Source organism: Quercus lobata, chromosome 9 (assembly GCF_001633185.2).
Source record: "Quercus lobata isolate SW786 chromosome 9, ValleyOak3.0 Primary Assembly, whole genome shotgun sequence".
Classification (NCBI taxonomy): domain Eukaryota; kingdom Viridiplantae; phylum Streptophyta; class Magnoliopsida; order Fagales; family Fagaceae; genus Quercus; species Quercus lobata.
In genome coordinates this window covers 25,779,158-25,849,192 of record NC_044912.1, presented here as the reverse complement: position 1 = coordinate 25,849,192, position 70,035 = coordinate 25,779,158, and the positions used below count along the sequence as shown (strand labels likewise).

Sequence of the window (70,035 nt, the reverse complement as noted above, 5' to 3'; positions counted from 1 at the left end):
AACCCTGACCATCGAACCACAACCCACGACGGTCCACAATCGCTGGACCACAGCCATCGACAACCCATAATCACCGGACCACAACCATCAGTAGACCACAATCGCTGATTCACGGAAGAAAGAAGAGAGAAGTGGGAGAGGAAAGAGAGACAAAAATGAGAAAAATAGACGTTGGCTAAGTAAAAAACTTTTTTTTTTTTTTTTACAATCCAGCTACAATAAGCTGTTATTGATAAAATTTTTAGGATTTAGCATATTTGATGTAAGTGTGTTTTTATCATTTGAGGTGCTAAAAATGCTAAAAAATAACATTTAGCATTTTTAGCACCTTTGCTAAGAATGCTCTAAGGAAGATTCAAATACAATGTGTAAAGTTGTGATTTACAACTATGTGTTTTGTTGGTTTTAATTCCGTGCCAAATTTGATTATAATTTTATTCAATCTTTTGTACCATGTATTTATTGTGGGATTTGATTGTAAGGGTTGTGCGATAGAGAGAGAGTGAAGACTTAAGCTATTGAAGACTGAAGAGATTTTCGCAAGTAGCTCGCAACTTAGCATCCCGCGAAGTAATGCATGTGCCCTGCATATGACTGGAATGCGAAGAGTCAATACAGGTGGAGACAGTTGTGTCTCGCGAGTATCTCGCTTGTAAGGCCTTCCCGCAAGACATTTTGTTTTACCAGACTATACTATCTGATACACATTTTTTGTACCTATACTATATATACCCACATTACTCACAAATGTTAAGGAGTGCTTCTGAGAGAAAACCCTAGCCAAACACCTTGGGAGTTAGAGATTGTTATACCCACAATCCTCTACACAATAGCTTGTGGATTTTCCTCAACTCCTACCTCTCCATTTCCATACCATTGAGAGATTGATAGCTCAAACACCTATCACACCCTTTCAGAGTGTCAAGTGATCGTTTAGTGCTGCTGGGAAGTATTGGAAGAAGCCAAGGATGGCAGATGTAACATGGAGCTTGTTACGGGATCCGGAAAGCTAGACAAGACACGATTCCGAGAAGCCTTGTTGGAGTAGGAGTTTTAGAGGGTTTAGGTACAGCGGGTAGATTAGGCTTGGAGGGTCTCTTGCTAACCTATGTATCCCAACTAATTGTCAAGTGGATCGATTACCGCTTGGAGGGTGACGGAGAGGTTTTTCATTGAGTTCTTCGGTTTCCTCTTCGATAACACATCGGGGGTTTAAATAGCTTTTGTGTTTTTTAACACATTTTCAAGCTTTCATGATGGTATAATATTTAAAAATAACAATAATAAAGCATAAAATGTAGATTGCACTTACAGTAACAATGGTGTTGGATGGCTGGATGCACGAGACAAAGCCTTAAAGGCACAATTAAAATTCTCCTAGCATGGTAGAATGGAGGATAGCTTTATGACTTTATCACTGACCTTTATAGCTTTTATCCTTTACTTTAGTTTTTTAATTATTTTTTATGTCAGTGTTTCAATCTACGTTAGTTACGCAGTCCGTATAGCACGGCAACTAAACTTCTCATTTCAATAAAACGCGTTATTTACCGTGATTTTGGAATAGAGACGTTAAATGGAAGTCATTTTGTTTGTTACGTACGCACGCGAATGTTTCGCGTAACATATATGTAAAAACTAATGCTATGTTTGGAAGTTTGGAGGGAGAGGAAAATAGAAAAGAATAACTATCCTCCACCTTATTTGGATGTTTTTAAAATTAAGTAAGAGAAATGAGAATAATTAGTCTTTTCATAATTTGTAATTTTGTTAATATGGTAAGCGTAAATTTGGTAATTCATTTGGTCAAGTATTTCTATGTTCTACTCTCTTTCCAAATCTATCCAATTTGGAGAAATTAAAAATAAGGTATTAGAACCCCTCCAAATCCCCCCCCCCTCCCTTAAAAAACATCCAAAAAAATAATTTAACTTATTCTCTCTCCCTCTACTCTACTCCCCTCTATCCAAACAAGCTATAACTCAAGGAATTCAAAAGGCGTTTCATGATTTATTTTAATTTTTTTATGATTTATTGTAATTTTCAAATTTTTTTTTCCTTTTATAAAAAGTTTGTCTTATACAAAGTGTATTTGTCATGTAACTTAAAGTAAATTTGTTTTTTATTTTTACTATTGTTTTTTATTCAATTTTTATTATATTATTGAAATATCCTTTATTGTTTACATATGATTCTTGATTAAGCAATTCATTGTTAGGTCTCAAATAATATTATCACAAATATTAGCAATCCAGAATAACAATCACACACAAAAATACAAATATTTACATGGAAAACCCTTTCTCCTTGAAGGGAAAAATCACTAGACAAACTTCGAATCAATTCACTATTATCAAATCAATTACAATAATTCTTGTGTATGTCTCTCGGCTAAAGAAAAATCTCTCTTTTTTTTTTTTTTTCCTCTCACACACACAAATTATCTCTCTCAAAGGTGGCAACACTTTACTCTCTCCTTTCTATTTTCTTCTCCACGCATAGCTCTTTCTTGGCTGTCTTCTTTCTCTAAGCGGCTCCCTCTTAGATGCTCTCTCAATTCTTTTGTGCGGCTTCCACTTCCTCTATTTTCTTCCAAGCGAAACTCCTTTTTTGCTCTCTTGGTTTCACCCTCTATTTTCTCTCTCCCCATAGGAAGGACCCTTGGGCCAAAGCCATCAAATTCTTTGTAGTATTATCTATTTATAAGACTCTTTTCCTATTCCCTCTTGGATTAGGAATACATTACCTCTTTAATAAGGAATAGACTTTCCTTCCACACCAAGGAATAGTCTTTTCCTCCACAACAAGGAAACCCAAATTAATTTTTCCTTCTTCCTTTTTCAATTAGGAAACCTAATTGACTTTCCAAGTCACAATTGGAATTTGAGGCAATTTCCCAACATTCATCACACTTACATAGTACTTATGTACTATTGTTAGGTTCTAAGACTTTAGGAACTAAATATATTAGAATTTCAATTTGTAATGTGTTGGCAAACCATGATTAAAACTTAGAGTCTAGATTTAGGCTACTCAAAGTGTGTTTATTTGTAAAGTTGAAATCAAGTGATTGCAAAATTTACTGGATTAAATCTGCAAGGCTCGATCGATCGAAAATTAGACTCGATCAATCGAACCTCATGCAGATTAATTTTCTGTAGAATTTTCCAACTCAACCCAAGCCCGATTTGAAGTGTAGGGTTTTATGTTTTACTCCAAGTATAAAAGGAAAAACTCTAGTTACGTTTTAAAGGTCTATAATGTACTGTGTGTTGAATCTCTTGTGAGATCTAGAGGTGTTTATCTTCATACACGCTTAGGGTTATCAAGATCAAGATTCATATCAAAAACTTGGTGATCGTTTCAATTGCTGCATAAAGAATTTATAGAAGATCTGAAACCTTTAAGTGGAGTCTCAAAGTCACAAGTGGGAGTACTTGTGGTTGCAGTGGATCAAAGAAAGAAATAGTCCGTGGACTCGAAGCTGTCACGTGGTCGTGGTAGTAAATTTTCTATTCGAGGTAGCAATAGGATGTTAGTAGTCTAAGTCTTATTGTACAAACTTCAATTCTTTCATAGTAGATCTGTTTTACCTTGAGAATAGTTATATTTAGGGGTGCTTCGGTTCGGTTTCGGTCGTTTTCTAAGTGTTGGCCAACCAAAACCGAAATTTTCAGTTTGTGAAATTCTCAACCGAAACAGACCGAAATAATTGGAAATCCATCGGTTTCGATTGGATTTCAGTTTCGGTCGGTTTTTTCGGTTTCCTTATCATTTATTTTCTAAGAAAGCAAACAAAAAGAAGAAAAAAAATTAACAAACCCAGAAAATATTAACCAACCCAGAAACCCAAAAAATATTAACAAAAGCAAAAAAAAATAAACAAACCCAAAAAATCCCTTTGCTTTCCCACGTTTTCTCACCACCCAAACACAACAAACACCAAGCACCAAGCAAAGTAGCAAACACAAAACCCAAAAAAAAAAAAAAAAAAAAAAAAAAAAAAAAAAATCGGTGAAGAAGCGTACCGGCGAAGCCAAACTCACAACCTTCTACCTTGAAACCCATAAATCATGAAGAACAAAACCCAAACCACAAACCCAGAAACCTTGAAACCCAAACAGAAACCCACAAAGAACAAAACCCAAACCACGAAGACAGAAAAATCAAACTAGAGAGGCAGCGATAGCGAAGGAGGCGGCAGTGATTGAACCCAGGTGGCGAAGACTCCAGGCGGCGGCGACAACGAGGTTTGTTGATGTTTTCTCTCTGATCTTTGGGTGGGTTTCTTGATTCTCTCTGAATCTTGTTCTTGGTGTGGGTTTTTCATTTCTTGCTTCTTGATGTTCTCTCTTGATATTGCCAATGGAAGTGAGAGAGAACAAAACCCAAACGTGAGAGACAAATGCTGAAAATAGGATTAATAGGGTTATAAAGCAAACCCCAAAACGACGTAGTTTTGGTAATAAGGAGAGGAAAAATAAAAAGGCTATTTACTAAGGGTCGAACCTGGGCTGACTGGAGACAAGCGAGTGTCCTTGCCGCTAGGATACTAGGTACTTTGTTAAAATATTTTGTACAAATTATTATTTACTATATTTCGGTTCGGTTTGATCAGTTCAGTCTATTAGAAATTGCCACTGAAAACCGAACCGAAATTTTTGCATCGGTTCGGTCGGTTTGAAGTGGTTTTTTCAATTCATCGGTTTTTTGCACACCCCTAGTTAGATTAAATCTTCTCCAGGTTTTTTACCGATTTGGTTTTCCTGGGTTATCATATCGTGTGTTCTTTATATTTCCGCATTACTTACATGATATGATTTGATTGTGTTAACCTAAATCTGAATAATTTATTTAAATAATCGCTTGACTAAATAACTAGGTTAAACAACTTGTATTTTAAGAGGTCTAAAAACGTACAACTATAACTTCTACCATTTTCTACATTTCATTCATTTGGAAGTTACTCACAGTGGCAAAGTTGCTTTATAACGTGCCTTCCACATAAATTTCATTTCTACGATTCTTGTGCTTGTGTGAACTCCAAAAATGGACGTGAAGATTATAGAGCTATAATTGGGTGCTTAATATATTAATTTTGTAAGAGCTATAAGCGAATCAAGAACTATCTTTAATTCAGAACGGAAGCATCATCTCTTCTTGGATATGGATGTTCTGAATTAAAATGACTACTCAATTTATCTTTCAGGTTTAGTTTGCTAGTAAGTTATATTTGGAGATAATAAGAGACTATGTCCGCGTCTTTAATTCTCTTCTCATTTGAGAGAGTATTTTTACTCACTAATAAAAAACTTTTGCAGATTTGGCCACAATCTTCAGCCACGTGTCTTTCTTGCACCCAACTTGCATTGCCTCAACATTATGGTACAATCTCTTTATCTCTTGAGTCAATCAAACATTGAATTGGAAATAGTAATTCAAATCAATGTAATTTTGAATTTTAAGGTGATGATATAGATGTCCTGTAGTGCCTGTTTTTATGCAACCACACAATGATCTTATATTATTGTAAAATTCCTCTTTTACGTTCCGATTGAGCAATTTTAATGCCTGTGCTCTGAGCAATTTTGGTACCAGCAAGGCAGCAATGACAATTGAGAAGCAAAAAAGCTTGCTGGTGATTCTTTACTATCTTTACACATTCAGCAAAAAAATAAACTTTTACATCACTATCTTTCTTCAAACAAACAAACAAACAAAAAAGTAAAATTCGATTCGGATTGGTTTTGCCTTGTCCCTGTTGTTGAGTAATTTTTTTTTTTTTGAAGTAATAAAAATTTTATGACTATGCGAGGCTTGTGATAGAGATTGCTGATTTCTCCTCCCCATTTGATGGATCAATCATTCATATTTTGAAATGAACTTTTCTCATTCATAAAAAAATTTAAAAGAAAAGAAATTAAATTACAAGCTAAAATACTAATCAACAAAGATTGAAAAAAAAAAGGGGTGGACAAAAGATTGAGGCAAAAGTTTCCACTAAGAAAAATTAGGAGAATACAACACAAAACTTTCTCGAGTTGAGAGTAATCAGAACTTTACACATGATACCAAGTATGTTACTATCTTTACACATTCAGCAAAAAAATAAACTTTACATCACTATCTTTCTTCAAACAAACAAACAAACAAAAAAGTAAATTCAACTCGGATTGGTTTTGCCTTGTCCCTGTTGTTGAGTAAATCACTATCGGATACGATTTACATGGGAAAAGGGCTCGGGGTTTGCTTTTGGAGCAGGTTTTGCTGCTTGGGGGGCTCCAAAGACATTCCAGAATTTGAGTGTTTCATCTGCTGCTGCTGATGCCACTGTGCAACCATCTGGGCTCTGCATTATAAGGTGAAAAACAAGTTAAGCCATGAAGAAACATAAAAATATCAAGGAAATGAAGAAATTTTTCATGTCAAGTTCATATAATATACCTGAGCCATAAACAGAACTCTGGAAGTATGACCAGTGAGCTCGGCCATCTTCACCATTGATGGATATTTCCAGAGAGTAAGCTGGTTCTGAGTAAAACCATGAGAGCTGAGCAGCTCTCTCTCATTCTTGTTCCACAATAATGAACAAACCTGAGAGCCAGTGTCCACAGAATTCAAGCATGCACCAGTATGAGTATTCCAAAACTTTATGCACCTATCACCTCCACCTCCACCAGAGGCTAGCAAATTGCTCTGGAAAGGACACCAAGCAAGAGCTTTCACTGCAGATGTGTGATCTTCGAGCCTGTGAGCCCATTGCGTTGGTGAATTTGAAGATGCCGTTGATCTGTCCCATATGAATAGTAGATTATCATTTCCTCCACTTGCCAATTGCAGGCCTGAGGGTGACCATTTCAGCCCGCAAACCTCTTGCTCATGACCTCTGTAGGTTTCGACAATATGTGATCTGACTCTTACATCATTGTTAATGATCAGACTGTCCATTCCTCCAGTGGTAAGGATGTGATTGTTCCATGCCAGTGATCCAACTCTCAATCTGTGGCCTCCTTTCAAAGTTCTTAGCTGCAGAAAGAACATTTACACAGCAAGCTAAAAAGCATCAGCAAAAACTTATAAAATAGAATTCAGAGAAATGAGGAGGAACAATGAAGAATTAAGGTACCTGTTTGTTAGATGTTGAATCCCACAATTGTACTTCAGAGTTGTTCAAGCCAATGGCAATGTGCTGGCCATCAGGAGCCCAGCTAACACTTGTAATAGGGCCATTTTCATCATCAACAGTAACAAGTTCTGAAGTAGAACCATTAGAAGCATCCCAAAGATAAACTGTATTTCCAAGAGCAATTGCAAGAACATTGCAGCTTCCCCAATCCAGTAAATTTAAGTAGTAATCGTCCACAAGGTCAGGGGCATCTAATGTCCTCTCAGAAGTCTGCATAACCAAACAAAAGAAACCAACTATTTAGAACATTTATAAGGCAAAGATTACAAAATCAAAATTTCACGGGATACAAAATTATACAAATGGAACCAGAGCAATTCTCCATTCCCCAAACTCATTCATAGGACACTACATAATGAAACCCAAAACTAAACTGATTTATCAATACTGCTACCATACAAAAGGTGTATGATGAAATAGCCCTTGTGGCTGTTTATGTATCATATAAAATTAAATTAAATGACTTAATAGGAACATTTTCCAACCAAGAAGATTTGTCATCCTCTAAATACAACCTAGTCCATAAATTTATGTACCACAACAGAATCAATTGCAAGAATTAAGTATACCAAAGGTGTGTGAAGTATTCTTTCATGTAAATTAAATTAAGATAACTTCCTAATGTCTTATCCTCTAAATATATATAACCAAGTCCATAAACTTTTATACCACAAAAGACTGAAATGCAAGACTCATAGACCCACCTGAGGAATGCTTCGCTTGGGCTTGGTGGGCTTATCCTGCTGCTGAGAAGAGAAGAAATGAGGTGGGAACAACTCGACCGGAGCAGGGGGCTTGTTCTTGAAAGCGAGAATTCGAGTCCGGTTCATGTTGAAGGTCTCTGCCAGATGCTTCCTGTAGGCCTCTCTGGAGGGTGAGCTTGCAGGTGGGTTCTCTTTGCCTTTCCTCCCTTCCATCAGCATATAGTGCGCGTAATCAAAATCCATTGCTGATCGGTTTGGAATAAATCTATCCAACTGTTTGTGAACAACAATGGTAAATTACATCAGAATACCACAGTAGAAAACACTTATAATATTTCAAAAAACTAATGAAGAAAAACTGACATTGGTTTCAGATTTCAAGCACCCAAAAAACAGGAATATGATTTTTAATATAAAAGAAAAAGGACAGTTTGAATGTCTACTTTTTCAAATAAAAACCCTAAAAATAATTTCATTGAAATTGAAACATAGGGGGAAAAACCCAAAAATTCCCAAATCCATGAATCCTAATTTCAAATATCAAATTGTATATAGGTTAACCCAAAAATTCCCAATTCCATGAATCCTAATTTCAAATATCAAATTGTATATAGGTTAACCCAAAAATTCCCAATTCCATGAATCCTAATTTCAAATATCAAATTGTAGAAAACCCATGTGATTCAATTAATAACAAGAGAGCACCAACAATGGAAATAAATAGGTAAAACTGTGAAGCAAATAAGAGATGCAAACAATAATGAAATTGGTTTCAGATTTCAAGTACCCAAAATATATATATATATATATATATATATATGCTTTTTAAGTTATTTGATCACATATCCCTAAAAAGAGAAAGGATCAGTTTGAAATTTGGGGAAAAAAATTGAAATCCCCAATTCCAAGAAACCCTAGTTTCAAATCTTAAAATTGTAAAAAACCCATTTGAAAGAAACGAGATTAATTACAAGAAGGCACCGAAAATAGACAATTGGAATCAAAAGGGTAAAGCTGTAAAAAGCACAAGAAATTACGTTTTCTTTGGAACTCTTTTTCTGGTGAAATTGGTCACGAAGAGGCCATCGAGACTGTGCGTTCAAGTATGAACTTGATGAAGAAGAATTCAATGATCCTGCATCCATAACTCTAAAACAACAACAATATATATATATATATAGACAAAAAAGAAAAAAACAGAGAGAGAGAGAGAGAACACAAATCCCTACAAAAAATACTATTAGTAACAGTTAGAATCAAAGCCAAAAAAGAAAAAAACAGAGAGAGAGAGAGAGAGAGAGAACACAAAACCCTACAAAAAATACTATTAGTAACAGTTAGAATCAAAGCCTGTAAAACAAAGGGTTAGATCAAAAGCAACAAAATATTATAAAGAAAGAGTATTGATGAAGAGAGCCTGTTGTTGTTGTGAATATTTTGAGCGCTTATGAACAAGAAGTAGATCTTGAGAGAGAGAGAGAGAGAGAGAGAGAGATTGTGAGGGTTGTGAGAGGAATGAGAGGGTTTATATAGTGAGAAATACTGATGAGGATTATTAGGGTTTTGTTCTGTTCTTTGTCTAATTTCAGTAATTTATCTAGGTTTTTGGAAAGTTGCTTGCAACGGCTATATTTCCTGAGAGAGAGCCGTTGTAATTTTGTGTTGACGAAAATATCCCTCTCAAACTGCGTTTTACATATACTGTTTCAGTTTTATTTGGGTAATTCTAACCTTTTATTCAAATAAATAAATAAATGTTGTTTCAGTTTTCTATCCAATCCGCCGCTGAGGCTAAGGGGTCATAGATTTTTTTTTTTTTTTTTTTTTTGGGTTTAGGACCTTTTAGGGCCTGGTCATAGGTTAATTAAAAATGCTATAATATAATTATTGCATACAAACAGGGGTTAGATATATAATTATCTATTTATTTATACTTTTATTCAAATTTAAATGTAAAACGCGTGTCCTAATTTAAATGTTTCTAAAAAAAATTATGAAAATACTTCTTTTTTTTTTTTTCTTTTGCTCTGTAAATACTAAATAGTGAAACTATTTTTTTTTTTTAAATTAATGGAGGAAAGAAAGTGAGGTAATGTTCATAATTTACAATGGATTTATAATTTTTTTTAATGAGGTTCAAAGTTTCAAACTATGTACTCTCAAGGTAAGAGCCAAAAGTTGCATTTGCAATAATCCCAAAAACAAGGCAGAGTTATGGTTTAACCTCACTTTAGATGAAGTCAAAAACCAATTGGAATTTGCAATAATAGTTGCATATGATATCGTTCTCACAATGATTAAGTCATATACTTGTGGGATTCACCTCTGTATAAGAAGAATGTTAGATTCACCAATTAGGCTGTTACACAAAAAACTAAATCAAACATACTGAAGAAACTAATGGGTAACATGAACCATGATGAGATTCTTGAGAATGTGTGGACCATCAAAGCAAATTGATGAATAACAATGGATAATAGAAACACCTCTTCAATTTTCTCATAAGTATCGAGAGAAAAGATGGTTTATCAAGTGTGCAAAGAGATTCCATAAAGGTAAAATAAGAAAACTCATAATGAATTCAAGAAAAAACTACTTAATGTTGATGATAGATCCAAGATTGAAAATACTCATATTTGAGAATTACAACCTTACTCAATATTGGAGGTGAATTTCGATAAATCCACCCTAAGCCATTTTTCAACCAGCAATGCCTTCCCCCACCTCTCTTCCCATCTATCGTAACTCTTCCCTGGTTTTAAATTTGTAATTGTCTCACGTATACTATTGTCCAAACTCCAAACTCTTTCATATTTCCACTTTTTCATCTAGTGGAAAAGTATGGCCGTTATATAAAATAAAACAATAATTTGTCATATATAAATAATAAAAGAAAAAATTATATTTTTTTGGAACATAGCCTTATTGTTGATTTGCAAAAGTATTTTAGTCTTGAAAAGTCCTAGAACATGATGATGGTATAGCATTAGAATTACATAGATCCTGTATCCCACCGCCACTTAATTATATGCGTGGTGGTGTATCTAAACTTTTTGAGAAGGTCAACTTAATTATGTTTTGGTTCTTTGAGAAGAACAGGTTCTCTTAGGTTTAGGATTTTTCTGCCAGAGTACTGTCGGTTCATATATATGTATATAGAGAGAGAGACAGACACACACACACACACACACACACAACTATGGCTGCCTTAAGCTTATACTACGTCCTCATCTCCCTAGTCTTAATTAGCAAACTCCAGACTTTATTTTGCACAGCCACAATGCATGGCCTCCACAGTAGAAACCTTCACGTACCCTTGTTTCCAATCCCTGATGATGATCAACCCCAAAACCCTATCTTCCCCTTAACCCCATCTACTCTCAACCCACCACCACCACCACCACCCTCTCTCCAAACTTACACCATCCCAACCCCTAAACCAAAACCCCCTGAACACTCACATCCTTCTGTTCCCATCACTGATATCGTACTCATCTCTCTACTCTCCTTCTTCATCCTTGTTTGTGCGGCTTTTGGGATTTACTATTGTCTCTACGAATTGCGTTACTACAAATCAAACGACAGTAAATTATCCTCCCCCGAATCATCAAACAGCAGCCAAAGAAGACTCCAAAATGTGTATGGTGATGGTGATGATCATGATCATGTGAGTTTGCCTGATATTGGAAACTCTTGAGTTACAAGTAATCTCTCCAAAGCTCCGACCACTCCCACCACTTGCTCACAGGGATAATAATGTTATTGCATCAGAAGAAAAAGAAGAACAGGAAAAACTGCAGTTTTACTCTCCAGCTTCTACTTTGACAAATATTCTTACCCCTCCAAGAAATTTTGGAGCCAGGACAGCTAAGGATTCTGCAGCAGGCTCAAAAAGATCACCTGAGTTTAGTTCTGCAGCTTCTTCACCATCTTAGTCAATTTAACAATCAGCCAATTTCTGTAGTTAGGCTTTGTTGATACTGCTGTGAGGTTTGTAAATTTTGGGCACAAGTCTTTTTTCTTAATAGCTTTAGCCCTTAGAATTTTGAATCATAGTTTATCGATATCTTTGTTGAGAAAGTGATTGAATTAGCAATATTTATTATGAGGTGTTCTGTTCAAATTCTTTCTCTTCCTCGTATCAAACAAGATGGGCAATTATTTCATGACTTCATACGTCATATATTGAAATTTGTTAGAGAACAATGGAAGAGGTATATATATATATATATATAGCTTAATGATTTAATTAAAAGTTATGTCAATATGATGAATACAGATGTTCTGACTTATAATTCTTCCTATTTTTTACTTTCCCTTTAATTAGGAGCGTTACTTGAATTCTTAAATTTTAATGATATTAAGGCCCAATGCTCGAACATGTTGTAACTAATATAAAGATATCAATGACTTATTTGTAGTATAAGTAAACTTAATCCTATTTATAACAAACTTACTAGTAATATAAATAAAAGTAATCCCAAAATTAGTCTATGATTTAAATTGAGTTACTCTCTATTACTTCCAAACTTGCTAAATATCAAGAGCTTTTGTTACGGACATAGGCTGTCCCTGTTAACTTCTATTTACTTTCTCTTTCACTTTTTTCCCCTCCTCTCTCATACTCTTAATCCCAACATAAATTCAATATGGTATTAAAGTTACATCTCATCAATTCTAACATAAAACCAAAGCCAAACCCCCCATCTGGTTCTCCAAAGGTAGCCAACTCGTTTATGTTCCTCACCATGACATTGTCTCTAGTCAATGTCTTCCATCTTCCACGACAATATCCTTGGTTGCTCTCCTGTCAAACTGTGCAGCTTTCCTTTAGTTGTTGGTTTTGTTGTTCTTTAACCACTATCCATCATCGCTAACCACCAATAACCGTAGCGTATGTCTCACATATGCCATCATCGAGCAATTGTTCCTTTGTCAATGTTGCCTAGGCCTACGGTGCAGCTATTCAGCCACGGTAGCTGTCCTCTGGTCACAAGTGCAACCTTCCTCCACCACAGTAGCTGTCTTTCAGCCTTCATCCATTGCTGATTGTCATTGTTTTCTGTCAAAGTAATTGTCTTGCACTTTCCACATTACATCATGCCCAATTCATTCTTCATTCTATCAAATCTTCCATGGTCACAGATTCCTTCAAGGCGTCTTCAAACTTCCAAATTGATTTTGAGGGACGACATTAGAGATATCGAGTTCTGAGCTCTTTATCAATATTTTAGATTCAATGTACTAGCTACTAGGACTTGTAGTACACTGTACAAGTAATGTAATTTTAATCTTACTTGTAGCGTAAGTAAAGTAATCTAATGGTTAGTCTACGGTTAGCCAATTTATCCACCAATTACATATATATGGACACCTAACTTGATTTCAAAACTCCATTTGATTGATGGGATAAAGAAATTAGAAGGAAACTAGAAGTTTACTTTCCGTTGTTCATTAATTGTCTTCTTGCAACAAATACATTTCACCAAGGGAAAGTTTAGCCTATTTTCCTTGGGTCAAACAATAACATGAAAACTAACCTACCTCTGTTTATATTTCCCTTCACTATTCTTGAATAAGATTTTCCCACAAAACTATCTTGTCATTTCACACAGCTAACATTCTGAGATTGCAAATGTCACATCCATATTATGAGAGAGAGACTGACAATTATAAAATTCAAAGGAGAGTAAAGAAAATAGTAAATTTTTTAAAATATGATTTTTAAGAATTTCTCCTAATGTATTAGGAGTTCAGGCTTAGTCCTACATCAGTTTCTTTCATACCAAACTTGACAGGGAATATAATCATCTTTTGTTCAGAATAATATAATGGTGAGAGTTTAATAAATTCCCAGAATTACTTTCTGAGATACTAAACATAGCTGAAGCACCAATTTAATTGCTGGATAAACTGGTTACAAATTCTTACTGTCCTGAACTACTTTTGACGAAAAAATCCAGGTGTATATGGTACTTACAATGGTCTGTGGATTTAGAGTAGCATCTACTTTAAATATTCCTTCAGATTCATCAATCTGAAGCGAGTCTAACTGAGATTGCAAAAGCTTAGCCGGCATGAAATGCTTTCCTTCTGCAGCTCTGTTCTCTAAACGAGCAGCAAGCACCTCTGCCTTAGCATCCAATAAAACAAACTTTACTTCACTGGCACAGCGTCCTAGTTCATAATTTGGGTCTGCAGATCTGAGAATATTTCTGTATTGCTTCTTGAGAGCAGAACACCCAAGAATCACAATTTTTCCATTAGCTAAGCTCTCTTGTAAGGCATCACGTAGTGTTTCAAGCCATGGAATCCGATCTTCATCTGAAAGAGGGATCCCTTTGTGCATCTTTTCTGTTAAGTTGAACATGTGAACATGCTGAAAAGTATAAAACAGATTATAGTTTTTATCCAATAGAAAATAAGTTTATATAAATACCTTTATTTGAAAGTGGATGATAATCATCGGCATCAAGAAAGCTGCAATTAGTAACTTTTGCCAGCATCTCACCTATGGTGCTGTTGAACCACACATTCAAATAAATGAATAAAAAGAGAAACTACAATATGAATATTAGGAATATCAAAGAGAAATGAAAAGAGCATAGGAAAGGAAAACTGGCGTGAAGTAGAAATTAGGGCTTACACCAGTACATTTGTGTGCAACTGAATTAATGGAATCAAAATGAATTCTTCAAAAATCTCTATTCAACCATCAAGAAAATTAATGATCTGAATTTATTAAGTAATGTTACTTGAAAACCAAAATGCATGTGATAAAAGTGATTTAACAGGGCCATTAGATCCTTGAAATGTGTAAGTTTGCTGTGCTTCTTAAGATGATTTTACAAGTACAAACCTTATAGAATTTCCTGGGATATCTAGATCTAGTCTTCATTTAAAATAAAAGCAATGATGATGTACAAAGGATTTTATTGTGAAATATATAGGTGCCAGATGAGGGTTAAGACTTACGATTTTCCAGCACCACTGACACCCATAATCACAACAGCTATTCCTATTAAAATAAATAGAAAAAACGATTAGAAAATCAATAGATAAAATCTACAAAGCAACATATCAAAGAAAGAAAAAGGAATGATGTTTGGTTTGGAGATAAAAATAGTGTTCACATTAAGCAGCAACCAATTAGGAAAAAGAATGTTGAGTAAAATTACCTTTGAGACTGGAATCCATATTTAGACCAAGAAGCAGATTATCTATGAAGCCTTATCTGCTAAAAAATTTTACACCTTTAAAAGTGAGAAGTGAGACCGATCCTTCCACTAAATAAGGCATGACGGATGCCCCTGCACTGTATTGCAATGAGAGGAATTATATAAAATTCAACTTCAGAATCATTTATTCTACAAGACAGCTCATGCTTTTATCCTATACACAAAAAACAAAGACGTGTTACGATCAAAATAAAATAAGGCAACAAATTAAATAGGATAATGCCAAGTATTACTATACAAATCAATCAAGTAGCTATCTATGTACATTCAAACCCAACAAAAATTTGAGCTATTAAGAGTGCTGTAACTGCTTAGTGACTCACTATGGTTCAGAGAACAGACCATGTACTGTCTGAAATTCTGCCAGCACAGGATCAGTGTGTTAGCTTAAGCCAAGATTTTTTTTTTTTTTTTTCAAAATCAAATAGCTACAAGTGCTGATGTTACTAATATTGCTAAAATGCCCATTCCCAGTAGCAGCCAAACTCAATCTACATCATTGATGCGAAAATTAGGCCAACTGCCATAAGTTTGATGGCAATAACTAATTTATGCACCAATAGTAATGATGTTTCTCAGGGAGATAATCTCTGTTATCAAGTCCCAGAAAAGAAAAGGCAAAGACGTTATCTGAAATTTCAGAGCTAAAATTTGCAATATGAAATGTGATTTTTCAAATGCTGCAGATGGGTCAGATAGCCATCAGACAAAGCAATTGTATTCTAGAATCTAAATTACTAATCCAGGGCATCAAAAGAAACAAAAATTAAAAAAACATTAGTTCGAGTCTGATTATATATCAATGTATACAAATATAATAAGGGTGAATCTGAGTTTAGCGTTTACAATTTTGGCTTTAACCTTAAGAAATAAGTATCAAATATTATAAATAGTTTTGTTGTCTTCATTCACATATATAGATAAGATTTGCACAATTCTTCAACCATATGAATATAGGTAATAGTAATACTAATATAATCAATCAGAACCCCCCACATTCAAGTGCAATCCAATGTAACACTAGTTTACTAGTTCATAATCAAGCACTGGCTACTTCAAAGTAATTAGGACATATTCAATTGCATTTGGATCCTGATTTAAACCATTGACAGCCCTCTTCATAAAATTATTTAGAGAAAAACATGGACACTGACTTTTCTCATTTTTCACATTTGCTTATCCATAAACACAACCATCTGATAAACCAACATTCAAGACATTTCAGATATTCATGTAGACTTCAGATTTTTAAAATTTCAAACAAGAACTTTCCAAAGCAGTATTACCAGCACCTGCTATATCAGACTATTAAACCACCAAGTTAACAATTCAAGTATACAATCCCAGAACCTGTAAATGTAATTCCTCACATATCAAAGGAGCATCATCAACCAACCAAATTTATAACTTAGAATAGAAACCACCCAATAAATCATAAAATTGAAGAAAAGAAAAAGTCGAAGACTATTACAAAGATTGAATTAGCACAACCCAATTGATCCTTCAGACATGCAATGGATTAAACACTATACAATGAAACATATTTCATGACATTCCATTATAAGTTGTCCTTTCGTGCCACTAATAATAATGTTACATAAAAAAGTACTAAATGGAATAACCAATAATAAAAAAAATAAAAATAAAATTGAGTTAATCATGCATACCTGAGCTGAACAATTAAAACAAAGATTGCCCCTCCAATTGAAACAATTAAAACGAATGAGCAAATACCCAGATCGGTAGGAAATTTAAAGAAGAAGGAGAGCAAATTTGAGTGATCAATTAAAAAGAAAGTAACCTTTGAGTATGAAGGAAATGGAAAGAGAGAGAGAGAGCAAAATTTCCAAGAATTGAAAGATTACTTTTTTTTGAGAAAGAAGGATTTGAAAGATTACTGATGAAAGCAATGGTAGTTGAATAATTGAATTAAACAATCTTATTAGCCTGAAACCGTATTTTTAACTTTTGCCCAACGTTGTTGACCAAATATTGTGGAAGGATGGTCTGACACGTCATGGAACAAAGTTTTTGGGCCAAAACGCAAAAATCTTGCGTTTTGAAATGGCAATCAATCACAGTTTAAGAGAGTGATTGGTAGAATAGTTCGAAAAATTTTTGTTTGGGGTTTTTAAAAAACCTGAGTAAATAAATGTGTAAAAATATATATAATGCTATTTAAAATATGAAAATGTGTGTTTGGACTCACTTATAGCCATAAAAAAGTTGAACCAAACTAACGCATGATACAAAAATATGCACGGGCACTGGCACGGCGGCCCCTTGATAGTTTTCATAGTTGCTTTTTTTTTTTTCTTTTTTTTTTTATGAACTGTTTTCATAGTTGCTTAATGTTTAATTTCAGCCACGTTATTCATTATCACTGTACACGTGTTGTCAGGGAAGTTTATACCAATTACCGAAGGTGCAATAAAGAGTGTATTATAATATTTTCCTATATGATATAAAAAAAATATTATACCTACAATATTGTCCTAATAAGTTTGGAAAAAAAAGTAATTCTATTGATAACAGTAGATTCAAATTAAAATCAATAATAACTTATTATCTAAGATTTATTATGAAGTGGTGTAAAGTATCACTTAGTTTATACCCTTTTCTCTCTCTTTTAAAGTGACCAATAATTTTGTGTCACTTGTTAGCTAAAAAAGTCACATTTGATTTGTTTCTTAAAACCATAAAATAATATATATATATATATATAATATATATATATAAAAAAAGAAAAAAAAGAAAAAAAAAAAGAGGTGATATTTGATTTGTGGCATTTCATAATCTCACTAGCGAGTTACTAAATCACATTCACTTGTTCCGGAGGACAAATTTCATTTTTCCTCTTTGGAAGACACTTAGGTTTGGACCGTTTGGTCCATACTATGATGTTGGAGACTTAGGTTATTTGGAATTGCTATTGCCGTTGAGTTCCTTCAAGAAAATTTATTGCTTATAATAAATTGGCTTGTGCCCTTCATGTTTGGCCGAAATTCCTACACAATACCAAATTTCCATCAAGTCTTTAAGGTTTAAATATCTCTAACGGTCTGTTTGAGATCCGATTATTTTGCTGAAAGTATTATAGATAAATGTAAAAGTTAACATTTTTTTTTTTTAGAAGGACGTAAAAGTTAACTGAAATAGTATAGTGAAACTCATGAATAGTACCAAAAAGTGCAATGGGACCCATAAATAATAGCAAAATAAGCTTAATAGTAAAATAAGTTAGTTTTTTAATTTGGAGCCAAATGCACACACTAAGGCAAAAAGTTTATCGAATTCATGTTATACAAAAATCATGTTTTCAGTTTTACATATTAATTAGCAGGGGTAGACCCATTAAGAAGGGTGGGGGTGGGGGGGGAGGTGGGGCATGGCCCCTCCAAACTTTTCCAATTTTATAAAATACTACTAAATTTTTCAAAAAATATATGGTTGGCCCCCTCAAACTTTTCAAATATTAGATTTTTATCCCTTAAATTTTTACCTAAAACTTTTAAAAGAAATATGGTTAGCTCCCTAAACTCTTCATTTTTCTTGTATGACACTATTAAATTGGTTCAATTCTATATTTGTTATTACTTTGCCCCCCATTCATAAAATTCTAGTTCCGCCCCTGTTAGTTAGGATATCAAACATCTAAACTTTTAAGGTTTGGATCTCTTTGAGGAAAAAATTCAATACTATTTATGTTATACAAAAATCGTGTCTTTGAAACATTAAATCAGTTCTACCTATCATGTTGGATATTTGACATTTGAACCCTTATAGGTTTAGATATATTTAATATAGGAATGCCTTCTTCAAATAATATTCATGTTATGCAGAAATTGCACAGACGGATGCAATTTAACTTGTTATAAAAAATAAAAAATTAATTTAAAAAAAATAATAAAAAAAAAGCCCTAAAGTAATCGTGACTCGTGAGTCGTAAAACCCAAATTGTATAGAGATATTATGGGTTGTAAAGCCCAAACAGCTAAACAAAGTAATTTCGCTCATAAAACCCAATCTTTGAAGTGAAGATGATATTAGGCTCACACATGTTTTGCATGATGGTGGAGATGTAAGCATAAAGATCAGCCCATGTAGATAAGGGTCTTTGTATTGCATTGATGTTGCTTCCGGTGGTCACTATTTAGTATTTATAAATAAATATTATATTAAATAAAAATCAAACAAACCTATCTCAATCATCACAGTTGAGCATTCGCATCAATTTATCTAAAATTTTTCATATATTTTATAATAAGATTTTATTTTTTCTATTTTACGTAATTAATTTTCCCAAACACCCACATCAAATTATCTATTCTACCTTTTCTCGAAAATATATATATATATATATATCTATTCTACAATATATTTTAATAAAATATTTATTTTTTATTATTTTCTCTAATGGCCATACTTTTTGAAGAGAGAGAAATGTGCTATAGTGATGTGTGGGTTAATATAAAAATATAGAACAACAAGTAAATAATAAGATAAAAAATTATAAAAACAGTGTAAATATATACGGACTCTGTAACGTAATACATTTCTATATTTACTCAATTTTGCAAAATAATTTTTCGCTTTAATGCAATTGCTCTTACCTATCATAAACCAGAAAAATGGGCCGGGTCGGATAGTTTGTCTGGTGGCACAACCCAATTAGCCTCTCCAAGGCTTAAAATAAAGAGAAAGAGAGAGAGAGAGAGAGAGTATTGATTTTGAAAGCGATCGAAGAAATAGAGAGTTCAAGAAAGACCGGTCACTTCAGCTCGGTGCTCACTCGCTGGTGAGTTATTAATATTCTCTCTCTCTCTCTCTCTCTCTCTCACACACACACACACACACACACACACACACACATTTGAAAGCAAAAACAAAAACATAAATGTGTTTTCTGGAAACAATATGTTCAAGAAAGAAAGATAGTAACTAACAGGTGATAGAGTCATACGATTGATTACCCGTTTGATTTATTTATATATTTTTGTTAATTATTTCGTGACTTCGATATCTGACGTTGTCGTTTTTGTTTTAACTTATGTTTGGTTGCCGAGAAAACAAACCGGTAAAGAAAAAGTCAAATTAAAAAAAAAAAAAGTTTGAACTGCTATGCCGTGTTTGGCTGCTGGTGAAAGATAAGATTAATGTAATTCTGGGTTGCGTGATTAGTTTTGATAGGATTAGTAGAGAATGAAAAAAAGCTCATTTGTACAAGCACTGATTCACAAATAACTCAAATACCACAATCATTACGTAGGTACTGGGAAAAAAATGTGTTTTGGTTCTGTTTCTTATTCTTGTGTTGTGGAATTTTGATGTTCTTTATTGGTGGTGATTTTTGGTACTGGGAAATGGGAATGTGCTCAATTTTTAAGTTAGTAGAAGCTCATGTATGATATAGCTTGTGAAACACGGAATCGATATGCATTTGGATGATGTGGGGATATGATTTTGTTTACATCTATGTATTATGGGTTTTGATTGGTTGGAGATGGTTTGCTCTTTTGTAATATTAATTCCATTTGTTTATATCGGTCAAAAATCCCGCTTTGAAGTTCTTTTAGTTTGTTATCTTCTCTTTGGCTTTGTTGTATTGTGGAAATCTTTTCTTTACTATTAATGTGAGAAAACTGTGAAATATGTAGGTGGAATCCCCAACAACTTTAAATCAAATCTTCACCCGATTTTTTTTTTGAGCTGGTAAATATCTTGTTTATTTGTTCCTTATATGAAAAAATCTGTGCATTTTCATTCTTCCCCTGCAACACATGGACTTTTAGCAGTTAGCAAATTGAATTTCTGCAGGCACCGTGACAGTTCTATTTGATGAATTGGACAAAGGGTTGGCGTTGCCTTGCCAGCACCAATAAAACTGTTGGAAGGAGTGAATCATTGTATCATACTACAAATCAAAATCAAAATGGTGCTTTTACCCCGGAGAAGGTTCGAGTCCTTCAGCACTTGCAATCTGAAAGTGGGACATTTTCAGCAAGATCATTGTCACAAGATGGTTTGTGGGGTACAGCTATAGGTTTTCAAGAAAGGCTGGTCCTGGCAAGAAATCTTGTTTGGAGATTTAAGCTACCTGGTGGTTTAGAAGGAAATGCCCCTTGGTTGACACAGAGAAAGATAGCTGTGTCTCGTAAGTATGGACACAGCATTGAAAATGATAATCACTTGGACAGAGATTTTCTTGTACAGCTTTGGGTTGCAGATAGGAAAATGAAAAATTCTAAAGGAAAAGCAAGGCGGAAATTGATTAAGTATGAAAAATTTCCTGGTACAGCGTATGAAAACCAACATCAATATGGAAGATGGTATTCGGGGGCACCTCTTGCAGAACAGGATTTTTTGGACAAGGGTAAACCAGTTTTGAATCAACCACCTCTGAGCCAATCTGAGTCAGCTTTTCTGGAGCCAGAATCTCCAGAGGAGGTGAGTTGGGTTTAGTATTGCTGTCAATTTGTTATTTTTAGAATTAACCTGTAGATCTATTATGATTTAAGTTGTTTTTCAATGATTGTTCAGTAGCTCCATCTGTCATTATCTTTAACAAACGCATCAGCTTGCTCATTGTGCTTTTGCTGCTATTTTACTATTGCTATTTTTGTGAAAATTGAAATACTGGTTGTGCATGTGTGAAGTAAGAAATTAGGTTAGAGAAATCCCTTTTAGAACAAAGGGAGAAAAAACATGAGAATGGTTGAGGTTGCCTTGAAGTTATTTCCAAGATCTTAATGTTAAAAGTTAATCTTTTTCACCCACTGTCTGTAACATATGGATAATGTCTCACTTGGTATTTTGTGATTTATTTAGGCCCAGGTTGCACTCCTTCTTGCTAGGTCCAATTTGTTGATTACTAGGGATATAGAGTGGGCAAATCTTATGCTTGGTTTTGAGCAGGTAATTCATTTTCCCTATCATTATCTTTTTCTTGTTCATCTTGATGCTGATTTAGGAGCACATGTAGCAACCCATATCTTTTAAATACTGTGTACGATACTTTTAGAATGCCAAAATATTACTCCTTTATTAATTGATTTATTTGTTTTGCCTTTGCCTTTAAAATAAAGCACTAGATTGAAGTGTCAATGATAAGAATATTGATATTTTTTAGTAGAGCCTCAGATTAACTCCTCTGAGTAGTTCCCTACAGCTTCTAACTGGGAAATAAAAAAGTTATTATTAAAATTGTCTGTGCTATGATTTATTTAATTTCATCTTCTGTTTTAAGATCAATATCTACTTATATTGTGGTTGATCAACTTATTAGCTTGCATATTTGGCTTTTCTTTGATGGTCCCCTAGTGCTTATATAGTTGGCCTTAAGTCTTACATAGGTATGGGTTTGACAAGATCCACTCATAAGTAACTAAAATTATGGTGTGTTGTGTTTCACATAATTCACAAGACCCTGAGCCAAGTTTAGGGTGTTGGTAGTGTGGTGCCAAGAGCCAAGTGTTTGATCTGATGGTTGACGAAGTAGTGTTTAATTGGAACCTTTAACTGGAACCTTTAACTGGCCCTGGTATCATTTAATGAGTTTTGCAACCACAGTTTGTGGACACGACTTTTATTGTCTGCCTGTATGCTTTGCTATTTGATATTTTCCATTTGGAGTAATTGTTTTAGAGTAAGGATCAAGTTACACCTTTTAATTTTTCATTTTCTAATTGTAACTTACTCTAAAACAATTACTCCAAATGGAAAATATTAATTGTAACTTTTGGTGTTACCATTAAAAAAGATTTTATTGGATCAATATTTTGAAAAATCAACTGTTGCATTCTGATAGCAGAACCTATTTCCTCTGTCTCTTTTGAGCATTTAATTTTTCATTTTCTTCTTCTTACGTTTATTTTCCTTGTTTAGTTGTATCTTTAGATTCTTTACTCTCAATTCTATTTGGTGGAACTGTAGGAAAACCGGTATGCAATTGTAGATGTGTGCTACCCCCAGTCAGTGAGTAATCAATCTAACTCCTTTCATTATCCTAAAGTTTTTCCACACACAATTATCTTTCAAACAAATGGGCTTATTATTTTACCCTTTGAACGATTTCCCAGTTCCTAATACACTGTTGTTTTGCAGCCTGTAGGTTTTATTCGTGAGCAGAGCAATCTCCTTGCCAGACAGGTATATTCCTGATACTCTGTTGTTTTGCAGCCTGTAGATTTTACCGCTACACTCTTCATTTTTAAACATTTTGTTGTGTGCACAATATATATAATACATTTGGTGTCAACTTCTTATTAACTATAATGCTGTAGTGTCAGATTCTAATGTCATCCTTTAAAATCAACATGAAAATCAATAAAGTTCAATATTATGTCATAATAAAACAGAAAGTGTACATGTTTCATGGAAGATGATTTCCTTGTATTTTTCCATGTCAATCTCATCATGTGGACTAAGACATTGTTAATTTTATTATCTTAGACTTTTTACTTATTCGAGATGAGATGCCTGATCTCACATTTGAATTTTGAATCTGGTCTTTAATATTGTTGAGGATTTTATGGAATGTTACTGTGGATTGTTTTGCTCCTTGAAGCCTATTAAAAAGAGGCCCTAGCAATAGATTTGAGCAGTGCAATACTTGGTTTTTCTGTTTTCTCCTTTTATTTCTTATTTTGCAAGCACGTTCTGCATCAGTGATCCACCCACAAACATCATAGAGACCCACCCCCAATTTTTTATGGGTGTTTTCCCTCTGTTTATAGGTTTGGCATCTATGTTTTTTAAGACTATAATGCTTTAGTTTTAATTGGTGTTGTTTATCAGTTTTGCTTCTTTTTTTTTTTTTTTTTTGGGGGGTGGGGGGGGGGGGGGGGTGGAATTGTTTGATTTAGGACTTTTTTTTGGGGGCTTGGCTTGGGTGTTTTGAATTTGGGGTCAGGTTTCAGTTCCTCTAATGGGATGGGCGTACTGTGCATTAACAAGAATGGACCTTAAAGGAAACAAAACGATATCTCTTTATGTTTTCCTGAAATAAAACTTATCAAAAAAAAAAAAAATGTTTTCCTGAAATAATAATGTTTTTGGAGACTGATAAAGAAATGCATCGATAAAGAAATGTTTTGGAAAGTCAAGTAATGCATTGATAAAGAAAAACAAGATGTGTTACTGCCTAACTCAGAATCATTAGAAATTTTTTTCTTTCATTTCTTGATTGATTGGAGAGAAAAGGTTGGTGGTGGTGGTGGAAAAAAAATGGTGAGTGGCGGTGGGTCGGTTTGTCTAGTAACAAATGGTAAAGACTGCAGCAGTAGCGCTGATAGTCATGCAAGTGCAATAAAGGTGGCAAGAGGCTTGGTGGTTGCAATATAGTGGTGGCATAATAAGTAAAGTTTGTTGAGCTTCTTGTAAGTGGAATTGGAGAAGTTAGTTTTGGTGGTGACTATGGCAGTCAGCGAAGGTCCAGTAGTGACAGAAAAGAGAGTGATGGTGCTGGAGGAGCCTAAGTGAGCAAAAAAAACGACTTTTTTATAACCTGAAAAAAGCCCAGCACAAAAAGGTTCAGCATTTAGAAAAATTTTATGTCATGCTGTTTTAGATAACTGTAATCAGAATTGTTCTGAACTACACGAGTACCAAAAGAGATTGAACTGACCAAGAAAACTTTCACCTGACTTGGGACATGGGTAGACAAGTATAGAGAACTCTTTTTTGTGTTAACATGTTGGCACCATTGACAGTCCTTTGGCTTTCCTTTAACTGATTATGGAAATTAATTAAATATGAATAATAGAGTAGAGTACCTATAAATAAAAAAGAATAACAGAGTACATGCATGATGTTCTTTAAAGCTATTCTGTGTTTGGGTTTTGGAATACTAGTTTAATTTTCTTGCTTGCTTGTGATATTTGATTTTATCTTTTAGAATCTTTCCTTGTCAATACTTGTTTTCCTTTCTTGCAGTTGCTACGAACAAGGCGCCCTTTTGTTGCATATATAACTGATGGCATGGGTAATGAGCTCTTTAGGGTGAGATTTCTCTGAGATTTATTATTCTTTTGGAACCATATCAGGCTTTTAGATTTTTATGGTTTGAATATGTTTCTGGTTACGCTTGAACTTTTTTTATTTTTACCATGTTCAGGTTCGTAGGCCTTTTTGGTGGATTACCAGCTCAATATATGCAGAGATTGATGGTAAGGTATGTCAGCTAGACATTTATGCTGTTTTTTATTGCAACTATACATAGTTTTTAGCATGCTGAACCCAATCTGACTGTTGCTGATTTCAAAAATCTGCTCCTATTTAGGAAATTGGTGTGGTTCACAGACGATGGCATTTGTGGAGGAGGATATATGACTTGTACCTGGGGTAAATACTATTTTCTGAATTACTTTGCAAATTTCTTTATTCATTTAAGGTTAGTGCCTTTATATTTCATTGCAATTGAAGTTTGGAGCCAGAGGTTTTATTTAAGGTGCTTTCTTTCATTGCAAAAGATACTTAAAGTATAGATACAAGATAGATGGTTGTGGAATGTGGATCATCTGGCTCAGGAAATGATTTTAGGTGAATTAGCTTATTAAGTATCTGCTTTGTTGTCCATGAATGGCAGAATTCAGTACATTCCGATATTGTGGGTTGATGATTTTAGTGGTATCAATCTTCTAATAACTACAATAACAAGCTATATTTCGTACTTCTTGAAGGACCATTTACCTACAATTGGAATAATATATTTTGGCACTTTTTAGATATCATTGGAGTATTCTATTTTTGGGTAGTTTGACCGTGGAATTTCATTGTTTTTGTATTTCCAGAATATGTGTGTATTAGCTTATCTAGAGTGGGAACGTGTTAAAATGCCATTATGAAGAAATTTTGTGATATTTGTACATATATTTGATCAACATCTTTTAAAATGCCATTTTATAGCTACCTTGACTTGAGGGAAGCAGCATTAGTCTTTCAAAACTGTGATGTTAACTTGTAGCTACCAAAGCAATGGCTAGTTACTTCTATAGGAAAATATAAGATTAGGAGGAATTTCATCTTCTTCATTTTGGTTCTACAAATATGAACTTTAAAAGAATTTTGACCTGGTTGACAAATATTTGACCGATTCTTGATTTTTCTACACTTGTATATTATATGTGCCGTCCTATTTATGAACTTATAATAGCCACCTGTGTGATTAGTTATTAATTAAAAGAGATTATGGGTATGTATGCACCAACATGCTTCTACAGGGTAAACATGTTCCCTTGTAATATCTCTGTTTCAGTAATGTATTAATGATGTAATCTCGCATCTTGAGGTCACATTTTTTTTTTGTTCAGTCAGTTTTTTATTGGTAATTACACATGTACCCAATGGATCTTAAACTCATGATTCACCCTCCATCTTGCTCTTAAAAGGGGGGGAGGTGCCATTTGAGCTAGATGTCATTGCAGTCTACACTTGTAACTTCTGTTATTGGACTTTGTTTTGTTTCTATCTTATGCCTCCAAGCCTAAGGTCATTTGATTTGTAGGAATAAGCAGTTTGCGGTTGTTGAAAACCCTGGCTTCTGGAATTGGACATTTACTTTAAAAGATATTGATGGAAAAGTGCTTGCTGAGATTGATCGTGATTGGAGGGGCTTTGGCTTTGAGGTTGTTTCTTTTCTGCTTTAAAAAGATATTATATGAGCTATGTAGTTGATTCTAATGCACAATTTGTTCTCTTCTTTCAAAACTAAGTTTTGGATTTTACTTGATTCATGGTCTAATGCTTAAGTTTTATTCTCTTTTGTGAACCAAGGTTTTGATTAAACTTCATATTCTATTAGTCTACCAATCCGCTATGGACTTGCTGACTCTAAACTTTTTGAATTATATATAGTCTGTACCTATAAGTCCTTGTAGAAGTTTGTATTCATTATTGATGTTTTAGATTGTAGATATGCCTAGAAAATTATCCAAGATATTAATTGTTAACAAATTTACTGTGTACACCAATATTTATGGTTACTTCAAGGGAACCTAAGTCTCCAAATTTGATAGAATGTGGACTACTTTGTGAGTCTGGATCTCCACAACACAAGTTTTTTCACATAATAAAAGTGCATAAACCTTATTGATTAGTACTTGCTTCTACATGATTGACCAACATTCAAAACTAGAAATTAGGTACCACTGTAGCACCCCAACATTCAAGTCCTAAAAAATAGCAACAGATAATGGAACAAACAACCAACTGGGACTCAACTACTGCCTAATAACCAGGACTACCCGATCAGCTTGAAGTATAAAAAAAAATCTTGGCATTGTCACCAAGCACACTCAAACTCAAACTAACTAATAATGCACATAACAAAATTCTGATTATCAAATATCTGTGTAACTCATGTCAGTAATTATGAGACAGAAGAATTGGAATGGTATTCCTCAAAACCAATGTTGATCACACATGCTTGAAATTGTAGTACAATGGGAGTTTCCTTAATCCTTATGTAGATCACATAGAGCATAATAATTTTCCTTATGTAGATCACATAGAGCATAATGAGCTGGTTCTGAGGGCAAGAATGATTTCAATTTTGGAAATAATTTTTAAAGAAACAAGTGTTGTTAACATGTACAAGTTTTATGTTTTACCTTAGAAAGCATAGGGCTGTATGTACCCTTTATCAGGGGCAGAGGTACGTTATGCCATGGCCCCCCCAAAATTTTGTAAAACCTCTATAATAGTAGGAAGAAATAGGCCTCACACTTTCTCATTTAAGAGCTGGCCCCTCAATGAGAAAAACTTGGCCCCTCCTCCAATACGTAGCCATAAAAATGCCCCACCCCAAATTACTTTTCATCTTTTTGACTTTTCCTTTCATTCTCTAAGACATGTCAGCCATATCCCACATTTTTTTTCTTGAGTGAGGCCATATCCCATAGCTATTCAAAGACCTATGTTGTACTAGTGTGGGAATTATCATTAGAGAGTAGAGAGACTATGAGGGTACAGTGTTAGACTATTAGTAGCAATGAAATTGATTTTGAATGTAGTTGAGATGAATGAAATTGATTTTGAATTTATTTTTTACCATAGTAGTCTAATTTGTTTGAACTTAACTGCTATTTATTTTATAGTTGCTTATAGTGACTTTGTTATATTTAATTTCTATAAATATTATTTCTTGTAAATGTAGTCTAATTTTGGTTAGATTTTAATGTTTTTTTCTAAAACTAATGCAGGAAGACATATATATATATATATATATGTATATATGTCATATTTTGTATTTTTCTTAAATTGCAAATCAATATGATAATATTAGCTCGCCCCCCCCCCCCCCAAAACAAAAAATTTCTAGCTACGCCCCTGCCTTTATATGTAGAGTTCTTGATGGCCCTTACTTTAAATTATTCGTTTAAAAATTTTCAATAATTAATTTATCAGCCTTCTATTGTTATTTTGTATGCATTGCCTTACAAAATGAATAATTAACCTTGTTTTGAAACATCTAATCAAGTAATGGTGTAATTAAGGTGTGATACATAATGCAAATTTCCTTAACAAACTATGAGATAATGAGTTGTTACTGATCTTTAAACCAGAGTGGGCTTGGACCATGTTGTTTTCTATCATTGACAGACGTCTATCTAGCCTTCTGGGTTATATTATGTCTTTTGTGAAGGATCATTTGCATTTGTATTTTTTGTTTGAGTTATTAGATTTATTTTGGTTGCCAAAAGAACTAGCTACGGGTATGGAAATTTAATTTTGAACTATAATTTGATGAAATGCAGATCTTTACTGATGCTGGTCAGTACGTGATCCGATTTGGGAGTTCTGATCCTGGCTCCAAGACTGGCCCTGCTACAATGGTACCACATTAGGAAACAAAAATGGAATTATTTTCTTTTAATGATTTTATTGATTTCTCTAATCTTATATGTGCTGTCTTTGCTGGCAGATACAAGAGTTGGAAGTTGCCCGTCCACTGACTCTGTCAGAGAGAGCTGTAGCTCTTGCTCTTGCTATATCTCTGGATAATGACTATTTCTCAAGACACGGTGGCTGGTAAGCTTGTTCTTAGTGCTAAAATTTTCACAACTGCAATAGAATCTAGGATTCAGATCATATTGATCACCTCAACTGCTACTCATCTTCACACCATTTTCAAAAGTTTGTGGTGTTTGTTTCCTTAAACAGCTATATCTTTTATCCTAAAAATTCAATTTTAATAGCATTTGGATAAGATGGCACTTCCACCCTCCATAATTATGGGGTGGTGGGTGAAGCCATGAATTGAATCACTTTATGTTGGAAGTTTTCTCAGAGTTAAAAATGTTAATTTTTAGGCCCTAGTTGCTCATCTACATTGATAGAGAAAGTTGAAATTAGTGCTTATTTTGCCCTTGCTTTTTCTTTTGTCATCAGGGCATTACCTTTTGTTGCAGTTGGGGAGTAGTTTTGGTTTTCAATAGAGTCCTTAACCTGTGTGGTTATATTCTATGTTTGCAATTTGGGAGGGATAGCAGTGAGCCAAGCAATAATAGCCTTGAAGGTGGTCTACTGATCTGTTTTCTTGTTTCCTTACCCCACCGCACAATCCGAATTTGTAACTCTTACCCTTTTTTGAGTATGTTTTTACCAAATGACTTTCTTCTATTGCTCCCTTTATATGTGCTTGTTACTGTTGCTGGCACCATTATTAATTTGAGATATCAAAATGACTGTTTATCACTGAGAGAATGTATTATTTGTCAAGACCTGGCTCTAGCATTTTATAGTAATTTATGGATATACAGTAATAGGATAATACTCGGGAATTGTAGCATGACCAAATAATGAAAAAGAAGATGTCTGTGTTTTGGGTATGAGAAAGTTGGTATTTGATTAGAAAAGGTGTTTGCCTTCTTTGAGGAATGTGACAATTTCAATTCAATTATTTGTGTTTTTATTCAAGTTTTACTTTATTCATGGCATGCAAGGTTTCAATAATGTAAAATCGTCTTGTTGTAACGTTAGTTCTATAAAAACGAAAGGAATCCTTTTGGATGCTACTTTTTATTTTATCCACTTTGGTGCTCTACTTTTTCTTTTCTTTTTTGGAGGAAGTGGTGCTCTATTTAAAAGAAAGAAAAACATGTCCTTGTTTGTATTGGAGTGTACTGTGAAGTGTAAACTGAGTAGTATTTTTTTTTTATTACTGAATCAGCTACTTTTATCTTATTCTTGGGTACTTTTTTTTGTTTATATATATATATATATATATATTGGATAGGTATTATTTATTGGGAAGTTATCATATTTTTATATTGCCAATTTTAGTACATCATTATTATTTTTTTCAATAAAAAAAAAAATACTACAATTTTCATGATTTTTTTTTTTTGGTTGAGTTTCATAATTGTTAAATTGTTAGTATTAACTAAAATTTTCTATTAAAAGAAAAACATGTTAGAAAGTATTTAGTATAAAATGATACTACCGGTATCAAATTTCAATATATGACTGTTTATCAAAAAGAAAAAGAAAAAGAAAAAGAGATACCAATATATAACTACCCTACTAACAAATAAAAGACATGTATTAGTGGGTAATTAGTTTTACACACATATCTATATTGGTATTTAAGGAGTTTCTCCTGTTAGATTTCTCATTTTTATAGTTCTAAAATATCCTTATATCATTCACTTACAAGTTTTCAACGAACAAGGATAAATATGTAAAATAAAATTATTTTACTTTAATAACCCACAAACCCACTTACGTTTTGCTAATTTACAACCCAATAATATCTATTCTCATTCTTCTTCAAATTACACAAATTCAGTCTCATCCTCTTCTTTCTTCTTCTATTTCCAAATTTGGGTTCTAAACAATTTCAGCACAATTTACACAATTCAACCGGTTGTTCAAGCTCTATCTTCTGCATCTCTAATCTAAATTGCAAGTTATTCTTTCTTTTCTTTTATTTTCTTTTCTTCATCATTAACTATTGTTTGAGTTCTTACCTTCTATGGCTACCAATGATTTAGAATTTGAGGTGTACTTACCTGTGGGTGAATGAGATTTTTATAGAGATACAATGGTATTTGACTATTGCTTATTACTTATGATTGACTTCAATATCACGTGCCTCAAAATTTTTTTTTTTTCCCCTTATATTTTCCCATGGTTTTAAAAACCGAACCGGACATAGAACCGTTTTTTTTTTAAATTTCCGGTTCAACCCCGGTTTTTGACCGGTTTTTGGCCGGTTTTCCGGTTGTTGACCGGTTATTGACCGGTTTTGGGGTATTTAACCGGACCGGATTGGCTCCCGGTTCCCGGTTGAACCTGTCGGACCGGCCGGTCCGGTCCGGTTTTTAAAACAGTGTATTTTCCTTCTTTTTTGTTCCTTTGCACCAACATGTATCTGTTTTTCTTTTTCTTTTCTTTTTTTCCTTATCTTTTCTTTCTTCTTCTTCTTTTTTGTGTGTGTGTGTGTGTGGATATTTTCAAACTTTTAAGTTTTAAGTTTTAATTCACACAAACTCTTTTTTTTTTGAAGTTGTCTATACGTATAATAAAGCCCAAAAGGAATCACTGGCATAAAACTCTATTTGAGTGTTTGTTGTATACCTCTGTCATTTGCATCTATGTGTATCAGTTTTTTTTTTTTTTTTTCATTATCTTTTCCTTTTGTGTGTGGATATTTTCAAACTTTTTCAAACAAAAACTCTTTTTAAAGATTTGAATCTGAGAAGTTTATCAATAACGAATTAATGTTTATCACTTTGTTTTTAGATTCAATTATTTTTGTTTGCTTGCAAAAAAAAAAAAAAAAAAAAAATCATGATTTTGAGAGGAGTTTTTTTTTCTTTCTTTTCTTTAAAGTAACCCAACATACTTCCCTAATAAAATAATAAAAAAAAGAATTAACCTAACAATTAAGAGTATTTGAGTTTAAAAAAACAAAAAACAAAAAAGAAAAAAGAAAAAGAAAGGAAGGACCAAGAAGCAACCAAATTCAAATAGAAAATATACTTATCTACGTGTATTAGATTTCATTCTTTTTTTTCTTTTTTTTTGCTTATCTTTTCCTTTTGTGTGTGGATATTTTCAAAATTTTCACCCAAACACAAACTCTTTTTAAAGGATTTGAATCTGAGAAGTTTATCAATAATCTATCTATACTACTATTTAAGGGGTTTTCATTGTTTGGAATCCTCATTTTCATAGTTCTAAATTACCCCTATACCATTCACTTACAAGTTTTTAATTAATAGGGATAAATATGTAAAATACATACATATATATATATATATATATATATATTTTACTTTAATAACCACAAACCCACGTACGCTTTGCCAGTTTACAACCCAATTACATCTACTCTCATTCTTCAAATTACACAAATTCAGCCTCATCCTCTTCTTTCTTCTTCTTCTATTTCCAGATTTGGGTTCTAAACAATTCAGCATTATTTAACAATTCAAAGGGCTTTTCAAGCTCTATCTTTTGCATCTCTAATCTAAATTGCAAGTTTTTCTTTTTTTCTTTTTTCTTCATCATTGACTATTGTTTGAGTTCTTACCTTCCATGGCTACCAATGATTTAGAATTTGAGGTGTACTTACCTGTGGGTGAATGAGATTTTTATAGGAATTCAATGGTATTTGACTATTGCTTATTACCTGTGATTGACTTTAATATCGCGTTCCTCAAAATCTTTTTTCCTCCCTTATATTTTCCTTCTTCTTTTTTGTTCCTTTGCACCAACATGTATTTGTTTTTCTTTTTCTTTTCTTTTTTTCCTTATCTTTTCCTTCTTTATTTATTTATTTATTTATTTTTGTGTGTGTGGATATTTTCAAACTTTTTAGTTTTAAGTTTTAACTCACACAAACTCCTTTTTTTTTAATTTTTAAGTTGTCTATACATATAATAAAGCCCAAAAGGAATCACTCTGGCATAAAATTCTATTTGAGTGTTTGTTTTATACTTTTGTCATTTGCATCTACGTGTATTGGTTTTTTTTTTTTTTTTCTTATCTTTTCCTTTTGTGTGTGGATATTTTCAAACTTTTCACTCAAACACAAACTCTTTTAAAGATTTGAATATGAGAAGTTTATCAATAACAAATTGATGTTTATCACTTTGTTTTAAATTCAATTATTTTTGTTTGAGATTAAAAAAAAAAATTCGTGATTTTGAGAGGAGAATATTTTTTCTTTCTTTTCTTTAAAGTAACCCAACATACTTCCCTAAAAAAATTATAAAAAGAAAAAAGAAAAAAAGAGAGTAACCGAACAATTAAGAGTATTTGAGTTTAAAAATAAAATAAAATAAAAAGTAAGGAAGGACCAAGAAGTAACCGAATTCAAATAGAAAATATACTTATCTATGTGTATCAAATTTTTTTTTTTTTTTTTTGCTCATCTTTTCCTTTTGTGTGTGTATATTTTCAAACTTTTCAATCAAACACAAACTCTTTTTAAAGGATTTGAATCTGAGAAGTTTATTAATAACAAATTGATGTTTATCACTTTGTTTAAATTCAATTATTTTTGTTTGAGATTTTTTTTTTTTAAAAAAAAATCATGATTTTGAGAGGAGAATTTTTTTTTTGGGGACATTTTTTTTCTTTCTTTTCTTTAAAGTAATATAACATACTTCCCTAATGGTTCCAAAAAAAAAAAATGTACTTCCCAGAAAAAAAGATTATAAAAAAAAAGAGTAACCGAACAATTAAGAGTATTTGAGTTTAAAAAAAACAAAAAACAAAATAAAATAAAAAGAAAAGAAAGGAAGGACCAAGAAGTAACCGAATTCAAATAGAAAATATACTTTTCAAATAGGGAAGAAGATATTTAGAAATTTGTTTTTTAAAAAAAAAGTGAGAATTGAAATTTTAAAGAAACTGCAATTTAAAAAAAAAAAACAACAAATTTTTAAAAATAAAGGGAGAGATAAAAGAGGTTAAAATTTAGAATTTGATGAAAAAAAGAATAGTTTAGTTTTGTAAGGGCGGATTTTGGGGCCCAGGCCCAGTGAGCAGGCGATTCTGGCCCAAAAGACCCTCAACAATGAATTTGTAGAGAGTGGGTCGAAGAACTAGGTCAAGACAGAGTGCACATAATTGTTAGTAAGCCATGCAACCATTTAAACGTGGGAACATTTTATTAAGCCTCTTGGGATAACAGTTCACGGAATAACAACTTAGACTTTTCTTACAAAGCTTCTCTCCTTTTCTCTCTCTTTTCCTTACTTTTTGCTCTCCAGCCTCCGATCCCTTGATCATGGGGGTTTTCTTCTCTTATATAGCATCTTTCGAATGATAATGGCCCTACACTTGTTGATCATCTGGGCCTCTACTTGAGTGCCTGTCTCATAGGACATCATCCTCCTTTTCTGTGAGTTGCACTGGCCAAGATAATACTGTTCTCCTGTCCTCTCCACATTAATACGGCTGGAAAAGTAGCTTCCTTGCATTTAATGCGGCAGTTGTGGTTGCCCCCCTGAGCGTCCAGCATTTCCCTTCGATTTGGGACGACTTCCCACTATGTGAAGGGTGTGTGTTGGACTCCCATTTGATGCGTCCGAAGAGACATTCCTCCTCGGACGCCTCTTAAACAGGCCCGGCCCGGCCCAACAGGGTTAGGTTGGAAGTCCTCTGGCCATGTCCTCACTTCCTGTTATGGTTGGGCCCCGCATGGGTGCCAAGGCCCACTGTTGACTGATGAACTTTACCCCCACAATAGCCCCTCAAAATTCCGACTCTTTCTTCGTGATCCAAGGAGGAAAGGCGGGATTTTGATACCCATTGGATAGTTCGCTGGGGATCCCTGCTTTGCACGTGCGGAGGCATGCCCTTACGTGCCTCATTAATGCTGCAGGCATTTATTGACCCTGGGGGAAGTAACCGCAGCTTTTGGAGTTTTACGTTCTTTCAATCCAACGGTTGGAGACCGGATCAACGGTGGACAACATTTCATTTGCTCTAGGCGGGAGTGTGTCTGTCCAACTTCCTCTGAGTATATAAGGTTTTGGAAGGCGTTCCTTCCTCGCTTTTGACGAACACTCTAATATCCAGAACACCTTAAAGCCTTCTCCTTCAGCGCGTTCTTACCTTCATCGCCGTTCTCTTAAAGATTCCGTCGAGCTTCTTACCCATAAGTGCACGCTTCTTCTTTGTTACTCTTCATTAGACAAACTGCCTTCTCGTTGTCTAGGATTAGAGGGGATGGGTAGGCTTGAAAAAATGGTAAACTCTCCGGCCGGTATGGCGGGCTTCAGGGCGAAGTATCGTATTCCACCGGAGGTAGGTTTAGAGTATTGCCACCAGAAGGAAATTTTGTTCAAGAGAAGAATAGGGGAAGTCGCAATTCCAATGATAGCCTTCGTGGAAGGAGGAATGATGATTCCAATGGGGAGAATAACTAGGGACTACCTACGTGGTCATAGGTTGGCCCCACACCAGTGCACCGCGAACCTGTTCCGGATCCTGGGGTGCGCCGACGCCTTAAACGACCAGATGAACCTCGGCCTTTCATGGCACGACGTGGTTCATCTTTATGAATGCCATAAGGTCGGCGACTCATATTACTTAAAGTCCAGGACTGACGAAGTGAGGTTGATATTCTACCTTCCCAAGTCCAGCAAAGGCTTGAAGGACGATCATCTGATCGTCTCCGGACCATGGCACGACGGTCTTCACTGTCCGACTAGGGCAGGAGAGCCAGGTGGGGTGTCATAGAATTAGATTCCGTGGGGGGAACCTTAGTTTCGAGCTCTCCCCCCTTTTCCCTTTTTTTTTTTTTTTTTTTTTTTTTAAACTTGTTGGTTTAGTTGAATGCCTCCTTGGACTAACACAAATCCTTTAACGGCCTTTGCAGACAAGGAGTGAACATCCCCTCGGCTGAGCTTGGTCAACGTCCCGGCTCTAAATTTCCTCCTGAGATCTGAGATTTTCGTGAGCGAGGACGGACAATTACGGTCGGCTCCTTTAATTTTGGACTACGTTCCTCTCACTCGATCCTTGGTGGACCCCGGCCAAGCTATAAGGGCTGGCAGTCCAAGATTGGCATGCATTGACGTATCCATACCGGGGTTCCTTGCTTCAACGGACTTACCTCTTATTCAGCTGCCTCCCCAACGTGCCTTTCCCCCAGTGGTTATCCCGGAAGAGGAGGCTGGTTCTTCGCATTCATCCTTGGAAGAACAAATAGACCAGTTCCATTTTCCCGAGGAAGGAGAGGTGTCGGCCAGGGTGGTAGAGCTCTCAGACTCCGACGCCGATCTAGACCGTGCTTCAGCGGCTCCTGATACTGGTCTAGTCATCGCACAAGTTGACACCAGCGAAGAAACTGAAGAAGAAGGAATGGACTTGAAGCCGAGGACAGGCCTCAGGGGCCTTCTATCCAACAGGAGCAAGGGGCAGTCCTCTAAAGATGTCTCGAAGGAACAAGCTACCACTAAGGCTCCCGCTCCTCCTCTCCCTCCCTCCTCGTTGAATGCAGCGCTGCAGCCTATGCCTAACTTAAGGCGAAAAAGGCAGGTAGAAGAAACGGAGGAGGGAGAGATTGGCCGTGAGAAGGCTAGGCCTCAGAAGAAGGGCAAGGAAACGAAAGAGCCCCGAGATAAGAGGACTAGGTCCACTGATACCCGAGACGAGGCAGCCACTCGTAGGGAACAACGAACATGGTCGCCTCGGATCGAATTGGACGGCGCCTCGATCCCTTGGGATGCGACCCTATGGGAATCCCAACGAGAGCAGGCATCATACTTGGCCGAGGCCCTGCAGCAACCTCTTCTCTTGCCTCGTGATATGGAGGGGCTCAGAAAGACTCGCCAGCCAGAACTTTTCATGTCCTTGAAGAGGGACATGGCCATGGTAAGTGGAATCTTCTATTTCGTCCCTATATTGCGCACCCTATTATCGTCATGTTTTAATAGGGTTTTTATTTACTTCTGAACGCAGGTCACTCAACAGATTTTTGTTGCGGAGGAATGGGCCAAGAAGGCTCGCGAGGACTTGCATAGGGAGGCTCAGTCCCGCAATGCCGCCGAGAAGGCTGCTGGTGATCTCAAACAGGATTTTGATCGCCAGGATAAAGAAATAAAGGAGGTGAAGAAGGATCATGCGAGCGCGGAGGCCGGCCTTAAGAATGTCGAAAAGCAAGCTGATGAACTGCGCATAAAGCTCCGGCAATCTGAGGAGAAACTTACGGCGGAGCAGCAGGCGGTCTCCACGTTCAAGGCTGAGCTCGCAAGGACCAAGGAGGAGGCCCGCTTGGCCAGGGAAGCTGCTGAGAAGGCTGTGGTGGCCTCCTATGAGCGTGGAGTTCATGATACTGAGGCTAGGCTGGCCGAGGAGGTAGCCATTGTCTGCAGGGAATACATCACCACGTCTTGGGGTGTAGCCCTGGATCGGGCAGCTGTCCCAGCGGATTCTGATCTCAGGAAGGCTGAGAACATCTTCTTCCCAGAGGATGTACGCGAAATTCCTGACCAAGATGCCTCCAAAGAGCCTCTTCCAACAGACTCCTTTATTCTCGAAGCTGGGGGCGATGAGCAGGCCGCGCAGGACAAGCCACCTGAGGACAGCCTTTCCATCAACGAGATCGTCGCACAGGCCAAGGAGGTTGCCCCGGGGACCCAAGCAGCTGATGGTCAGCCCCCTCCTGCTCAGGGCTCTTAGGAGACTAGTGTAGGATTTATTTGTCTCATTTTTTGTATTTTGTTTTGTTTTGCCTTGCCAGTGTTTGTAAACAGAACTACTTTTAGATTTTAATCACAAAGGTTATTTTCTTTCAAATATTATTGTCTACCCCTTTTTTTATGAATGGATGTCTATTTCTTCACTAACTGTTGATAACCGAGCGTAAGTGAATGAATACGTGGATAGAACGATTGTTAATAATTAGGCACACTGGCTGCGAACTTTATTTTTTCAAGTCCTCTGGTTCGAAGAGCCAGGCAGGATTTGGACCTATTTAACACTTAGGAAGAACTGCACAGCGGTTAATTTCCCCCAAGTCTGTGGCCAAGGAGCCATGCAGGACTTGGGTTCTGTTTAACACTTCGTGAGAACTGCCTCGTGGTTAATTTCCCCCAAGTCTGTGGTCCGAGGAGCCAGGCAGGACTTGGGTTCTGTTTAACACTCGGCTAGAATTGCCTCGTGGTTAATTTCCCCCAAGTCTTCGGTCCGAGGAGCCAGGCAGGACTTGGGTTCTGTTTAACACTAAGGGAGAACCATTTTGCGGTTAATTTCCCCCAAGTCCGTGGCAGAGAAGCCATACAGGACTTGGGTTCTGTTTAACACTCGGCTAGAATTGCCTTGTGGTTAATTTCCCCCAAGTCTGCGGTCCGAGGAGCCAGGCAGGACTTGGGTTTTGTTTAACACTTAGGGAGAACCATTTTGCGGTTAATTTCCCCCAAGTCCGTGGCAGAGAAGCCATACAGGACTTGGGTTCTGTTTAACACTCGGATAGAATTACCTCGTGGTTAATTTCCCCCAAGTCTATGGTCCGGTGAGCCAGGCAAGACTTGGGTTCTGTTTAACAATTAGGGAGAACCATTTTGTGGTTAATTTCCCCCAAGTCCGTGGCAGAGAAGCCATACAGGACTTGGGTTCTGTTTAACACTCGGCTAGAATTGCCTCGTGGTTAATTTCCCCCAAGTCTGTGGTCCGGGGAGTCAGGCAGGACTTGGGTTCTGTTTAACACTTAGGGAAAACCATTTTGCGGTTAATTTCCCCCAAGTCCGTGGCAGAGAAGCCATACAGGACTTGGGTTCTATTTAACACTCGGCTAGAATTGCCTCGTGGTTAATTTCCCCCAAGTCTGTGGTCCGAGGAGTCAGGCAGGACTTGGGTTCTGTTTAACACTTAGGGAGAACCATTTTGCGGTTAATTTCCCCCAAGTCCGTGGCAAAGAAGCCATACAGGACTTGGGTTCTGTTTAACACTCGGCTAGAATTGCCTCGTGGTTAATTTCCCCCAAGTCTGTGGTCCGGGGAGTCAGGCAGGATTTGGGTTCTGTTTAACACTTAGGGAGAACCATTTTGCGGTTAATTTCCCCCAAGTCCGTGGCAGAGAAGCCATATAGGACTTGGGTTCTGTTTAACACTCGGCTAGAATTGCCTCGTGGTTAATTTCCCCCAAGTCTGTGGTCCGAGGAGCCAGGCAGGACTTGGGTTTTGTTTAACACTTAGGGAGAACCATTTTGCGGTTAATTTCCCCCAAGTCCGTGGCAGAGAAGCCATACAGGACTTGGGTTCTGTTTAACACTCGGCTAGAATTGCCTCGTGGTTAATTTCCCCCAAGTCTGTAGTCCGGGGAGCCAGGCAGGACTTGAGTTCTGTTTAACACTTAGGGAGAACCATTTTGCGGTTAATTTCCCCCAAGTCCGTGGCAGAGAAGCCATACAGGACTTGGGTTCTGTTTAACACTCGGTTAGAATTGCCTCGTGGTTAATTTCCCTCAAGTCTGTGGTCCGAGGAGCCAGGCAGGACTTGGGTTCTGTTTAACACTTAAATCAAGTAACTGCACAGTAATACGGCACCAAAGATTACATCTTTCATTAATAACAGTACCTTTTCAGGTTGTTTACATTCCAAGGGCGTGGAACTACACGTTCATCCAAGTCTTCTAAAAAGTAGGCTCCTACGCCAGCTACGGAAGTTATACGGTACGGTCCCTCCCAGTTTGGTCCGAGCTTTCCCCATGCAAGGTTCCTCGCAGTGCCCAAGACTTTCCTCAGTACTAGATCTCCAGGCGCCAATGGCCTGGACTTCACCTTGGCGTCGTAACCTTACTTGAGCTTCTGCTGATAGTTTGCTAGGTGGACCATCGCGCCTTCCCTTCTTTCGTCGATGAGGTCCAAGCTCTTTTCTAGAAGCTTGTCATTGGTAGCGGGACAAAAGGTGGTGGTCCTCTGGGTTGGGAAGTTCACCTCTAGTGGAATGACAGCCTCGGCCCCATAGGTCATTGAAAAAGGGGTTTCCCCTGTGGACCTACGAGGTGTGGTGCGGTATGTCCATAAGACATGGGTTAACTCCTTTACCCATCTTCCTTTTGCGTCATCTAGTCTCTTTTTCAGTCCATTCATTATGGTCTTGTTGACAGCTTCTGCTTGGCCATTACTCTGGGGGTAAGCTGGCGTGGAATACCGGTTAACAATTCCCAGCTCGCTGCAGTACCTTCTAAAGGCTTTGCTATCAAACTGGAGCCCGTTGTCCGACACCAGGGTGTGTGGGGTGCCAAACCTGGTGACTATATTCTTCCAGAGAAACTTCTTGACATCGACGTCCCTAATGTTTGTCAGCGCCTCAGCCTCTACCCATTTGGTGAAGTAGTCGGTGCCGACGAGAAGAAATTTTCTATTCCCTGTTGCCTTAGGGAATGGACCAAGTATATCTAGGCCCCATTGTGCAAATGGCCAGGGACTGGACATTGGGTTTAGCTTTCCACCAGGCTGGTGTATGCTCGGAGCGAATCTCTGGCATTGGTCGCACTTCTTCACATAATCCAGGGCTTCCTTATGCATGCTCGGCCACCAATAACCCAGCGTCAAGGCTCTGTGAGACAAAGACCTACCCCCCGTGTGACTTCCGCAAATTCCTTCATGTAACTCCTCCAGGATGAGTTCTGCAGCCTCTGGGTGCACACATAGCAAATACAGCCTTGAAAACGAGCGTCTGTAAAGCTTGGAGTCCTCCGATAACCAGAATCGAGTAGCCTTTCTCCTAATTTTACCAGCCTCAACCTTATCGTCTGGCAAGGTGTCATGCTTTAAGTACAGAACAATAGGGTCCATCCAGCTCGGTCCTGCCCTGATGTTATGTATTCCAATCCCATTGGCCTTTTCTGTTGATGGACGGAGGACCTCTTCTACCAAAATGACTCGAGGTAGGGGTTGTGCCGAGGAGGTAGCCAACGTCGCGAGAGAATCAGCATGAGTGTTCCCACTTCTGGGTACGTGCGTCAGGCAGAAGTGATGAAATTGGGTTTGCAGGTGCTTAACTCGAACTAGATACTCTTGCATTCTTTCGTCCTTTGCTTCCATGTCCCCATTTATCTGCCCCACAATAAGTCTTGAATCCGAGAACATGTCTACGGATTTTTCCCCCAACTTCCGGATCATTCCCATTCCTTCCAATAGCGCCTCATATTCGGCTTCGTTATTCGTGGCTGAAAACCCGAGTCTCAATGACTTCTCTATGGTTATCCCTTCAGGTGAGAGTAGGACAAGTCCTAACCCTGAGCCCCTTTGGTTCGCTGCGCCATCGACGTGCGCTTTCCACCAGGTGTTTTCAAGCTGGGAGACCGTGCTGATCATCTTCTCATCAGCCCCTAGAGGTCCCGCCACATTTTGTTCCTCTAGCGTGGGCTCCGCAAACTCTGCTATTAGGTCGGCAAGGACCTGGCCCTTTACAGCAGTACGAGGCATGTACCTAATATCGAAAGCGCCCAAGATCGTTCCCCACTTTGCAATTCTGCTTGTGTAATCGGCGCTGCGTAGGACAGACTTTATGGGGAGTTGTGTCAGCACCACCACAGTGTGCGCTTGAAAGTAGTGTGGAAGTTTTCGCGTGGCCTGCACGATAGCCAAGATAGCCTTCTCGAGGGGAAGATAACGTGTTTCTGCCTCTTGCAGTGATTTACTGACGTAATAGACTGGTCGCTGTGTGCCGTTGTCTTCTCGGATTAGCACTAAGCTCACCGCATGCGAGGCTACCGCAATGTAGGCAAACAAAACCTCGTCGGCATTTGGACTGGACATAATTGGTGGTCGGGCGAGGTACTCCTTTAATTGTTGGAAAGCTACAGCGCAGTCTTCATTCCACTCAAATCCTTTCCACTTGTGTAATAGGAGAAAGAATGGCTTGCATCTATCTGCTAAGCACGAGATGAAATGGTTTAAAGTTGCTATCATACCAGTAAGCTTCTGGACTTCTTTAAGGTCCCGAGGAGGCTGCAAGTTATGGATGGCTTTTATTTGGTCGGGGTTAGCCTCAATGCCTCTGTGAGTCACCATATAGCCCAAGAATTTTCCAGATCCCACTCCAAATGAACATTTGGTTGCGTTCAACCTTAGTTTATACTTTCTTAGTACTTGAAAAACGTTGCCAAGGTCGTCAATATGGTTGGGAGCCAGCTTACTTTTAACCACCATGTTGTCTATGTACACTTCAATGTTTTTACTCATCTGCTGTTCAAACATCTTGGTCATCATCCTCTGATAAGTTGACCCGGCGTTTTTTAGGCCGAAGGGCATCACTTTATAATGATAATTCCTAACTGGGGTGACAAAAGCAGTCTTCTCCTGGTCTTCGGCTGCTAAGGGTATCTGGTGGTAGCCCTGAAAAGCGTCTAGAAAACTCATTCTAGGATGTCCGACAGTCGAATCTACTAACCGGTCTATCCGGGGCATAAGGAAGGGATCCTTTGGGCATGCCTTGTTTAGGTCGGTGAAGTCTAGCAGACCCGCCATTTCCCGCTCTTCTTCCTTACCACCACCGTGTTGGCTAACCATTCGGGATAGAAGACCTCTTTGATAGCCCCTGCTTTCTTCAATCTTGTGACCTCTTCTATCACGGCGTCGGTATGTTCTTTCGATGGTCGTCGAGGGGCTTGCCTCTTAGGTGTTATGGCCGGGTTCACATTAAGGCGGTGGCAGATGAAATCTGGGTCGACCCCGGGGGCCTCATAGGGGTCCCAAGCGAACACGTCTAAATTCTGTCGAAGGAAGGCAGTCAGTGCTGACTTCTCCTGGGGCGGCAATTCCGAGCCAATTTGAAAAAACCTTTCAGGGTCAGATCCGACGAGCACTTTCTCCAACTCCTCACAGTTCACCTCCATGGCTGGTCCTCCACTGCCCGCAGTTGGGACCGTAGTCATTAATTGCTATAAGCCGCTCTCGGCCGACGTGGAAGTTATGCGATCCTACTACCGCAAGATTGCTGACACCATGCATTGCCTAGCAACTCCCTGGTTCCCTATTATCTCTTTGATCTGACCTCCTGACGGATATTTCACATTTTGGTGTAAGGTTGATGACACAACCCCTAGGGTATGAAGCCATGGCCGGGCCACGATGGCTGTGTAAGGGGAGTATGCATCTATGACAATGAAGTTCACTTCTACCACCTCTGAGTCTGTTTGCACAGGTAACCTAATCATGCCTCTCGGGATGACGACCTTTCCTTCAAAGCTAACCAGGGGGGAATCGTATGGCAACAGGTCTTCCTGCTTCAAGTTCAATCCCTTATACAAATCAGGGTACATTATCTCCACCGCCCTGCCTTGATCAACTAACACCCTCTTGACGTCATAACCTTCTATCCTGAGCATCACGACTAAGGCATCATCGTGGGGTTGGATAGTTCCTTGTTTGTCTTCCTCCGTGAACCCGATTAATGGCGTGGCGCTCATTCTAGCCCTCTTGGATTCCCTGTCATCTGGCTTAGTCGGGAAACTGCTCACTGACATTACCCTGAAGGGGACAAAGCCTACCCTCCCAGGTGTGGCGAGAATGACATTAATTGTGCCAATGGGGGGCCTCAACGTACTTTGTCTGGTTTCATTGTTTGATGGTTCTTGCCACCCTTCAGAGCGATGCAGCAGATGTCTTAGCTTCCCTTCTCGGACTAGCCGGTCTAAATAGTTCTTCAAGTTCCTGCAATCATCAGTAGTGTGATCTGGCTCCTGATGGTAAGCGCAATACAGGGTCTGGTTACGCTTCAAAGGGTCGCCAGCCATCTTGTTCGGCCACTGGAAGAAAGGCTCATACTTCACATTCTCTAGGATCTTGTGAAGAGGTTCTCGGAACACAGCATGGACTGCCTGAGCCCCAGTAGATCCGGCCTGCTCTATATAGTCCCTTCTCGGTCTGTTGCTGTTGTTAAATCGTTCCGACCTGAAGTCCCTCCTCTCCTGAGGGACGACCTTCGCCTTTCCTTTTCCCATCTGCTGATCCTCCTTGACCCTTTTGTACTTGTCGATTCTGTCCATGAGTTGGCGCACGCTGGTGACTAGTTTTCCAGTGAGGGACTTTCTTAAACCATGTTCTGTCGACAAGCCCCTCTTGAACGTATTGATGACGACGTCATCGTTTTTCCCTTCGATCTCGTTATACATTTCCCAGTATCTATCCAAGTAGGCTTTCAGCGTTTCATTCTGTCCATGAGTTGGCGCACGCTGGTGACTAGTTTTCCAGTGAGGGACTTTCTTAAACCATGTTCTGTTGGCAAGCCCCTCTTGAACGTATTGATGACGACGTCATCGTTTTTCCCTTCGATCTCGTTATACATTTCCCAGTATCTATCCAAGTAGGCTTTCAGCGTTTCTCCTTCCCGCATGGACAAGGACAGGAGAGAATCGAGGGGCCGAGGGACTCTAGTGCTGGTGATGAAACGGGAATCAAAAGCCTGCGTCAGCTGTTTAAAGGAATCTATGGAGTTCGGTTGGAGGGAATCAAACCATCTCATCGCCATGGGTCCCAAACTAGATGGAAATATCCTACACATTAACGCCTCATCCCTGGTGTGGACGGCCATTCTTTAATTGAATTGGCTCACATGCTTCACTGGGTCGGACCGACCATTGTATATGGCAAACGTTGGTTGGTGAAACCGCTGAGGAAGCACTGCCCTCTCTATTCTACGTGTAAATGGCGACCGGGAGATGCGATCTAGGGCCTTACTCATGGTATCGTTGGCCAGGCCTTGGTAAGATGGGTCTTGTGACTCCGTTTACGAGGTCTCTCTTCCTCGTAAGAAAAAGTCTCGCTCGGGGGGGTTCTTGATCTTCGCCGATATTCATTATCCTCGTCACTGCTAGAGCCCAAGGAGGGTAAGGGACGTTTTTGTTGTGCTCGGCGCAGCTTTTTCTTCAAGTCATCAATCTCTTTTCGTAAAGCCTTTCGATCGTTTTTCTCATGGGACGCATGATCCTTCCCCTTTGAACGGCTTTTACTCGTATATGAGGTGTTCGCGCTTCCCTCTCGTTGGTTATCTTGGTCGTTCCCTCGTTCGTCATTTAAAAAATTGTCCTGCCGTTGACAATTTGCACGTCCAGTTTGGCGCGGGCCTGATCCTTCCATTTCTTACTGTTCACTTGTTGAGACACAAATTCTCCCCACATACGGCGCTAATTGTAAGGGCGGATTTTGGGGCCCAGGCCCAGTGAGCAGGCGATTCTGGCCCAAAAGACCCTCAACAATGAATTTGTAGAGAGTGGGTCGAAGAACTAGGTCAAGACAGAGTGCACGTAATTGTTAGTAAGCCATGCAACCATTTAAACGTGGGAACATTTTATTAAACCTCCTGGAATAACAGTTCACGGAATAACAACTTAGGCTTTTCTTACAAAGCTTCTCTCCTTTTCTCTCTCTTTTCCTTACTTTTTGCTCTCCAGCCTCCGATCCCTTGATCATGGGGGTTTTCTTCTCTTATATAGCATCTTTCGAATGATAATGGCCCTACACTTGTTGATCATCTGGGCCTCTACTTTAGTGTCTGTCCCATAGGACATCATCCTCCTTTTCTGTGAGTTGCACTGGCCAAGATAATATTGTTCTCCTGTCCTCTCCACATTAATGCGGCTAGAAAAGTAGCTTCCTTGCATTTAATGCGGCAGTTGTGGTTGCCCCCCTGAGCGTCCAGCATTTTCCTTCGATTTGGGACAACTTCCCACTATGTGAAGGGTGTGTGTTGGACTCCCATTTGATGCGTCCGAGGAGACATTCCTCCTCGGATGCCTCTTAAACATGCCCGGCCCGGCTCAACAGGGTTGGGCTGGAAGTCCTCTGGCCATGTCCTCACTTCCTGTTATGGTTGGGCCCCGCATGGGTGCCAAGGCCCACTGTTGACTGATGAACTTTACCCCCACAAGTTTTATGTGGAAGTTAAAGATATATTTTTACTGAATTATCCTCAAAATTTTGTTAGTGTTTGAATTCCTATATAAAAATAAAAAGGGAAAACTTCTGAAAATACGTTAGTGAGAGTTTGTGTTTGAAATGCTATTAAAAAAGGCATAAAGTTTAAGTATAAAATTAGTTGTAACTTAAAATTACAATTATACTCAATAAAATAAACACTAGTCTCTTTAAGGCTCTTCTATTTTTTTGGAAAGTTAATAATTTGCATCCATTATAATTTGGAATTATTACATTTTTCAATCACAAAAAAATCTGAGGGTGTGATGAGTATTATGGTTTGTAGATGAAATAATTTTTCATCACACCCTTAAGTTTTTTTGTGATTGAAAAATATAGTAATCCAAAATTATAATGGATGCAAATTAGAGAAGTGTTACGCTTACAATATTTTCACAGCAAATTAGAGGTGGTTAGTTGTTATTGATTCAAATTTGAACTTATCATTGAAATTGCTTTTCTACCCTACCATTAACAATTTGTCACGTAAAATTTGTTGTGAAAATATTGTGAATATAACATTTACTATTATTTAATAATTTTTTTTTTTTTTTTTTCATGCGAGAGCCCACACTCATTCACGAAATAATACAACTTGCAACGTCACGTTTCACGAAGGAGAAAGGTCGCGTACCATTTTGTGTTTTTTGATAAAATGCGACATATCGTGTACCTATTTTACCGGGAAAGTTATTTAAATAGAGAGATAGATACAACTAAAAACTATCACGCTTTAAAGAAGCACACCACACCAAATTATTAGAAAAAAAAAAAAGGTACAAAGAAGTAACTGCAGTTTCAAAAGAGGAAAGAGAGAAGGCAGAGAGGCAGAGTACTAAACTGTTCTCTCTTCAATAGGGAGCGACGAGGAGAGGGAGGGAGAGAGGAATATATTCAAAAAGCACTTCAAAAAGTATGTTTACTATTTTCCATTTCTATTCTTTCATTCATTGATATCATATTTTCTTTTCTTTAACTTTTTATTTGTTTTTCAAAAACCAGTTTTACTTTTTATTTTTTTGAAGTTAACTATCTTTTTTTTTCTTTGCTTATAATTTTTTGATTATTAAGTTTGCATATAAGACAAAATCAAACTGCATTGCACGATAAGAGAGGCCTTTCTTTTTTTTCGATAGTAAAGAAGGGCCTTTTAGAAGAGAGAACAAAAATAAAATGATTGTCAAGAAAAGTAAACATGTTTTATCGGAAGGGAGAGAGAGAGAGAGAGAGAGAGAGAGAGAGAGAGAGAGAGAGAGAATAGTTTTATCATTTATGATAGTTGAGGCGGGTAACAAATTAAAATTTGTAATTTTCAAAATACTAAATTAATCCCTAAAGTTTATAAAATAAAAGATAAAATCTATAATTTTAAAATGTAAAAATTAAACCTCAACTCATATAAGGGAAATAACATTGTGTTTTAAACTTAATAGTATATACTAAGCTGGTGTTTGGGTATTGCGTTTTTTATGTTGCTTTTTTTTTTTTTTGACGTGTGTTTGGCACTATTCATTGTTTATAAACAATGCCAAACACGTGAACAGTAATTTTTTTAATTATTTTTAATTTTCAGTAAAATAAGCGATATCCAAATGGACTGGTTTGATTTGTGCTTAATTCCCTTTGAAATTATACCGATCAATTTTTTACTTTCTGAAAGTTTAGGGTTTAGTTTGTTACACTTTTTAAAATGTAATTTTTTCCAAACTATTTTTTGTTTAAATCAAACACACTTTCTAGCTTAGGATAAAAAAGTCTTTTTCGAGTGAAAAATAAGAAAAATATATAATAAAAAAATGTTTTAAAAACAAAAACATACCACAAAAAAACCCAACAGAACATACCTTAAAGTGTTGAATGCCTTGAAATGAACATAATTGAATTGAATAAATATTAATTCTTATTTTTTTATTCTTTTCTTATAATTTAATAAGGACAAAGTTTTCTTTATTCTTTTTATTGTATATGAATTTTGACAAATTTATCATTGAATTATATTTTTTTTCATATATTATATGTTTGTAAAATTTTCAAAAAATTAAAGATTAATAGTTATGTTATCCGCGAATGTTTAAATATTAGGTTTTTTTTTAATTTTTTTTTATTATATAAGATTATGTATAAAAAATAAGTTTATGGATCGAATATTAAGTAACATTCAATTGGAACAAAATTTATCATACGTGTTAAGAACATAAAAAATGTGCAATCCAACCATTAAATTTCAAAATATGTAATAATATTAATTTTTTTAATGATTATTGGCGGCTTAGAGACAACTTTTATCCATTTAGTAAGGACAAAGTTTTATATGAGGGGAGCAAGTTATACCATTGAACTGCAAGCTCTTAACTTGCTTTTAAGGTGTATTAAGGAGAATTTTAGGGGCTGTTTGGATTTGTTCTTTTCTATCACTTATAACTCAAAAATATCCTTAATTTAATTAATTTATCTTTATTTCTAAAACATAAAAATAAGGTTAAAACTGTAAATTGACAAAAATTAAAAACAAAAAACCTACCCATGTTTATAAAATTACCCCATGTTTTATAAAACTTCCCATTATCCCATCTACACAACCAAAACTACCCCATGTTCCAAAAAATAAAACCTACCCATGTTCCCAAATAGAAAAAAAAAAACCCTAAGTTCCTATTAAAAAAAAAAACTAAAAAAAGATCTCATTATAAGTATGAAGCATGTATGACGAGACTAATATTCAAAAATGCTCCAACTCTCTTATATTCCTTCAATTACTCACATTTTTATTTATTTATTTTTTTAAGCTTTATCAAGATTTACCTTTTTCTTTTTTAATTTTCAGTTTCTCTTGCTCACTATTCTCACTATGTTGAATTTGGTTTTTTTTTTTTTTTTTTTTTCACCTCAAATGAGGCTAGTCTTATTTAATAGTTTGTATTTTATAATCATCAATGAACAGTTGAAATTAAATTATATAGGATGGTAATATGGTATATAAAAATAAATATGTATATACTATACATCTAATTATTAACTTTGGATAGTTATAGAAAAATAAAAAATAAAAAAATAAAACTGGGGAGTTATTAAAAAATTATAATTAACGTCGGATAAAAAATAAACTTGGGAATTGGGATTAAATACATGAGAAAAAATGATGGCTTTTTTTCCATTTCATTTATATTTTATGTATGTAACGATAAGTTCATAAAAAATATAAACACAATTGCAAGGCTAAAGCACACTTGGCAAGAGGGAAGGAAAAAAAAAAAATATATATATATATATATATAAATGATTTTTTAATTCAAAGATCAAGATAAGTCTGACACAAGTCATAGGTTGAAGGTTAATAGGGGGCTCGCAAAAAGAGGGTAAAAAAATTAATAGAGTAATTTTTGTGTTACATAAAGTGACACAATATTAATCATAATTTGTTTTTGTAATAAGATGTGCTTGGTGAAAGGATGTTCTTATATGAACACATAAATTTTTTTATCAACTGCAACTCACCATATAAGTGACCAATATTTTTACAACTTTACATGGCACCAGAATTTTTCAAATTAATATGAGCAAAGAATGGTGTAATGAGTTTTAGTAGACTATAGAGTAGACAGGAGAGAGTAGAGTAGTAGGTTTCAATTAATATTTGGATGACCTTTGACATCCCAATCAACTATCAAGAATGCTTTTTGCAGACTCTTATCATAATTCACAGTCTTTTCAGTGTCCATCTTTGCGTGACCCCAAGCCAAACCAAAATAGACAATACGATCTTTTTTACTGACATACCCATGTGAGAAACTGACATAGTGTTGTTAAAAAAAAAAAAAATTTTGATGATTTTATGTGATAAGAGTAAAAAGTTAATTACAATTTTTATTAATTACAACTTCTCATGATACTATCAATACTGTTTAGAATTAGAGTTCCCATTTGGCCATTAAGCAATTTCTTGTGAGTGCTTATATTATCTTATTAGTTATTACGTAGATTTCCTTATATATCTCTATATTTAGTTGCTTCTTTTTATAATCATCTGGTCTATATACTCTATGTAGCATGTATAGAGATTTCTTTTTGTGATTGTTATATGTTTAATATCTTTTGCTTAAGATGTTAATTTTTTTTTCTGGGTAATTAATATTCTATTAAACATGCTTTTTTTTGGGTACCTGTTTGATATCCTTTTTTTTCTTTGTGATTGATATGTTTGATGTCTATCCACTCATGTTTTGGTCTGTGAAGTAACAAGTTGTTTCTTTTTATATGCATAAACATGTCTGTGTTTTTAGTTTTTTTTTTTTAAATATTAATTCTTCTAAATGGATATGATTCTTGTAATCTTTGCCTGATATTTTTTGTTTTTAAAATTAATTCATGAAGGTTTATCATTTATGGGCTCGCAATGTGAGAGAGAGAGAGAGAGAGGGAGGGGGGGGGGGGGAATCTATTGGCAAAAAAAAAAAAAAAAAAAACCCACCGACAATTTGTTATTCAGAGGCTGAAAAAGTATTGTTCCTGTGAAATGACACTTGGCGTGAAAAATTAAATCCCTTTTTATTTTAGATAAGAACATATATATATATATATATATATATTTACTTTTCAAAACACCTTACATTAAATTATTAAGGTATTGTTATATTTAGTGTAAATTTATGTGGAAACATTTTTAAAAGAAAACCATGAAACAAACTTCAAATAAATCCACTACTATAAAATCTATTACAACTTGTTTTCAAATTTATTCCTATGGTGTATTTGTATACTGTTTATTTTGTTGAAAATTTCACACATAGGAAAAGGAGGGAAAATTTTTTAAAAAAACTTACAGTTGTGTATATTCAAAAAAACTTTTATTTTGCTGAAAACAAAAAATAATAAAAAAATAATTTCTAATTACTGTTTATACACATAAAATACTATTTATTTACCTTAATATACTGTTCATGTTTTATGAACGATGCAAGAAACGCTGGTCAGAAAAAGAAAAACAAAAAAGAACAAAAATGCAAACACAGTCACAAAACGCGTTTCTAAACGCGTACCGGATATTTTCGCCCACTTTGAATACAATCCCAAATTTGTCTTTCACCTTATATGTTTCAATGTTAAAAAGAAAAAAATTCATCGCCTTTTTTTTGCTCTCACATATTGTAACTTTGCTCTTTTTTTTTTCTTCTTTTTCTCTCACTAGCAAACACATTCTCCCAAAAAAAAGTCACTTAAACATATATACAAATTTATAATTTGTTGATTTGTACCACTGTGAGTTAGTGGTGGACACATTCCACCTACTATATTTGACTATTTACAAATACACAAATTAACCGGTTGTGAAATGAATGCAAAAATAAGTACGTGTAATTATTATTATTATTATTATTATTATTATTGAAGAAAAGCAGAAGTGAGAATGGTTGAATTAACTTAACTTCTAGTAGAGAAGTAGAATTAACCTAAAATATCACGTAACCGACTTTAAATGGGAGTAGAATTGTCCAAGCTCATACCAAAAGAGGTATTATATATGATGTGGGCTGGACTTTTAAGGTGCCTTGAACCCAAACAATACACTGATATATGCTTTAATCTGAAAAAGACAAATGTATTGGGTTAAACGGGAACTGGGTGAGTTCAGGCTACAGAGCAAGAGTGGTAAAGAAAGCATTAACTTTCATTTCCTTGACACGCAAACAGAAACAAGGCTCTCTGCTCTGAAGTCTTTCCACTTTCAGTGACCATCTTTGCATGCATGACTCCAAATTTTCACCAAAACAATGTGCGTTTTTTCTGAGATTCATAGCATTTCAAGTCTCTGCTTGTTGTTTCTTCACTATCCTCTACCTATTCAACTCATTTTAGGTTTCTGAAGTACCAAGTAAAGTAAGTGTACCCATTTGGTTATTGAGCAACTTTCTTTCAAGTGCCTTTTGTCCTATTACAAGTGATTTCTTTTTGTGTTTCTATGTTATTTGTTTGAGTTGTTTCTTATTATCATCTGGGCTATATAGAGATTTTGTTTTTGTGATTATACTATGTTTCATGTCTTTTGCTTTTAAAAATATTATATTTTCTTTTGTTGAAGGAAAAAATATATTAATTTTTCTGGGTAATCTTCGGTTAAAAGCATGATTTACCTGTTTCATGTCTTTCCTTGTAATATGTGTTGATGTTAAGTGCTTATTATCCTATTACGTAGATTTCTTTGTGTGTTTCTATTTTAGTTGTTTCTTATTATCATCAGGACTACATAGAGATTTTCTTTTTGTGATGGTAATATGTTTGATGTTTTTGGCTTTTAAGATACTACTTTTTTCTGGGTAATCTTCTATTAAAAACATTCTTTACCTGTTTGATGTCTTTCATTTTTCGATTGTATATGTTTGATGTATTGATTAGTTACTCTTGCTTTGTGGAGTTTGTTAAAAATTGTCCCAAATCCCTAATTTCCCTAATTTGATCTGGTTTGGATTTTCTCAGTACGTATGAAATGTCTATTCCTTGGTAAACAAGTAATGTTACTCCTTGTCTGATGTAGGTATTGATGTCTACTTGTAATGGCCCAAAGGTCTCTCACATGTGGAGGAACTTCTGATTAATTTGAGTTCTTAAGTGATTTTGAAACTTGTGAGTACTTTTTGGGTGTGCAAACACTTTGTGAATTCATGCCTTGCTACTCACAGATGTAGTCTATTGCTGAACCATGTCAATTCTTAGTGTTCTATCTTCTGTGCGGATGTGTTTATTTTTAAATTCTATCTTATTATTATTATTTGAGATCTTTCTATAATGCACAAACATGTTTGTGGTTCTCTTTAAATTATTATTATTTTTTATATGGATATGGATAATGTAATCTTTGTCTGATATATGGTTCTGCTTCTAATAGGTGTTCCTATAAATCCTTTGAAAAATCAAATTATAACGCATGATGGGTTTGTTTAATCCACCTATGCCTACAAAACAACGAGGTTTTGGATCTTCCTCCAACTCTAGCAGAGCTTGTGGTGCATTTGTGCGTCAGTGTGTTCCAAGTGAAGCTAAGGGTAGTAATGCCACTGTAATGCGTGATAAAAGTGCTTCTAGATTCAATAAGCCTAGTGCTCCTAATAGCAGTGCTAAGGATATGCACAAAGTGCTAAGCTTTGGTCGATCAATTTCTGCTTCTTCTAATGTCAGTGTTTTAGGTAAGAAGAGGAAGCCCATGGAAGAATGCAAGCCATTGGTTTCAGATGAGAAATGTGATGGAACTTCCAAAAGAACTAGCGTGAGCTATACATACAAACAAAATGAGGATGTTGTGAATCAAAAGCTTAGAGTTTGGTCCAAGTATTTCAAACCTATTGTTAGTCCTCGAAAGAAAGTGGAGGCGGCTCTGAATCTATTTAGAGAGTTGTTGAGCAAGCGCATGAGAGAAATGAAAGCAGAGTCAGACTTCAAAAGTGGGGCAACCAGGGCTGCTTATATGGAAGTGGCAAAGGATCTTCAATGGGAACGAAAATGGGTTAACGTAGACAAACGGATAGGACCTGTTCCTGGAATTGAAGTTGGTGACAAGTTTGAGTGTGCAACTGAACTGAATGTTATTGGTCTTCATCGACAATTTCAGCGCGGTATTGATTACGTGATGAAGGGTAAACAAAAATTGGCCACAAGTATTGTTGCTTCCGGTCGATATGCCAATTACATGAGATCACCTGAGGTATTGGTTTATATAGGTCAAGGTGGGAATCCAAGGGCTGGAAAAAGTGAACCAAAAGATCAGAAGCTTGAGCGTGGAAACCTTGCTTTGAAGAATAGTATGGAAGCCGGAACTCCTGTAAGGGTAATTCGAGGCTTTGAAAGTTCTAAGTCTTCGAAAAACATGATATACATCTATGATGGCTTGTATGTTGTGGATGAATTTACACAAGGAAGAGGAGAATTTGGCAAGCTTGTATTCAAGTTCGAGTTGATAAGGATTCCGGGGCAACCGAAGCTTACTATATAGGAGATAAATGTGGAAATGTTTTCTAGTTTTGCAATGCTAAGTAGATGTTTTCTGTTTTGTTTTTTGTTTTGCTTTCAAATCAGTAGGGATTTCTCTGTTTTGTAAACTTAGCTTTATTCAGTTGAAGTCGTTTCTTTAAGTGTTTGATAAATACTGTTGTAAATGTCTTAGATATCATGGGTGGTTTGAAGAAATTATAGAGGGTTATCTTAGAAACTTTGAGGGAAAAAATAAAAAGCAATTAAGATTTCTCCATTCAAAGTAATTAATTAAACCAAAGACATTCTGCCAGGACAACAGTTTTAGTAAAGTATTGGCTAGTGCTTGGTTGTATCTATGTTATGACCGGAGATGATATGCTAGATAAGTTATTATTTGAATTAGAAGTAAATTTTTATTTGAGAAGAAAAAAACAAATTAGAAGTATTTAAATTCAGGTGTAGTGATAGATTTTTATCTCTAAGGTAGCAGTAGATTAGTATTATTATTTGTTTGTGTTCAAATTAACTTCTATGTTTTAGGATATGAATTAGGATTGATTCCTATGTTTTAGAATTTGTTGTTGAGATTATCTCATTCTTAACTATTTGTGCGTGTTTTTGTTTCTAAAAAAAACAACTACGTATTTATATAGTTTCTCAAAAAAAAAAAGAAAAAAGAAAAAAACTATATACGTACAATAAATGCATTATTGAGAATTAAATATAAAATTAATCAAAATGTCTATTTTCCCTCTCAAGTTTATCTTTTCTTTTTTTTTTTTTGGGCAATAATAAAGACAGAAGAATCACTATCTTTTATATTCAGCAAATTATTCTGGTTCAGGACAGTCTATTGGTGGCAAGTGATGGTGGTAATTGTATTATTGCTAACCGTTCTGCCACCACCACCATTTTCATTGAGAATTTTATGTGTAAATCAAAATTAAAAAGTTCTATTTTCAACCAAAACGACGGAAAACAAATAATTTTTTCCCAAAATCATTTTGCATTTCTTTTTTGAATGTTCTACTTATTACCTGAACTCCTCCCCTCCTTTCAAACCCTTAGTAACAAGGGAGTTGCCATTAATTAAATTATTTGGGTAGTCAGGGAAATCACTTCACATTGACACCGAAACAAATGGAGACTAATAAGTTTGTGTTAATTATAAAAAGGTGCCTCACTCGTGAAAATGAAATCATGTATTTCTTAACTTTGTAAAAGTTGTTCTTTTTCGGCATTATTGAACATTTTGGTACCGAAGACTAATTATTATTCAATTAGCCTTCCCTCTCACCGAAACTTGCATTTATGTCAAATTATGTTTATAAATTTCCATGTGTTAACAAGGTGAATGCATTTATTTCTATGGATTTTTATTATTTATTTTTTTGAGATAAGTAGACAATAGAGAGGGGGGGGGGGGGGGGTAATAACAACACATGCAATCAAATATAAAAATTAATCGTGCGGGTGCCCTTCAATTGGTTTGAAATAATTCAATATTTTTTTAATTCACTAAAGGAATATATATATTTTTTAATTATATTAATCTTAACAATTTATATTTTCTAATTTCTTTAATATATATAATATGAAACCGCATAATTTTAATAACCTATATTTGTGTTATATGATTAAAAAATAGTATTAACATGCGTAAAGGATTTTTTACTAAGAACAAAATTAATCAAACATAGTTCACATGGATATCGAAGATTTCAAAAGAGAACCTTTGAAATTTGAATTAATATCTATACTATATATAATAATAGAAGCATTGTATTTAATTTTGTAAAGCTAAAAAATCTCTTACTTTTCTTTGCTCTCACTAAGGGAGTCAATTTCGTACCTAAGACAGTTTCAATTTGGTTAGAGGAATGAAATATTTTTATACTTGTTGGGATCGGTGTACTGTTTCAAGATTACCATTATTTATAAATTTTTAATTTTCTATACATATACACACACACACACACACACATATCTATATATATATATATATACTAGTATTATGCCCGTGCGATGCACGGCTTAGTAAAAAAACTTATATATAAATTATTATTATTTTTGATAATATAATCAAATTTAATAAAAATTAAAATGGTAAAAATATTTTTAAAATTAAGTACATGGAAAACGTATATTATGTAAGTATTTTTTTTTTGCAAAAAAAGATATTATAAAATATTTTTAAAAAATTATGGCAAGTTTTAAATTTTTAAAAGATCTTAGTATTAAAATTGTAATTTGATTATGTGTGTGTGTGTGGCACTTAAAAATATTTCCATTCTAATTATAGATAAATTTCTTGCATATATGGCCAAAAAAAAAATCCATAAACTACCAAAAAAAAAATCCATAAATTACAAAAAATGTAAGTATTTAGACTACAATATAAATGTAAAATTTTATCTATAAATTACCAATCAAAACCACTTTAATGTTTCCATAAGGGAGGAGATAATCTGTATAATCAATTAAGAACACCAAATAAAAAAATAGTATCAATAATTAAGATAAATTGTGTGGGGCCCAATAATTTATGGGCCAGGCACATTTGCTCGTGGAGAGTCCGAAGGCCCAAGCCGAGGAGAGCTATGGCCCAAGCCCGATAACATAGAGCACAAGACAGTTTTGGAATACAGCCGAGGACAGTTCAGTCCTCGGCAGATCCAAAATCCCACCGGAAAAAAGGGGTAAAACTAGTATAGGACTAAACTTGAAAAGAGACCTAAAATATCTTGGGAAAGTTACCCTTATGACCCTTCCTAGATAAGACTCTGCACCTAGCAGAGCCGTATTCTTCAACTTTATCAATCATCCCCAACAATTCTGGGATTAGACTGATGGGACAAATATCAGTCTTGTAAAGGTTGACTCTACACGTGGACGAAGGACAGCTAACGCAGGCGAGTATAAAAGAAAAAAATAAGTAAATCTAGAGGGGGCTCCCATTCCACCTCCAAAAAAAAGGGCTCCATGGGGGAAAACACCAGGAGAACACTTGCACATCACAGGAAAACCCCTCGTCGGGTAACCGGGGTAAAACCTTAATGATTCTCGAATCAAGTCCGAGGAGTCCAACCCCATAGGATGCGACACTGTAGGGCTTAAATGTTCAAACCCAACTCCTCTTTCTATATAAATTCCTCTAAAATCAAGACCGGAATATCGCCCCGTGACCAACGGCTAGTTTTTCAAGCCCACTCTCTACAAATCATATTGTGAGGGATCTTTCATGTGCGAGTCCAACATCATCATTGGGCCGCAAAAGAATCGTGTCCTTACAATTGGCGCCGTCTATGGGGAAGGTTTGTGCGTTGGCGTGGGTGGCGGTGGAGTCGACTCTCTAGCAAGCAGAGGTTCGTGAGGTTTCCTACGTCTCCGGCAACACACAGCTGTTGCTCCGACATAAACTTCTGCTAGGGGCTATGCCTTGCAGTGCCAACGGCGCGGGCAGCTCTAGGGGCTTTTGGCCACAAACCAGCTCTCCCCGCCCTGGTCTAGGGGCTTACATTCGAAGCAAAAACGAAAGTAAAAAAAAAAAAAAAAAATCACAAGTTTTGGACAGAACCAAGGCCTTGCATGGTCCTCGGACTCAAGCCTATGGGGAAACCAAGTACAAAAAGGAAAAAATCACAAGTTTTGGACAGAACCAAGGCCTTGCATGGTCCTCGGACTCAAGCCTATGGGGAAACCAAGTACAAAAAGAAAACAAGTTTTGGACAGAACCAAGGCCTTGCATGGTCCTCGGACTCAAGCCTATGGGGAAACCAAGGAAATCTTACAAAACTTTGGGGAAACCAAGTCTTACAAGTTTTGGACAGAACCAAGGCTGCTGGTCCTCGGACTCAAGCTATGGGGAAACCAAGTACAGAAAGGAATCTTACCGTTTTGGACAGAACCAAGGCTGCATGTCCTCGGACCCAAGCCTATGGGGAAACCGACTATTTAAAAAAAAAAAAAAAAAAAAAAAAAAAAAAAAAAAAACTGTGGCGCATAAACCTCAAAATTCATCCGAAGAGAACTCCTCGTTAACAGTTGGGTTAATCCCTTAATTGGACGGATTCCCCAGTCTACCCTCGGATCCCCAGTACCAAAGGGGCTGATGTGATACGGTGCAATATATTACCCAAAAGCACAATCAAAGTCCCTCGCTACTCGGCTACCCTCTCGGACGAATTATTTAGAGTTTATCGTTCTCGGACATTGGTCTAGTATGCATCGCGCAGCACTCAGCGGTTATCCCGATTAGTTCCAAAAGTTTAATTTATTGAGGGTTACCATTGTGATACTTGATAATATTTGTGAGTTTAAACAAGTAAGAATCTGTGTTAAGGCATTTTTCTGCCCGGAATATCATTAAGGACAAGCTTACATTTAATATTCATGCACAAAGTAGTTGTTGCAGAGAAGAAAAGTATGTATAAAGAAATAAACACATCTTTTATTAAGACAAAGGAACAGTACAGTGTACAATGAAAAGCTGAAACAAGCTTACATTAAAGCTAACTACGTAAGTAAAGAAAAATACAAGAGAGTGAAGATAAAGCCGAGGAGGTAGCACAGAGGAGAGGTTGGCTACTGCTTCAAGACCTTATTCTTCCTCAATGCTTTTGCATGCCCATAACTCAGGCAGCCAAAGAACCCAACTTGAGCCTCACACCACTGAAGGAAAGGTGCAGGGAGCCGGAAGTTGAGTAGCCTTCACCAAAAATTTGCCTGCAACAAGGCAGAGGTGTTGGTGGCGGAGAATCTTTCTTCTGGCACACCAAAATTCTGGCATGAACAGAACCTGCTTCGGATTTTGACTAAAAGAGGGAGAAACGCCCTTTCCCCTCTGTCGAAACGGAATATTCCCTTGAATTTATGCCTCCTTTGCCCGTACCTCACTATCTTGAGTCTTAGGAGGACACGGCGCCTTTGTGGCGGAGAGAGTTCCTTTTCCCCAACCCTCACCTCAAACATGATGTACTAAGGGAGGAAATTGAAAGATTTGTGCGTAGGTAAAGCAACTTTCTCTCCTATTTATTTAAAAAGATAAGGTGGTGGCATTTAATTCACGCAGCGTCCCAAGGAACGCTACAGACAAAATGTCTCCGGCTCGATTTCCAACACCGTCTGCAACCCTGGGATTAAAGGAGTCTCGTGAAGGCGCACCTCGAACACTGGGACGCCAAAAAGTACCGCGTGACCTAAGACTACGGAAATACCTCTTAATTTGTGGGCCCAGTAAATTCGCGGCCCAGGCCCGTTCTGCATGGGGGCCCAGGGACAGAACCAAGGCTTTGCATGGTCCTCGGACTCAAGCCTATGGGGAAACCAAGTACAACAAAGAAATCTTACAAGTTTTGGACAGAACCAAGGCCTTGCATGGTCCTCGGACTCAAGCCTATGGGGAAACCAAGTACAAAATAGAAATCTTACAAGTTTTGGACAGAACCAAGGCCTTGCATGGTCCTCGAACTCAAGCCTATGGGGAAACCAAGCAAAAAAAAAAGAAGAAAAATTACAAGTTTTGGACAGAACCAAGGCCTTGCATGATCCTTGGACTCAAGCCTATAGGGAAACCAAGTACAAAAAAGGAATCTTACAAGTTTTGGATAGAACCAAGGCCTTGCATGGTCCTCGGACTCAAGCCTATGGGGAAACCAAGTACAACAAAGAAATCTTACAAGTTTTGGACAGAACCAAGGCCTTGCATGGTCCTCGGACTCAAGCCTATGGGGAAACCAAGTACAAAAAAGAAATCTTACAAGTTTTGGACAGAACCAAGGCCTTGCATGATCCTCGGAATCAAGCCTATGGGGAAACCAAGTAAAAAAAAAGAGAGGAGAAAAATTACAAGTTTTATAACTGCTCGAATGGGGAAAGTTCCCGACTCAAATACTGTAAAATGTTAAGGCCAATAAAAGTGTTAGGATGATAGTGGGGCACTCCACTATTCGGTAGCCTAAGGGGGCTGTTCATTTTTGCGGGTGATATGTCTTCGAATGATTACTTCCTACACCGAATAGAGCATCCAGTTCTAATCTCGGCATTGTTTCGGGCAAGTATCGTTATTCACAGGTACGCACTGCTATGTCAAACAATTCTGTTAAAGTTGTGGTGACATCTTTTTATTAGCAAGTATTTTGGCCTTAGTTGTCATCGATTCAAATGCTATATTATTGTGCGAGCAGCGTTTGCAAATTTGTAAAAACATAGAGACAGAACATGCGAAGTAAAATAACAACAATTTTTATTAATATGAAAAATTATTACAACGTACAAAGAGGGGCTCAAACAAGCCTATACAAAAGGTGAGCTGCCGAAGCAATACTAACATCCGCAGTACAGATAAGTAAACAGCCAGATGTCTTTTAAACTCGTCTTCAAAGTCTCTCCAATCTCTGCCTTAGTATTGCTCATATCGAAAGAAGAACCTTCTTTGGAAAAAGATGAAGGAGAAGGAAGAAGAATTTGAAGGAGAAGGAAGAAGAGGGTGGAGGAGATGGATGAGGAAGATGGAGGAGATGAATGAGGAAGATGGAGGACATGAGTAAAGAAGGAGGAGAAGAAGAGAGAAGAGATGAAAAGAAAGAAAAATGAGCTGTAATAAAGGCTCGGCATTGCCAAAACCTCCCTTTCCAACCAGGAGGTTGGATAGCCGGGTTTTGAGGGGTTATTGTGGGGCCCAATAATTTATGGGCCAGGCACATTTGCTCGTGGAGAGTCCGAAGGCTCAAGCCCGATAACAAAGAGCACAAGACAGTTTTGGAATACAGCCGAGGACAGTTCAGTCCTCGGCAGATCCAAAATCCCACCGGAAAAAAGGGGTAAAACTGGTATAGGACTAAACTTGAAAAGAGACCTAAAATATCTTGGGAAAGTTACCCTTATGACCCTTCCCAGATAAGACTCTGCACCTAGCAGAGCCGTATTCTTCAGCTTTATCAATCATCCCCAACAATTCTAGGATTAGACTGATGGGACAAATATCAGTCTTGTAAAGGTTGACCCTACACGTGGACGAAGGACAGCTAACGCAGGCGAGTATAAAAGAAAAAAGTAAGTAAATCTAGAGGGGGCTCCCATTCCACTTCCAAAAAAAAGGGCTCCATGGGGGAAAATACCAGGAGAACACCTGCACATCACAGAAAAACCCCCCGTCGGGTAACCGGGGTAAGACCTTAATGATCCTCGGATCAAGTCCGAGGAGTCCAACCCCATAGGATGCGACACTGTAGGGCTTAAATGTTCAAACCCAACTCCTCTTTCTATATGAATTCCTCTAAAATCAAGACCGGAACATCGCCCCATGACCAACGACTAGTTTTTCAAGCCCACTCTCTACAAATCATATTATGAGGGATCTTTCATGTGCGAGTCCAACATCATCATTGGGCTGCAAAAGAATCGTGTCCTTACAAATTGCATTATCTAATTTTTTTTTTTTTAAATCATATAATTTAAGCAATAATTGAACTACTTTAATAGAAAAATAGAAACTAAAAAAAAAATGAAGATAGCTCTTCTCACATAAATCTCATAATTTCATATTGTAGATGAGCTCCATCCCAAATAGATTCAGTGATAATATTTTGACCGAAACAAATATTCCATAAATTACAAAAAATAAAAAATATAAGTATCTAGACCTTCTAGAGTATCACAATCAAAATAATTTAAAAAATAGATAAATGAAAGTACATAAAGAAAAAGAAAAATTGTATTGCAATGTAAATGTGTAAAAGTTTACATATAAATTACCCGTGTCTAACTATTTTGATGTTGTCATTTGGATCTAGCCATCTTGATATTGCTATAAGTGAGGAAATAATCTGTACAATCAATTAAGAACACTAAATCAAAAAAATACATCAATAATTAAGATGAATTGCATTATGTAAAATATTTTAAAAAAAGCATAGAATTTAAGCAATAATTGAACTACATTAATAGAAAAATGTAAAAAGTAAAAAGAAGATAGCTATTCTCATTGAAGAAGCCAAACCCTTCATTTAGTAGTTCTTCACTTAATTAATTTTGGTTTTTTATGTATTGATTTTAGCATTCTTAAATAGTAGAGTGGAGTAGGTTTAGTAGAGTTTTAGTTCAACTCAATTTCTCTTGGATTCAAGAGTTTTAGCTCAACTCAATTTCTCTTCGATTCAAACTTAATTGGTAGAGCTATTTTCTTTTTATGTGTATTATTATATGTTTTTTTTATTGGTTGTTTTCTTTTTAAGTGTAGCTATATCGATTTTTAAAAAAAAAAATCATAAAAACGTGCTCTATGTTGCTGTTTTTTTTTTTTTTTTAATTAAGATTTGTTTTTCAACTTTTTTTTTTTTTGATAAGATTTTTTTTTTCAACTCAAACGTGTGCTATGTTGCAGGTTTTTTTTAAGTAAATTTTTATTTTTATTTTTATAAAGGATTAGATAAAGAATTTAGATTGAAATCAAATAAAGATAAAATTTTGATTGTAATTAAATTATGATTTTTATCAACTTAGATTTTACCTTTTTTTTAATTAAGAATTTTTTTATAAAGGATTAGATGAAGAATTTGGATTGTAATCAAATTAAGATAGAATTTGGATTGTAATCAAATTATGATAGAATTTGGATTGTAATCAAATTATGATTTTTATCAACTTAGAAATTATAGGAGAAGTTAAAATCATATAAATGTGTACTATGTTGTTGGTTTTTGTTTTTATAAAAAATAAGGTTCTTTTTACGTGTAGTATTATTATTATTATATATATATTTTTTGCTATTTTCTTTTTAAGTGTTATATCTGTTTTTTTTTTTTTTAATATAGAAACATACTATGTTGTTGGTTTTTTTTTTTAAAAAAAAAATTATAATATCACGTGTAAACTCTAATTTAAAGAAGAATAAGAGATAGAAACTGTAAAGTATATGTGAGTTTGTGGTAGAGATAGAAACTGTTTTTTTTTACATTTTTCTATTAAAAAAAAAAAAACCAACAACACGTGATAGTAGAGATAGAAACTGTTTTTTTTTTTTTGTTATACGTGATAATATAATTTAAATTAAAAAAAAGGATTAGATGAAGAGTCTATTGATTTTAGACTTTGTTGATAACATTTTAGATAAACACAACTACTATAGTTGTAAATCAAATATTACTTTATTTCATTACTTGATTTGTCATATTTATCCAAAAAATATGTATATATCTATTCTTAAAATCTAAAAATTTATTAAAATTTCTGCAATTTGGTGAAGCCACTTGGCACAACCACGACGTCTAAGCCCAACTTTTATTATATATAATATGATGTTTGTATTTATTTATGTAAGTATGATTTTTTATTTTTATCAATATAAAACTTAAAATCTAAATATTTTATAAACTTAACATTAACCCAATATATTATCTAAAATAAAATGTTTTTTAATATTTTTTTTTCTATTTAATTTTTTTTTTTAAATTGTACCAGCCAAAACACACAAAAATATCTCCAATACAAGCGGTATAGGCTGGCACAATTGGGTTTTTAATCTAGTACATTTTAGAGGATCATACTAGTACTAGTTTAATGACCGGTACAATATATTTTCTTAGTAAGTTGGTACTGATACAGTATTGACTTCCTTGATTGTAGGGTTGTTAAGTGGGTTGAAATGAGTTGTATCACATTGATGTCAACTCAATACAACCTGTTTATTAAGCGTGTTAAGTGGGTCGAGTCATGTCAACTTGCCTCATTAACAGGCCATGTTAGGATTGAAGGAACATGATATGATTATTAAATGAGTTGGGTTCGAGTTAAGCTATTTAGTCGAATAACCTTACCTCGACACAACATGAACACGGTACACTAACCTGAATTGACACCTCTACTTAAATATTACACAGGCACTCTTTTTTCTCTCATTTTTCTTTTTATTTCATGATTTGTTGATTTGTGCATAAATGAATGATTAACATTCTCTACCTACTACGTTAAACTACTTAAAAATGCACAAATTAACAAGTCGTGAAATGGGTGAAAAATGAATATGCATGTGTATATATATTTGCAGTTTGATGAAAAGCGTGAGTTCAAAATGAGAAATGGCTGTAATTACATTAACTTCTAAAGCATTAGCATGATGTCAAAAAAAACTTATTTTACATCCTTAAACACTATTTTATATATTTTACTAACTCATTTTATAACTCACCTTACATTTTAGTTTTTATTTTTACCTACAAGTCTACAACCTAATAAAATGATATAAACTATTTAATAAAATAATAAAAAATATTACTCTTTTTTTTTTCTCATACTTACTTTTTCTCTTCACAGATAATCATAGGATTAAAATAATATTTTTTTTAACAACCTATGCTAGTGCTCTAGTACTAAAGAAATGGAAGTCACCAAAAATATCATTTAACCTTCTTTTTATAGAAGTATAAAATTCTAAACTTCTCCAACAAGTTCATACCAAGGCCATTATATGATGTGGGGCCGTGGGCTGGACTTTTATGGTGCCGTGAACCCAACCAATAAGCTAAAACACGCGTTATCTGAAAAAGAAAGTGCATTGGGTCAAATGGCCAATTGCGTGAGTACACCGAAGAGTAGAAAGTCAAATAGAAAGCATTTGTTATAAATGAGATTTTGGCGTCACACGCAAACATGCTCTTCTGCTCTGCTCCCAAAGCCCAGTCACTCAGAAGAAGCCGAAGCCTGTTCAGTGACCATCTTTGCATGCATGACACCAATTTTTCACTCAAAATAAATGTGTTTTTTTTCTGAGATTCATTGCATTTCAATTCTTTGTGTGTTGTTTCTTCACTCATTTTAGGTTTCTGAAGTAGCAAGTAAGTACCCATTTGGCCATTAAGCAACTTTATTGTAACTTCTTATTATCCCATTACGTACATTTTTTTTTTTAAATTTTTAAATTTTAATGTTAGTTGTTTTTTATTATCATTTGGACTATATAGAGATTTTTTTTTTTTGTGAATTTACTATGTAATGTTTCTGGGTAATCTAATCTTCGATTAAAAACATGCTTTACCTGTTCCATGTCTTTCCTTGTACTATGTTTTGATGTAAGTGCTTATTATCCTAGTACGTAGATTTCTTTCTGTGTATCGATATTAGTTGTTTCTTATTATCATCTGGACCATATAGAGATTTTCTTTTTGAGATTGTAATATGTTTGATGTCTTTCGCTTTTAAGACATTAATTTTTTATTTTTCTGGGTAATCGTATATTAAAAACATGCTTTACCTGTTTCATGTCTTTCCTTTTTGTGATTGTAATATGTTTCATGTATAGTTTAGTTACTCTTGCTTTGTGGAATTTGTTAGAAATTGTCTCAAATCCCTAATTTCCCGAATTTGACCTGGTTTGAATTTTCTTATATAATATGTATGAAAAGTCTATTCCTTGGTCAACAAGTAATGGTACTCCTTGTCTATGAATGTAGGTATTGATGTCTACTTGTAATGGGATGGCCCAAAGGTCTCTCGCATGGAGAGGAACTTTGGATTAGTTTAAAAAAGTTCTAAAAAGATTGCGTTATTTGTGAGTACTTTTTGGGTGCGTAAAACACTTTGTAAGTACATGTCCCGCTACTTACGAATGTAGTCTATTGCCAAACCATTTAAATTCTTAGTGCTCTATCTTATGTGTGGTTGTGTTTATTTTTAAATTCTTCTATCCTATTATTATTATTATTATTATTATTATTATTATTATTATTATTGAGATCTTTAATATTTTTCGCAATCATTTAAATTGGTATCATAGCTTCTGCATTTACCAACATGTTTGATGTCTATTCATACATATTTTGGTTTGTGGAGTAGCAAGTTGTCTCTTTTTATAATGCACAAACATGTTTGTGTTTCTTTTTAAAATATTAATATTTTTTTTTTTATATGGATATGGATTTTGTAACTTTGTCTGATATATGGTTCTGCTTCTAAATAGGTGTTCCCATAAATCCTTTGAAAAATCAAGTTATAACGCATGATGGGTTTGTTTAATTCACCAACGCCTACAAAAGAACGAGGTTTTGGATCTTCCTCCAACTCTAGCAGAGCTTGTGGTGCGTTAGTGCCTCATATTTTTCCAAATGAAGTTGAATATCGTAATGCCACTGTAATGCGTGCTAAAAGTGCATCTGAATTCATTAAGCTTAATGCTCCTAATAGCAGTGCTAAGGATATGCACAAAGTGCCAAGCTTTGGCCAATCAGTTTCTGCTGCTACTAATACCAGTGTTTTTGGTAAGAAGAGGAAGTACATGGAAGAATGTAAGCCATTGGTTTCAGTTGAGAAATGTAGTGGAACTTCCAAAAGAACTAGCATTAGCTGTACATATAAACAAAATGAGGATTTTGTGAATCAAAATAGTAGAGTTTGCTCTAAGTATTTCAAACCTATTGATAGTCCTCGAAAGAAAGTGGAGGCGGCTTTGAATCTATTTAGAGAGTTCTTGAGCAAGCGCAAGAGAGAACTGAAATCAAAGTCAAAATTTAAAAGTGGGGCAACCAACACTGCTTATAGAGCAGCAGCAATGGATCTTCGATGGGAACGAAAATGGGTTAACGAAGAAAAACGAATAGGATCTGTTCCTGGAATTGAAGTTGGTGACAAGTTTGAGTGTTCAACTGAACTGAATGTTATTGGTCTTCATCGTCAATTTCAGAATGGTATTGATTTCATGATGAAGGATGGAGAAAAATTAGCCACAAGTGTTCTTGCTTCCGGTCGTTATGCCAATCACAAGATATCATCTGAGGTATTGGTTTATTCAGGTCAAGGTGGGAATCCAAGGGCTGGAAGAATTGAACCAAAAGATCAGAAGAATTGAACTGAATGTTATTGGTCTTCATCGTCAATTTCAGAATGGTATTGATTTCATGATGAAGGATGGAGAAAAATTAGCCACAAGTGTTCTTGCTTCCGGTCGTTATGCCAATCACAAGATATCATCTGAGGTATTGGTTTATTCAGGTCAAGGTGGGAATCCAAGGGCTGGAAGAATTGAACCAAAAGATCAGAAGCTTGAACGTGGAAACCTTGCTTTGATGAATAGCATGGAAACTGGAACTCCTGTAAGGGTAATTAGAGGCTTTGAAGGTTCTAAGGCTTCGAAAGGCATGAGATACATCTATGATGGCTTGTATGATGTGGATAAAGTTACACAAGAACGAGGAGAATTTGGTAAGCTTGTATTCAAGTTTGAGTTGATAAGGATTCCGGGGCAACCGAAGCTTACCATATAGAGGATGAATATGGTAAATGTTTTCCAGTTTAGCAATGTTAAGTAGAAGTTTTCTGTTTTGTTTTTGTTTTGGTTTTAAATTAGTAAGGATTTTTAAGTAAAAGTTTTCTGTTTTGTTTTGGTTTGGTTTTGGTTTTAAATTGGTACGGATTTCTAAGTAGAAGTTTTCTGTTTTGTTTTTGTTTTGGCTTTAAATATTAAGGATTTCTCTGTTTTGTAAACTTAGCTTTATATATTGAAGTGCTTTCTCTTAATGTTGTTGTGATAATGTTGTAAATGTCTAGATATCATGGGTGGTTTGAAGAAATTATAATGGATTATTATGGCAACTTTTAGAGAAAAAAGAAAAGAAAAGAAGAAGCAATTAATATTTCTCCATTCAAATTAACTGATTAAAGCAAGGACATTTTTCCAGAACAACAGTTTTGAGATATTGGCTTGTACCATATTTCTAAATAACGCACAATGGCTCCTTCCCTCATTTGGTGATTGGGTTGTCAGTGCCGGCGGTCCTGTGGCCGATGCCAGGGGTCCTGTTGCTGGATCCCTGTCAAGCACGAAATTGATGTTTTTTTTTGCATGCATTGTCAATAACTCAAATATGCAAATATCGGTGTGGCTTTAGGTGTATGCCAAGATCAGTTTTGTCTCCTAAAGTATGTGACTTTGTTGCGTGGTGAAGCATGTTTGAAGATTGAGATCACGCCTACATTAAATGTGTTGGATTTGTTTCATGCTCTTTGCCGAAGTTGTTGACTTTCTTGTTGCATGGCTTTGTTGCATGCTTGCCGACACATGCACAACAATACTACTTGCAGAATTTTTTCTGCTCTATGTATATGGAGCTTGTTATTCAGAAGCGGTGTGGCAAAAGATGTAAGAGTGAAAGATCTCTTTGAAGCCTGGGTCTTAGTGGAGGGGTTGTGTAGAGATGAGAAAACCTCTCTTTGTTAATGGTTCAGCCCTTAGTTTTGTTTTCAGCTCCAACCTTTGAATTAAGAGAGAGAACTTTGTATTTATGTAAGAGAATAATTTGGGTGTATTGAGGTTTGGGCATGGTAAGAGCAACCGCATCAGCGGTTGCAAAATTTGTATGATACAAAAAGTGCATCATATTGCACATTTTAACCAAAAAAATGCCCACATCAGTTAGCGTAAAGTGTGCAAATATGCATTATTGCTACAGTAACCGTGTATATATGCACAGTTACTGTAGCTCTTCCATTTAATATTTTAGTATTTGTTTCTCTCTCCTCTCTGTACTTCTGACTCTCCCCTCACTCTCTTTTTCTCATTTCATCAGATCAACTCTCTCAGGCTCACAACTCTCTCTTTCTCTCATCTCATAAATCTTTCTTCCTCTAGCTTCCATCGATCGCCGATTGCCATCATTGCTGATTGCCATCGCCACCACTCTCTCTTTCTTCCTTTGTTTCTTGTTGTTTTCGAGTCGAATGGGGTTGATCAGTGGGTTTCTCGTTGTTTGATTGTTGATCGCTTGCCTTTGTTTCTCGTTGTTGCACAGTAGGAGGCCGGAGGTGTCGATCTTGTTGCTTAGGGTGAGGTGTCGATCTTGATAAGTGGGTTTTGATCCATTTTTTATTCTATTGGTTTTGTTTTTCTGGTTTTTTGGTTGAGCTTGAGACTGCCATGATAGTGATTGTGGGTATGGGTTGGTGGTATCGCTGATTGTGGGTGTGGATCAGTGGTATCGCTGATTGTGGGTGTGGGTTGGTGGGTTGTGTGGATTCCAGTGTGATTGGCTTGTTCTTTGGGTTTTTTTTTTTTTTTTTTTTTTTTTTTTTTTTTTTTTTTTTTTTGTTGTTGTTGTTGTTGGATGCTGGTGTCGATCTTGTTGCATAGTGGGAGGTCGGAGGCGTCGATCTTGATGATGATGGTGGTTGTGTGGGTTGTGTTGGGTCTGTAAGAGAGATGACAATGTTAAAGAAATGAATATTTAATTGAATAAACGTGTAGAATAGATAAACTGATGTTGGTGTTTTGTAAAAGTGGGTGTGTAAAATAGAAAAAATAAGTTTTTTCTTGCAAAATAGATGGAAAATTTACACTAACTGATGCGGTTGCTCTAAAAGAGTTATTATACCATTTTGTATTCCCCATAATTGTTAGTGAAAACCAGTCTTTCATATTTAATCTTCATTTGACTACCATTAGCAGAAACCAGTCTTTCAGTTGATTTTTCAAAATATTTTGAAGGAATCAATCATTCTTGGATATAGTTCATATCCGCACCAGAATCAATCATAGCAATAACAGTAAAATGATAATCATGAGAAACAACATTTTTAACTTTTGTAAACCATTTTGGTATCAAAGCCACTCTTTTTTGACTGGTGATAGTGTTGTTGTGTTCTCTGTCTCTCTATCTGTGTCTACTCGAAACTTTGATACTCCTTTGTTGTGTTCCCTTTTTACCATCGTTAGCGCCACCCGTGTCAGAAAGTGAATTCCCAAAACCAAACAGTAAAGCCCGTTTGAGCCAAGAGAGGGCGTGTAGGGCATGAGAGGTATAGGGTTGACTAGGGTATGTGTTACGAAATGCAATGATGTTAAGAAAAACATGATAATTGAGTGTTAAACCTAGGATAGTATGGATGGGTTGTGGAGATCCAACTCTTCTGTCAGCTCCAGGACTTGTTGTCTTCCTGATATTGTAAATGAAGAAGATCACAATGTTGAAGATAATAAATTGTTTCTTGATTTTCAGAAATGGAACATCCCTAAAGTTGATACTAAAACTGTTTATAAAACTAGTTTTGTTGAGAGTGCTTCTCATTTTGCTTATAAAA

At 35.8% G+C, this 70,035-nt stretch overlaps 7 protein-coding genes across 15 annotated transcripts; 3 read left to right on the top strand and 4 right to left on the bottom strand.

Moving 5' to 3' along the window:
- Positions 1-5,688: 5,688 nt before the first annotated feature.
- LOC115960880 (cell division cycle 20.2, cofactor of APC complex-like) lies at positions 5,689-9,120 on the bottom strand. Of its 2 annotated transcripts, XM_031079881.1 has the most exons (6): positions 8,928-9,120; positions 7,891-8,163; positions 7,127-7,396; positions 6,445-7,026; positions 6,207-6,349; positions 5,689-5,775 (listed from the first exon to the last, which is right to left on the bottom strand). In XM_031079881.1, exons 1-5 carry the CDS (start codon positions 9,033-9,035, stop codon positions 6,209-6,211), a joined length of 1,374 nt encoding a protein of 457 aa, XP_030935741.1. In that variant the 5' UTR covers positions 9,036-9,120; the 3' UTR covers positions 5,689-5,775; positions 6,207-6,208. The 2 variants fall into 2 exon arrangements, with proteins under 2 accessions (XP_030935741.1, XP_030935740.1); XM_031079880.1 differs by lacking the exon at positions 5,689-5,775 and having other exon boundaries at positions 5,972-6,349.
- A 4,561-nt stretch (positions 9,121-13,681) lies between these two features.
- LOC115960545 (gluconokinase) lies at positions 13,682-17,236 on the bottom strand. 2 transcript variants are annotated; one of them, XM_031079481.1, is made up of 5 exons: positions 16,796-17,236; positions 15,069-15,282; positions 14,866-14,908; positions 14,330-14,409; positions 13,682-14,244 (listed from the first exon to the last, which is right to left on the bottom strand). In XM_031079481.1, the coding sequence occupies exons 2-5, from the start codon at positions 15,085-15,087 to the stop codon at positions 13,808-13,810; spliced, it is 579 nt and encodes a 192-aa protein (XP_030935341.1). In that variant the 5' UTR covers positions 15,088-15,282; positions 16,796-17,236; the 3' UTR covers positions 13,682-13,807. The 2 variants fall into 2 exon arrangements, with proteins under 2 accessions (XP_030935341.1, XP_030935340.1); XM_031079480.1 differs by having other exon boundaries at positions 15,069-15,205.
- Positions 17,237-19,752: 2,516 nt separating this feature from the next.
- On the top strand, positions 19,753-30,024 carry LOC115960937 (altered inheritance rate of mitochondria protein 25-like). Of its 4 annotated transcripts, none has more exons than XM_031079973.1 (13): positions 19,754-19,926; positions 20,786-20,840; positions 20,946-21,575; positions 21,957-22,043; positions 23,061-23,102; positions 23,232-23,276; positions 25,062-25,127; positions 25,243-25,299; positions 25,408-25,469; positions 26,632-26,752; positions 28,883-28,960; positions 29,050-29,156; positions 29,517-30,024. In XM_031079973.1, the coding sequence occupies exons 3-13, from the start codon at positions 20,967-20,969 to the stop codon at positions 29,545-29,547; spliced, it is 1,305 nt and encodes a 434-aa protein (XP_030935833.1). In that variant the 5' UTR covers positions 19,754-19,926; positions 20,786-20,840; positions 20,946-20,966; the 3' UTR covers positions 29,548-30,024. The 4 variants fall into 4 exon arrangements, with proteins under 4 accessions (XP_030935836.1, XP_030935833.1, XP_030935835.1 ...); XM_031079974.1 differs by lacking the exon at positions 19,754-19,926 and adding an exon at positions 19,973-20,076; XM_031079976.1 differs by lacking the exon at positions 23,061-23,102 and having other exon boundaries at positions 19,753-19,926.
- Positions 30,025-39,882: 9,858 nt separating this feature from the next.
- LOC115961466 (protein NYNRIN-like) lies at positions 39,883-42,971 on the bottom strand. Its single transcript, XM_031080446.1, has 2 exons — positions 42,709-42,971; positions 39,883-42,094 (listed from the first exon to the last, which is right to left on the bottom strand). The coding sequence occupies exons 1-2, from the start codon at positions 42,969-42,971 to the stop codon at positions 39,883-39,885; spliced, it is 2,475 nt and encodes an 824-aa protein (XP_030936306.1).
- Positions 42,972-43,019: 48 nt separating this feature from the next.
- Positions 43,020-44,210, bottom strand: LOC115961465. Its single transcript, XM_031080445.1, has one exon. The coding sequence runs from the start codon at positions 44,208-44,210 to the stop codon at positions 43,020-43,022; it is 1,191 nt and encodes a 396-aa protein (XP_030936305.1).
- Positions 44,211-46,774: 2,564 nt separating this feature from the next.
- Positions 46,775-54,143, top strand: LOC115959155 (YDG domain-containing protein At5g47150-like). 4 transcript variants are annotated; one of them, XM_031077468.1, is made up of 3 exons: positions 46,775-46,924; positions 52,541-52,629; positions 52,892-54,143. In XM_031077468.1, exon 3 carries the CDS (start codon positions 52,931-52,933, stop codon positions 53,990-53,992), a length of 1,062 nt encoding a protein of 353 aa, XP_030933328.1. In that variant the 5' UTR covers positions 46,775-46,924; positions 52,541-52,629; positions 52,892-52,930; the 3' UTR covers positions 53,993-54,143. The 4 variants fall into 4 exon arrangements, with proteins under 4 accessions (XP_030933328.1, XP_030933330.1, XP_030933329.1 ...); XM_031077467.1 differs by lacking the exon at positions 46,775-46,924 and adding an exon at positions 51,434-51,885; XM_031077470.1 differs by lacking the exon at positions 52,541-52,629.
- Positions 54,144-64,631: 10,488 nt separating this feature from the next.
- On the top strand, positions 64,632-67,297 carry LOC115958831 (YDG domain-containing protein At5g47150-like). The gene is made up of 3 exons (XM_031077076.1): positions 64,632-64,805; positions 65,927-66,739; positions 66,939-67,297. The coding sequence occupies exons 2-3, from the start codon at positions 65,966-65,968 to the stop codon at positions 67,224-67,226; spliced, it is 1,062 nt and encodes a 353-aa protein (XP_030932936.1). The 5' UTR covers positions 64,632-64,805; positions 65,927-65,965; the 3' UTR covers positions 67,227-67,297.
- Positions 67,298-70,035: the final 2,738 nt, after the last annotated feature.

Coding starts and splice junctions, on each gene's coding strand:
- LOC115960880 (XM_031079881.1), bottom strand. CDS start 9,035: ATGGATGCAGGATCATTGAATTCTTCTTCATCAAGTTCATACTTGAAC. Junction 7,027..7,126: donor ATTCAACATCTAACAAACAG/GTACCTTAATTC, acceptor TTCTTTCTGCAG/CTAAGAACTTTGAAAGGAGG. Junction 6,350..6,444: donor GAGTTCTGTTTATGGCTCAG/GTATATTATATG, acceptor CTTATAATGCAG/AGCCCAGATGGTTGCACAGT.
- LOC115960545 (XM_031079481.1), bottom strand. Junction 14,410..14,865: donor GTCAGTGGTGCTGGAAAATC/GTAAGTCTTAAC, acceptor GTGGTTCAACAG/CACCATAGGTGAGATGCTGG. Junction 14,245..14,329: donor TCATCCACTTTCAAATAAAG/GTATTTATATAA, acceptor TCAACTTAACAG/AAAAGATGCACAAAGGGATC.
- LOC115960937 (XM_031079975.1), top strand. CDS start 20,967: ATGAATTGGACAAAGGGTTGGCGTTGCCTTGCCAGCACCAATAAAACT. Junction 22,044..23,060: donor TTATGCTTGGTTTTGAGCAG/GTAATTCATTTT, acceptor GTGGAACTGTAG/GAAAACCGGTATGCAATTGT. Junction 23,277..25,061: donor GCAATCTCCTTGCCAGACAG/GTATATTCCTGA, acceptor CCTTTCTTGCAG/TTGCTACGAACAAGGCGCCC.
- LOC115961466 (XM_031080446.1), bottom strand. CDS start 42,971: ATGACTACGGTCCCAACTGCGGGCAGTGGAGGACCAGCCATGGAGGTG. Junction 42,095..42,708: donor CCGGCCATAACACCTAAGAG/GCAAGCCCCTCG, acceptor GGTGACTCACAG/AGGCATTGAGGCTAACCCCG.
- LOC115961465 (XM_031080445.1), bottom strand. CDS start 44,210: ATGTATAACGAGATCGAAGGGAAAAACGATGACGTCGTCATCAATACG.
- LOC115959155 (XM_031077470.1), top strand. CDS start 52,931: ATGATGGGTTTGTTTAATCCACCTATGCCTACAAAACAACGAGGTTTT.
- LOC115958831 (XM_031077076.1), top strand. CDS start 65,966: ATGATGGGTTTGTTTAATTCACCAACGCCTACAAAAGAACGAGGTTTT. Junction 66,740..66,938: donor ATCACAAGATATCATCTGAG/GTATTGGTTTAT, acceptor ATATCATCTGAG/GTATTGGTTTATTCAGGTCA.